We start from the raw sequence: 71,800 nt of genomic DNA, 5'->3' as shown, positions 1-71,800 counted from the left end.
GGATTCGCTTTGCTCGAATCTACAGCATGTTTAGCCCTGAGTTGTAGCTTCACCAGGTTGGCACCTCATTTTTAGGTACGCCTGGTGCTGCTTCTGGCATGCTCTTCCACACTCCTCATTGCACCCGGATTGATTCCCTGGCTTGTTGGCAGAGTGAGGAATATGCCGGGCGAAGAAGTTACAGATTGTGCTGGAATACAATTATGCTGCTGCAGGATGGCCACACAGCACCTCATGGAATGCCCAGTTTTGAGCTGCTGGATCTGTTCTGAATCTATCCCATTTAGCACGGTGGTAGTGCCACACAACACGTTGGATGGTATCCTCAGTGCGAAGACAGGACTTCGTCTCCACGAGGACTGTGCAGTGGTCACTCCTACCAATACTGTCATGGACAGATGCATTTGCGAAACGTCGATTGGTGAGGACGAGGTCAAGTTGGTTTTTCCCTCGTGTTGATTCATTCACCATCTACAGTCGGCCCAATCTTGCAGCAATGCCCTTCAGGCCTCGGCGAGTAGTGGTGCTACCGAGCCACCTTTGGTGATGAGCATTGAAGTCTTCCAGCTACCCTCAGTGCTTCCTCCAAGTGGTGTTCAACATGGAGGAGGACTGATATCAGCTGCTGAGGGCTTGTCAGTAGGTGGTTTCACTTGCCCATGTTTGACCTGATGCCATGAGGTCCACAGTCAATGTTGAGCACTCCCATCCTGACTGCATATCACTGTACCGCCAGTGTCTGGTCCGTCTGTCCTGCCAGTGGGACAGGACATACCCAGAGATGGTGATGGAAGAGTCTGCGGATTTTGGCTGAAAGGTATGATTCTGTGAGTATGGCTATGTCAGGCTGTTGCTTGACAAGTCTGTGGGACAGCTCTCCCAATTTTGGCACAAGTCCCCAGATGTTCGTGAGGAGGACTTTGCAGACTCGACTGGGCTTGGTTTGAGCCTTTGTCGTGTGCGGTGCCTGGTGGCCCGTCCGGTTTTCTTAAGACTTTTTTGTTAATCGAGATTTTACAACTGAGTGGTTTGCCGGGCCATTTTAGAGGGCAATTAGGAATGAACCACATTGGTCGCTGTGGGTCTGGAGTCACAAAGAGGCCAGACTGGGTAAGGAAGGCAGGTTTCCTTCCCTGAAGGGCATGAGTAAACCAGATGGGTTTTTACAACAATCCGGTTGTTTCATGGCCACCATTACTGATACTGGTATTTTCATTCCAACTTTTATTTTTCATGAATTGAATTGCTCCAGCTGTCATGGCGGGATTATGAACTCGTGACCCTGGATTCTGAGTCCAGGTCTCTGGCTTATTAGCCACTGAACATAACCACTATGCTCCTGTATCTCTTCGCGCTCCACTAAGTCACTCTCTTTTCATTCCTCTTATTTCGTGCTTTTTCTTTCTGCCTCCAGCACCTTTGTCTATATCCTGTTTTTGTTCTCTCATGTGTCTCTGCTGGATGATCCAAAATTCAGACCTGTCGCTTATGTGTTAATTTCTAAAACGTGTCCTCAAAATAACTGTAACCCCGTAATTTTATTCTTAAGCAATGAGAATACAGATATTAAGACCGAATCATAGATTGGGTTCATTCCCATTACCCGAAGGTGACGGGACCCGAGGAGATGAAATCCCATCTGGGCTTATATTTTCTGAAAACGGAGACGGAAAAATAGCAAAGATCATCCTGTCGAAATACAATAAATGGACTGAAGATTCTACAGTCTGGAAACCTGGGCGTTCCAGAAACCCGTCTGGCCGTTCAAAGAAGCTGGATAAGTCCATCAGGGGGAATGGCAGAGAGGGAAGAAACGCAGACAGAGATATCGAGATGCATGCAAAGAAAAATAGTATAAATCTCCAAATTCTGTGATTGAGCAGATTTTAAGGTGCAGCTTGAAGGCAATTCTTGAAATTTTTGAGGTGGACAAACCGGAACTCTGCCAGTCTGCATGTTCCAGACATGTATCCAACGTTACACGTGCAGTCTGCAGCCGTGGTGTGCATTGGTGGCTCAGTGTGAAACCCTTGCCTGCCGGCGGTAAACCATGAGTTTGTTTCCAGGACAATGCAGCATCCTTTACCTTTTGTATTCTGCACCCATGAGATCGCCTGAATTGGGATAAATTCATGTGACGGCTTCAATCTGTCCAACTTCTTGAAAGATTATCTTCATTTCGTCTCCGTGTGTTGCGTGGACAAACCCTTTGCATTCTGTCCTCTGGTGCTCAAACATGTTCTGCTGGAGATAAGTCAAACCTGCCTTCTGCACCGCTGAAAAGATGTGAGAAGCCAATTGGTGATTTTTGACTAAAAATGGGGACACAACGGGGCTTATCCTGGATTTGAACCAATGAAACTCCCTGAGCGAGAATCAGACCCAAAGACCAACTGGCAACAGAGCCGTGCAACCACTGTAAAATTTCGCTGCCACGCAGCCGATCCGCCATCCTTTCAGAAGGCTCTGTCGATAGAATCCCGCTTTCTTGTACAATGTCAAGTTCTGCACTAATTATATCACATCAAAAATATCAAATTTGTTTTGAATGTACGACTTGTATTATCAAGTAACACTTTACAGAATGAATTACTCTGAAACGACATTGTCGTCTGTCTCGGCATCGTCATAGTTTACACTCCACCATAAGTACACTTTACTCAAATTGCTGCTTTCATTCACTATGAGAGCGAAGATCCATGAATGTGGATACATTAGCTACCAATTTATCAGCTGGGTTGCACCTTTCCTTTTCCTACTGTCTCAGTCTTTTTTTTCCTTTCACATTCTCTGCTATTGTTGCTGGTGAGATCAGCTGTCGCCGTTCAAGGAAGCCTGAGAAGTCCATCGGGACAAAGCAGAGAGACAAGAGACAGAGACAGGGAGAGATAGAGAGATGCAGACAAAGAAAATAAAGAGTAAAAATGTCAGGTTTTGCAAACTAGCAGAATTTAAGTTACAGATTGGGAGAGATTCTTTCTCGGGTCTTGAAATCTTGCAAGAGAAGATCTGACACTAATTAAAAGCACCGGCCACGCTGTAAAATCTCTCATTCTGGGAGAGAGATAAATGCGGTCAATTAACTCCAAGTTAATCTATTTCAGCACTGAAGTGATCTTGAAACAGAAGCTCTGCGAGCAGAATTCAAACCTGCGCAGGAAAACCTCAACTGAATTTTGAGTCCAACGCTTTAAACACTCGGCCACCGCAGCTGTAAACGGCATGTTCGTTCAGATCGGTTTCCAAATGGACACTTGCCGCTATTAAGAACGCGCGCATTGGTTGTGCAGGGGTCGAATTCTCACCTCTTCTGCGGGAGACTTTGGTTCGATTTCCGGCCAATGCAGAATCATTCTCACCAATGAGGAGCTGAGGAATATCAGTATGCCATTTCACCCCTCGAGCCTGTTCCGCAATTCAAACAGATCACGGCTGATATGTGACCGAACTCCATATAATCGCCTTAGCCCCGTATCGCTTAATAACTTCAGTTAACAAAAATCGATCAATCTCAGGTATAAAATTAACAATTCAGTTCGCATCAACTGCCGTTTGTGGAGGAGAGTTCCAAACTTCTCCCTCCCTTTGCTTGCAGAGGTGTTTCCCAACTTCACTCCTGAAAGTCCTGACCCTAATGTTTAGGCTATGTCCCCAAGTCTTAGACATCCCAGCCGGCGGAAATAGTTTTTCTCTATCTACTCCATCAGTTCCCCTTAATATTTTGAAAAGTTCGATCAAATCAGCCCTTAATCGACTAAATTCGAGGTAAACCCCAGTTTGTGTAAACTTTCCGCCTAATTTAACCCTTGGTGTCCAGGTAACATTCTAGTAAATCGACGCTGCACTCACTCCACAGCCAATATATCCTTCCGAAGGTGCGTTGCCCAGAACTGAATACAATACTTCAGGTGTGGTCTAACCAGAGCTTTGTATAACTATATCATAATGCCTATCCCCTTGTATTCTAGTCGTCTAGATATAAAGACCAACATTCCATTCACCTTTTTGATTATTTTTTTTCCTGTCCATGACATTTTAATGATTTATGTACATGGACCCCAAAGTCTGTTTGGACCTCCACTGTTTCGAGCTTTTCACCATTTCGAAAATACTCTGATTTATCCTTCTAGGTCCAAAGTGGATGACCTCACACTTGACTAAACAGATATCGATTTGACACAATTTTACCCAGTCATTCATTGTATTAATGCATCTCTGTAATTTTATGCTTTCATCTGCACTGCTAACAATGCTGCCCATCTTGGCGTCATCGGCAAACTTGGATATGTGGCTTTCTATCCCGCCATCTAATATCCGCCTGAATTGGGAAAAATGCAAATTCAGTTTCAATCTCCTCATCATCTTGAGACATTTTATTTGCTTTCTGTGTGTTGCGCCGATGAATCTTCGGCATTCAGTCCACTGGAGCTCAAACATGGTCTGGAAAGAATTCAGTTCCACCAACAGCAACACTGAAAAGATGTCAGAAGCCAATTGGTGACTTTTCACTAAAAGGAGCAACACAGGAGGGCTCGTCTGGGATTTGAACCCGGGACCTCTTGCATATTATTCAATGAAACGCCCGAAGCAAGAATCATACCCCGAGACCAACGAGCCGCTGTTCGCTCAATTGTGCAGCCAGTGTAAAAGTTAATTGCGTCCCACAGCCGATCGGCCATCCTTTCAGACCACTTCTGTCCATCCAATCTCGTTTTCTATTCCAGTGTCCAGCAATATCAAGTTGTACACTAACTATTTCCAGTCCCCAATATTAGTCTTCCTTTACCAAATTGGTTTCGAGTGTACGACTTGAGTTATCAAGTAAGACGTTTCAGGATTAATTGCTCTTAAACTACATTGCTTGCGAGGATACTGAGAGGTGTGTCGATTTACGGCACGCTCTGTTCCCTTTGAATCGCCTCCAACACATAAAGTTGAATCATCGAAAGGTTACAGCACGGAAAGAGGCCATTTGGCCCATCGAGTCCGTGCTGGCTCTCTGCAAGAGCGATCCAGCTAGAAACACTCCCTTGCCTTTCCCCGAAGCCCTGCATTTTTTTTCCTTTCAAGTACTTATCCAGCTCCCCTTTCAATGCCATGATTGAATCTGCCTCCATCACATCCTCGGGCAGTGCATTCCAAATCCGAACCTCTCACTGCGTGAAAAAGTTTTTCCTCATGTCACCTTTGGTTATTTTGCCAATCACCTTAAATCTATGTCCTCTGGTTCTTAACCCTTCCGCCAATGTGAACAGTTTCTCTCCTTCTTCCATGTCGAGATCCTTCATGATTTGAATACCTCTATCAAAACTCGAAAAACCGTCTCTGTTCCAAGGAGAGCAACCCCATATTCTCCAGTCGATCCATGTAACTAAAGTCCCTCATTCCTGGAATTATGCTAGTAATTTTTTTCTGCACCCCCTCTCAGGGCTTCACCTTTGTAAAACATTGGTTTGGCCTCAACTGGAGTATTGTGTCAAATTCTGGGCACCACGCTTTAGGAAGGATGTGAAGGCCTTAGAGAGGGTGCAGAAAATATTTACTGGAATGATTTCAGGGATGTGGGACTTCAGTTACGTGCATAGACTGGAGAAGCTGAGGTTGTTCTCCTCAGAGCAGAGAAGGTTGAGACGAAATTTGATGGAGGTCTTCAAAACCATGAGGTTTCTTGCAGAGCAGATAGAGAGAAACTGTTTTCCGCATTGAGTTGTTAGAATCTGGAATGCATTGCCCGAGGAGGTCGTGGAGGCAGATTCAATAATGGCCTTCAAAAGGGAACTGGATAAGTACTTGAAGGGAAAAAATTGCAGGGCTACGGGGATAGGATGGGGGAGTGTCACTGGGTTGCACTTGCAGGGAGCCGGCCCGCGCCCGATGGGCCGAATGGTCTCCTTCTGTGCTGTAACCTTTCAATGATTCGATATGTTAAGTCAATACATCCAATTGCTGGTTACGGAACAGAAATGGGTCTTTACGAATGGAAAACTTTGTAAATTACAGAATTTACATCCTAGCCATGAAATAAGAGGCTGTGAGTGCCCAAAGTGTGTAATTTCCGGGAAACAAAAGTGGAAAATTCTCCATAAACTACTTTTGGCCGTCAAATGCAGTCAGAAAGTGCAGGCGACAGAACTGTGACCGTCTTTCGCAATGATATTTATAAACCTTATTATGTTGTGATCGCTCGTGCCTAGATGTTCCCCAACGTTTACTTCTCTTATCTGTTCCATTTCACTTCCCATTACGAGATCCAGCAGTGATTCCTCTCTTGTCTGCCTGTCTCCCTTTTGTCATTTCATCGCTCCTGTCTTCTCTCCCTGCTTCCCTCTCGCAATCACTCATTCATCCACTCACTCACTTATTCACTCACTCACTCACCCATTCACTCACTCAATCACTCACTCACTCACTTACTCACGCACTCATTCGCTCACTCACTCAATCACTCACTCACTCATTCACTCACTCATTCACTCATTCGTCCACTCTCCTTTGTATCCTCTCCAGTACAATTACATTGTTTCCTGTAATATGGTGATCAGAACTGTATGCAGTACTTAAGCTGTGATATAACCAGTGTTTTATACCGCTCGAGCATAACGTCCCTGCTCTTATATTCTATGCCTCGGCGAAGAAAGCAAATGCACTCCAAGGTCCCTCACGTCCTCTACCTCTCAGTATCATTCCATTTATTTTGTATTCCCTTGCCTTGTTTGCCCTCCCCAAAAGCATCACCTCACACCTGTCCGGATTGAATTCAATTTGTCAATTTTCTGCCCACCTGATTAGTCCGTTGATATCTTCCTGCAGTCTACAGGTTTCCTCCTCACTATATATTCATGATTTTAACTTAAATTTAGGGGGCATGTTAAAGAAGTTTGCAGAGAATACAAAAGTTGACCGTCAATTTGTGTATCCTCAGCAAACTTCTTTATCATGCCCGTACATTTAAGTTAAAATCATTAACATATACCAGGAAAAGCAAGGGACCGAATAGTGAGCCATGCGGAACCTGACTGGAAATAGCCTTCCAGTCATAAAAACTCCCGTCGACCATTGCTAGAATCCTTGTGGACGACATCAAATGCACTGCCGTCATTGACAATCCTTGTTACCTCCTCAAAAAATTCAATCAAGTCAGTCAGTCACGACCTTCCCTTATAAATCCACCTTGACTGTCCTTCATTAACCCGTTCCTTTCTACGTGATGGTTTAACGTGTCACTCAGAATTGATTCCAAAAATTTGCCCACCACCGAGGTAAAACTGATTGGCCGATAATAACTCGGTCTATCCTTATCTCCCTTTTTAAATAACGGTAAGACACTAGCAGTCCTCCAATTCTCCAGCACCACGCCTTATCCAGGGAGGATTGGAAGATGATGTTCAGAGTCTCCGTTATTTCCTCCCTTGCTTCTTTTAACAGCCTGGGATACATTTCATCCGGCCCTGGGGATTTATCTACATTCAAAGATGCTAATCTCCTTAATACTTCTTCTCTCAACATGTTTATTCCATCCAATGTTTCACACTCCTCCTCCTTAACTGCAATTTCACTACAAAACATAAAAGATAATTGATAAACTAATCAAACTTAGAGAGGAAAGGACCCCCAGTCAGGATCGATTGCAGCCGCGCATGTTAATAGACATTAGGGAAGAGACAGCAGAGATATTCTTTCATATGTGTAAACATTCATTAGAAAAGGGAATATTGTTGGAGGTCTGATGGACAGCAATCCTATTCCTAAAATAAAACAAGGGAGATAGAACAAGCCCAGGGAGCAACAAAACAGTGAGTTTATAATCGGTGTTAGTGTAGATAATGGAATGATTACTCTATGATGCAACAGAAAAAATATCTAGAAAACTAAATTATAATAAATAATAGACAGCACGGATTTCAGAAAGGAAGGTCATGCTTGAGCAATCTTATTGAATTCTTTGAAGAAGTAACAGAAAGAATAGACATGGCTGATGTAGCAGTCGTAATAAATTTGGATTTTCAAAAAGCCTTCGATAAGGTTCAGCATTATAAACTCATATCTAAGGTCTGAGGATGTGGAGTCAGTGGACAAGTATCAGAATGGACAGCAAGCTGGCTACAAAACAGAAAACAGAGAGTAAGGGTAAGGGTAGTGACCCAGACTGACAAAAGATGAGAAGTGGTATTCCACAGGGATCCGGGCTGAGACCACTAAGGGATACAATTGAAAGCCAGATGATAAGCAGGAATAGAACCTTGGTTGGACCACACTTGAAGTAATGTGAAAAGTTCTGGTCTCCAGATTATAAGAAGATTAGAGAGGAATTGGCAAAGCAGCAAAAAAGATTCACAAGGATGATAATAGAACTCGGACTTATCAAGAAATACTTATCAGGAAAGGCTCAACAGGTTGGAGCTCTTTTCTCTCGAAAAGAGAAGACTGGGGGATGACCTGATAGAGATCTTTAAGATAATTAAAGGGTTTGGTAGGGTAGACGTCGTCAGAATGTTTCCATTTGTGAGGGAGACCAAAACGAGAGGTCATAAACATGAGCTAGTCACTAATAAATCCAATCGGAATTGAAGAGAAACATCTTTACCGAAAGTTTGGTAAGAATGTGAAACTCCCAGCAAAAGGAATAATTCAGGCGAATGGCATAGATGCTTTAAAGGGGAAGCAAGATAAGCAGATGAAGTAAAGGGCAGGGTGATCGGGTGAGATGAAGTCGGGAGGGAGGACACTCATGTGGAGCGTAAACATCAGGATGGAACAATCGAGATGAGTGGACTTCTCAACTGCTGTCGGCATAACGTAACAGAACATAAGCAACAATCCTGCTTCTGCAGGGAGGGTACACTTACCCTACGCATCACACGATAAGCAATTACAATGCAAAGGGGTACCTGGATTTGAACCAAATACCTCTTAATCTGAAGTCAAATGCTCTGCCACTGAACTACACCCCCACAACCAGCCCCGCTTCTTACACACACAAGGTGACGGAGCTCAGTACTTGGCAGTGATCAATGTTGAAAAACCAACATGAAAAGAAGCTTTATCAGTTATTCAGGGAGACAAATCACTCGGGCAATCAGTAATGTGTCATGAATCGAGTGAGTGACACAATTGTGTGCAGATGCGATGCACAACCCAATATGGAAAGCATTGTCACTAAGCTTCAGTGAACACATCCTTACCACAGAACACGGAACATGAAGCACCAGACAAATGACATCAGAATTTCAAGCAGAGGTCTTCAGCTGCTGTCAAATGCTCTGTCACTGTGCTCTGCCCCCCAGCTCTTAAGATACTTTCAGTCAACAAATGCAGTGCCAGGTTCAATGCGTGGTTTTCCAAGATCATGCTATCAGTGCCATATATGTAAGTGCACAGAATATAATAAAGATGCATCCAGCAGGCATTAGGCAAGTGTGGCAGGAGGAGCTAGTGTGTGAAGCAACTGTAGTTAGGAGGCAATGATGGATCTGGTTCCAGGGAATGAGATCGTTAATGTGGAGCAAGTGTCCTTGGGGGAGCATTTAGGGAATAGCGAATAGAGTATCATCAGGTTTAGAATAGCAATGGAAAAGGAGAAGGAGTAATCTAGAGTAAAAACACTTAATTGGAAGAGGGTCAATTACAGAGGGTTGAGAACTGATCCGGCCCTGGTAAACTGGAATCAAAACTGTAATCGAGCAATGGGCGGCTTTTGAAGAGGAGGTTGTTCGGGTACAGTCTGTGTACATTCCCACAAGAAGCAACTAAAGCCAGAGATCTCTGGATGACGAAAGAGATAGAGTATAAAATGAAGCAGAGGAAGTTGCCGTATGGCAGATGTCAGGTTGAGAATACAAGTCAGAACCAGGCTGAGAATGGAAAGTTCAGAGGTGAATTGAAAATGGAAACCACACTTGGAGTAACGTGAACAATTCTGGTCGACAGATTATAAGAGGAATAAAGAGGAATTGGCAAAGCTGAAAAAAAGATTCACAAGGATGATAATAGAACTCGGAGCATATACTTCTCAGGAGGACTAAACAGGTTGAAGCTCTTTTATCGAGAAAAGGGAAGACTGAGGGGTGACCTGATAGAGGTCTTTAAGATTTTGAAAGGATTCGATTGGGTGACGGAGAAAAAAACGTTTCCATTTGTGAGGGAATTCAGGAGAATCTTCTTTACCCAAAGGGCGGTAAGAATGTGGAACTCGCCACCAAAAGGAATCGTTGAGGCAAATGGCATAGATGCTTTAAAGGGGAAGCTCGATGAAGAGATGAAAGAGAAAGGAATGTATGGCTGATAGAACGAGATGAAATAGGGCAGGAGGAGACTCATGTGGTGCATAAATACCGGAAGTGACCAATCGAGATAGCAAACCTGTTTCTCTGCTGAAGCTTCAATGTAAACAACAATCCTGCTGCTACAGGGAATTCAGACTTACTGTATGAATCACAAAATCATTTAGAAAGAAGAGGGAGTATCGGGATTTAAACCAGTGATCGCTTGATTTATAATTAAACACTGCAATTAAGCAATTCACCCACTGACATCGTCCACAGACAAGGGAATGCAACAGAGTTCAGTACCTGGCAGTCATCACTGTTGAAAGAACCAATCTGAAAAGAAGCTTCATCAGTTATTCTGGGAGACAAATAATTACAGCAATCAGAAATGATTCATGAACGGATTGAGTCACACTATTGTGTACAGATGCGATGCACAACCCAACATGGAAAGCCTTGTCACTAAACTTCAGTGAACACATCCTAACCACAGAACGTGCAACTGGAAGCACCAGACAAACGACACCTGAATTTCAACCAGATGTTTCTCCAGCAGCGATCAAGTGCTCTCTCACTGTGCTCTGCCCCAATTCTGTAGATCGTTACAGTCAACACAAGAGACAATAGGTTCAATGTGCAGATTCACAAGATCATGCTCTCAGTGCCATATATGTAAGTGGACAGAATATCGAATCAATGTAATAAATAAACATCCAGCAGGCATTTGGCAAGAGCGGACAGCAGGAGATAGTGTGTGAAGTGACTGTAATATTTGTTAAGTCAACAGATTCATTTACAGGTTACAGAACAGAAGTGGGACTCAACGAAAGGGAAAGTGTGTAAATTGCATCCTGGCCATGAAATAAGAAGCTGTGAGTGTCGAAAGTGTGACGTCGCCAGGAAATAAAAGTGGAAAATGCTGAAAGCCTCTATTTGACCCTCGGATGCTCGCAGAGAGTGCTGGCAATAGGCGTGTGGCCGTCTTTCTCAATTATTATTTTAAACCTTATCACTAGTGCCTCGATATTCGCCTACACTTACTTCTCCTATCTCCTCCGTTTCATTCCCCATTACTAGATCCAGCAGTGATTCCTCTCTTGTCTGCCTGTCTCTCTTTTGTAATTTTATCACTCCTGCCTGCTCGCCACACCTCCCTCTCGCTCTCACTCATTCAGTCACTCGCACACTCACGAACACGCTAATTCTCTCACTCGATTCATCTCTCCTTCCCTCCTTCCCTCACTCCCTCCCTCACTCACTCACACATCACTCCCAACCTCAATCCCTCCACCGTAAAAGATTGAGAGAGACATCAGTAAGACAAAGACCAAATTAATAGATTGGAAACAAACTATTTTTGAAGGGGTGAGATTGGAACCTGGGAAGGTGAACTTGGAAAAAATCTTGACAAAGATATAGAACAGGTTTTGGGAAATATTTGAAACGGTGATGAATAGAGTTCAAGAGAAATACATTCCTCTAAAAAAACAACAAATAGTCAATAATGAAACATTGTGGATGAATAAAGAGATAAGGGTAAAATTGAAATTGAACAAATGCATATTCTAACTACATGGACAATAAAGGAAAGGATGATAAAGGGGAACATGAAGACGTTAGGAAGGATGTCAACAAGCAATCAGGAAAGCAGAAAGGAAATACAAAATTAAATTATCAAGAAATAGTCAATTATTGCACTGAAATGTCAATAACATCAGGATAGGGATAGGGCCAACAAGGGATACACAAGATATACTCAGAGGTAATAACAGTGAAATGGCTGGAATATTGAATAGTTACTTTGTCCCAGTATTTATCAGGGAGACTATACATGCTTAACATAACTTCTCCGCATTTCAATTCTATCCCCCTGGAAATGAACCCCAGTGCTTGGCTTGTTTTTTTTAATGTCGTCACCACTTTTAGTGATTTGTGTACCTGTTGTCTGAGATCCTTGGTTAAACCACACTTGGAGCACTGTGAACACTTCTGGTCTCCCTATTATCAAAAGGATATCGAGGAATTGACGAAGGTGAAAATAATGATGATGCCAGAACTGAAAGATAATACCTGTCAGGATAGATTTAACAGGCTGATGGCTGACATGATGGAGGTCTTTGGATAATGAAAGGGTTTGATTGGGTCGACGGAGAGAAAATGATTCCACTCGTCGGGGACTCTAAAACTATCGGTTATCAATATAAGATAGTCACTGATAAATCCAATGGAGAATTCATGGGAAACTTCTTTACCAAAGAGTTGCAAGAATGTGGAATTCGCTACCTTAAGGAGCAGTTGAGGCAAATAACATCGATACATGAAATGGCAAACTGGATAAACACACGGGGGCGAAACGAATGGAAGAGTGTGCGGATGGGGGCAAATGAAGTCGGGAGGGAGGTGTCTTGTGTGAAGCATAAAGGCTGGCACAGACCCGTTGGGTCAAAAGGCCTGGATCTGTGCGGCAAACTCAATATGAACAACGACAGCGACAGATTACTGATTTTCTGAGTCCCCAATAGAAGCACTTAGAATGTGCAAGGGGGCGCCTGGATTCGAACCAGAGACCTCTTGATCTGTAGTCAAATGCTCTACCACTGAACTACACCCCCACATCTGTTGACTATTCTTGCACGCACAATGTAATGGAGCTCAGTAGCTGGCAGTCACCAATGTTGATATTACCAACATGAAAAGAAGCTTCATCAGTTATTCTGGGAGACAAATAAATACAGCAATCAGAAATGAATCATGAACGGAGTGTGTCACACTATTGTGTACAGATGCGATGCACAACACGACATGGAAAGCCTTGTCACTAAACTTCAGTGAGCACATCCTTACCACAGAAAACGGAACTGGAAGCACAAGACAAACGACACCTGAATTTCAACCAGATGTTTCTCCAGCAGCTGTCAAGTGCTCTCTAACTGTGCTCTGCCCCAATTCTGTAGATCGTTACAGTCAACACAAGAAACAAAAGGTTCAATGTGCAGTTTCACAAGATCATGCTCTCAGTGCCATATATGTAAGTGTACAGAATATCGAATCAATGTAATAAATAAACATCCAGCAGGCATTTGGCAAGAGTGGACAGGAGGAGATAGTGTGTGAAGTGACTGTAATATTTGTTAAGTCAATAGATTCATTTACAGGTTACGGAACTGAAGTGGTACTTAACGAAAGGGAAAGTGTGTAAATTGCATCCTGGCCATGAAATAAGAAGCTGTGAGTGTCGAAATTGTGACGTCGCCAGGAAATAAAAGTGGAAAATGCTGAAAGCCTCTATTTGACCCGCGGATGCTCGCAGAGAGTGCTGGCAATAGGCTTGTGGCCGTCTTTCTCAATTATTATTTTAAACCTTATCACTAGTGCCTCGATATTCGCCTACACTTACTTCTATCTCCTCCGTTTCATTCCCCATTACCAGATCCAGCAGTGATTCCTCTCTTGTCTGCCTGTCTCTCATTTGTAATTTTATCGCTCCTGCCTGCTCTCCCTGCCTCCCTCTCGCTCTCACTCATTCAGTCACTCGCACACTCACGAACACGCTAATTCACTCACTCTATCCATCCCTCATTTCCTCCTTCCCTCACTCCCTCCCTCACTCACTCACACATCACTCCCTACCTCAATCCCTCCACCGTAAAGATTGAGAGAGACATCAGTAAGACAAAGACCAAATTAATAGATTGGAAACAAACTATTTTTGAGGGGATGAGATTGGAACCTGGGAAGGTGAACTTGGAAAAAATCTTGACAAAGATACAGAACAGGTTTTGGGAAATATTTGAAACGGTGATCAATAGAGTTCAAGAGAAACACTTTCCTCTAAGAAAAAAACAACAAATAGTCAATAATGAAACATTGTGGATGAATAAAGAGATAAGGGTAAAATTGAAATTGAACAAATGCATATTCTAACGAAATGGACAATAAATGAAATGATGATAAAGGGGAAAATGAAGACGTTAGGAAGGATGCCAACAAGCAATCAGGAAAGAAGAAAGGAAATACAAAATTAAATTATCAAGAAATAGTCAATTATTGCACTGAAATGTCAATAACATCAGGATAGGGATAGGTCCAACAATGGATACACAAGATATACTCAGAGGTAATAACAGTGAAATGGCTGGAATATTGAATAGTTACTTTGTCTTAGTATTTATCAGGGAGACGATACATGCTTAACATAACTTCTCCGCATTTCAATTCTATCCCCCTGGAAATGAACCCCAGTGCTTGGCTTGTTTTTTTTAATGTCGTCACCACTTTTAGTGATTTGTGTACCTGTTGTCTGAGATCCTTGGTTCAACCACACTTGGAGCACTCTGAACACTTCTGGTCTCTCTAATATCAAAAGGATATCGAGGAATTGTCGAAGGTGAAAATAATGATGATGCCAGAACTGAAAGATAATACCTGTCAGGATAGATTTAACAGGCTGATGGCTGACATGATGGAGGTCTTTGGATAATGAAAGGGTTTGATTGGGTCGACGGAGAGAAAATGATTCCACTCGTAGGGGACTCTAAAACTATCGGTTATCAATATAGGATAGTCACTGATAAATCCAATGGAGAATTCATGGGAAACTTCTTTACCAAAGAGTTGCAAGAATGTGGAATTCGCTACCTTAAGGAGCAGTTGAGGCAAATAACATCGATACATGAAATGGCCAACTAGATAAACACACGGGGGCGAAAGGAATGGAAGAGTGTGCGGATGGGGGCAAATGAAGTAGGGAGGGAGGTGTCTTGTGTGAAGCATAAAGGCTGGCACAGACCCGTTGGGTCAAAAGGCCTGGATCTGTGCGGCAAACTCAATATGAACAACGACAGCGACAGATTACTGATTTTCTGAGTCCCCAAAAGAAGCACTTGGAATGTGCAAGGGGGCGCCTGGATTCGAACCAGAGACCTCTTGATCTGCAGTCAAATGCTCTACCACTGAGCTACACCCCCACATCTGTTGACCATTCTTGCACGCACAATGTAATGGAGCTCAGTAGCTGGCAGTCACCAATGTTGATATGACCAACATGAAAAGAAGCTTCATCAGTTATTCTGGGAGACAAATAAATACAGCAATCAGAAATGAATCATGAACGGCATGAGTCACACTATTGTGTACAGATGCGATGCACAACCCGACATGGAAAGCCTTGTCACTAAACTTCAGTGAGCACATCCTTACCACAGAACACGGAACTGGAAGCACCAGACAAACGACACCTGAATTTCAACCAGATGTTTCTCCAGCAGCTGTCAAGTGCTCTCTAACTGTGCTCTGCCCCAATTCTGTAGATCGTTACAGTCAACACAAGAAACAACAGGTTCAATGTGCAGTTTCACAAGATCATGCTCTCAGTGCCATATATGTAAGTGTACAGAATATCGAATCAATGTAATAAATAAACATCCAGCAGGCATTTGGCAAGAGCGGACAGGCGGAGATAGTGTGTGAAGTGACTGTAATATTTGTTAAGTCAATAGATTCATTTACAGGTGACGGAACTGAAGTGGGACTTAACGAAAGGGAAAGTGTGTAAATTGCATCCTGGCCATGAAATAAGAAGCTGTGAGTGTCGAAATTGTGACGTCGCCAGGAAATAAAAGTGGAAAATGCTGAAAGCCTCTATTTGACCCGCGGATGCTCGCAGAGAGTGCTGGCAATAGGCGTGTGGCCGTCTTTCTCAATTATTATTTTAAACCTTATCACTAGTGCCTCGATATTCGCCTACACTTACTTCTCCTATCTCCTCCGTTTCATTGCCCATTACTAGATCCAGCAGTGATTCCTCTCTTGTCTGCCTGTCTCTCTTTTGTAATTTGATCACTCCTGCCTGATTTCCCTGCCTCCCTCTCGCTCTCACTCATTCAGTCACTCGCACACTCACGAACACGCTAATTCACTCACTCTATCCATCCCTCATTCCCTCCTTCCCTCACTCCCTCCATCCCTCCCTCACTCACTCACAAACTAACTCCCTACCTCAATCCATCCACCGTAAAAGATTGAGAGAGACATCAGTAAGACAAAGACCAAATTAATAGATTGGAAAAAACTATTTTTGAGGGGGTGAGATTGGAACCTGGGAAGGTGAACTTGGAAAAAATATTGACAAAGATATAGAACAGGTTTTGGGAAATATTTGAAACGGTGATCAATAGAGTTCAAGAGAAATACATTCCTCTAAAAAAAAAACAACAAATAGTCAATAATGAAACATTGTGGATGAATAAAGAGATAAGGGTAAAATTGAAATTGAACAAATGCATATTCTAACTACATGGACAATAAAGGAAAGGATGATAAAGGGGAAAATGAAGACGTTAGGAAGGATGTCAACAAGCAAACAGGAAAGCAGAAAGGAAATACAAATTAAATTATCAAGAAATAGTCAATTATTGCACTGAAATGTCAATAACATCAGGATTGGGATAGGGCCAACAAGGGATACACAAGATATACTCAGAGGTAATAACAGTGAAATGGCTGGAATATTGAATCGTTACTTTGTCTCAGTATTTATCAGGAGACTATACATGCTTAACATAACTTCTCCGCTTTTCAATTCTATCCCCCTGGAAATGAACCCCAGTGCTTGGCTTGTTTTTTTTAATGTCGTCACCACTTTTAGTGATTTGTGTACCTGTAGTCCGAGATCGTTGGTTAAACCACACTTGGAGCACTGTGAACACTTCTGGTCTCCCTGTTATCAAAAGGATATCGAGGAATTGGCGAAGGTGAAAATAATGATGATGCCAGAACTGAAAGATAATACCTGTCAGGATAGATTTAACAGGCTGATGGCTGACATGATGGAGGTCTTTGGATAATGAAAGGGTTTGATTGGGTCGACGTAGAGAAAATGTTTCCACTCGTTGGGGACTCTAAAACTATCGGTTATCAATATAAGATAGTCACTGATAAATCCAATAGAGAATTCATGGGAAACTTCTTTACCAAAGAGTTGCAAGAATGTGGAATTCGCTACCTTAAGGAGTAGTTGAGGCAAATAACATCGATACATGAAATGGCATACTCGATAAACACACGGGGGCGAATGGAATGGAAGAGTGTGCGGATGGGGGCAAATGAAGTCGGGAGGGAGGTGTCTTGTGTGAAGCAGAAAGGCTGGCACAGACCCGTTGGGTCAAAAGGCCTGGATCTGTGCGGCAAACTCAATGTCAACAACGACAGCGACAGATTACAGATTTTCTGAGTCCCCAAAAGAAGCACTTAGAATGTGCAAGGGGGCGCTTGGATTCGAACCAGAGACCTCTTGATCTGCAGTCAAATGCTCTACCACTGAGCTACACCCCCACATCTGTTGACCATTCTTGCACGCACAATGTAATGGAGCTCAGTAGCTGGCAGTCACCAATGTTGATATTACCAACATGAAAAGAAGCTTCATCAGTTATTCTGGGAGACAAATAAATACAGCAATCAGAAATGAATCATGAACGGAGTGAGTCACACTATTGTGTACAGATGCGATGCACAACCCAAATTGGAACGCCTTTTCTCTCGGCTTCATTGAATTCATCCTCACCACGGAACGCGGAATTCGAAGCACCAGCCAAACAACATCAGAATTTCAAGCAGAGGTCTTCAGCTGCTTTAAATCCTCTGTCACTGTGCTCTGCCCCCAGCTCTTTAGTTACTTGCAGTCAACAAATGCAGTGCCAGGTTCAATGCGTGGTTTTCCAAGTTCATGCTATCAGTGTCATATATGTAAGTGTACAGAATATAATAAAGATGCATCCAGCAGGCATTTGTCAAGTTTGGCAGGAGGAGCTAGTGTGTGAAGCAACTGTAACCTATTAGTTAGGAGGCAATGCTGGACCTGGTTCCAGGGATTGAGATAGTTAATGTGGAGCAAGTGTCCTTGGGGGAGCATTTAGGGAAAAGCGAACAGAGTATCATAAGGATGAGAATAACAATGGAAAAGGAGAAGGATTAATCTAGAGTAAAAATACTTAATTGGAAGAGGGTCAATTGCAGAGGATTGAGAACTGATCCGGCCCTGGTAAAATGGAATCAAAACTGTAATCGAGCAAAGAGCGGCTTTTGAAGAGGAGATTGTTCGGGTACAGTCTGTGTACATTCCCACAAGAGGAAAACGTAGGGCAACTAAAGCCAGAGCTCTCTGGATGACGAAGGAGATAGAGAATAAAATGAAGCAGAGGAAGAGGCCGTAAGGCAGATGTCAGGTTGATAATACAAGTGAGAACCAGGCTGAGAATGGAAAGTTCAGAGGTGAAGTGAAAAAGGAAACCACACTTGGAGTAACGTGAACAATTCTGGTCTCCAGATTTTAAGAAGAATAAAGAGGAATTGGCAAAGCTGAAACAAAGATTCACAAGGATGATCATAGAACTCGGAGCATATACTTCTCAGGAGGACTAAACAGGTTGGAGCTCTTTTCTCTGCAAAAGGGAAGACTGGGGGGTGACCTGATAGAGGTCTTTAAGAGTATGAAAGGGTTCGATGGGGTAGACGCAGAAAAAACGTTTGCATTTGTGAGGGAATTCAGGAGAATCTTCTTTACCCAAAGGGCGGTAAGAATGTGGAACTCGCCACCAAAAGGAATAATTGAGGCAAATGGCATAGATGCTTTAAAAGGGAAGCTCGATAAAGAGATGAAAGAGAAAGGAATGTATGGCTGATCGAACGAGATGGAATCGGGCAGGAGGTGACTCATGTGGTGCAGAAATACCGGAATTGACCAATCGAGATAGCTAACCTGTTTCTCTGCTGAAGCTTCAATGTAAACAACAATCCTGCTGCTACAGGGAATTCAGACTTACTGTATGAATCACAAAATCATTTAGAAAGAAGAGGGAGTATCTGGATTTAAACCAGCGATCGCTTGATTTACAATGAAACACTGCAATTAAGCAATGCACCCACTGATATCGTCCACGGATGAAGTAATGCAACGGAGTTCAGTACCTGGCAGTCATCACTGAAGTGAGAACCAATCTGAAAAGAAGCTTCATCAGTTATTCTGGGACACAAATAATTACAGCAATCAGAAATGATTCATGATCGGAGTGAGTCACAATATTGTGCACAGATGCGATGCACAACCCAACATGGAAAGCCTTGTCACTAAACTTCAGTGAACACATCCTTACCACAGAAGGCGGAACTGGAAGCACCAGACAAACGACACCTGAATTTCAACCAGATATTTCTCCAGCAGCTGTCAAGTGCTCTCTCACTGTGCTCTGCCCCTAGCTCTGCAGATCGTTACAGTCAACACAAGAAACAACAGGTTCAATGTGCAGTTTCACAAGATCATGCTCTCAGTGCCATAAATGTAAGTGTACAGAATATCGAATCAATGTAATAAATAAACATCCAGCAGGCATTTGGCAAGACCGGACAGGAGGAGATGGTGTGTGAAGTGACTGTAATATTTGTTAAGTCAATAGATTCATTTACAGGTTACGGAACAGAAGTGGGACTTAACGAAAGAGAAAGTGTGTAAATTGCATCCTGGCCATGAAATAAGAAGCTGTGAGTGTCGAAAGTGTGACGTCGCCAGGAAATAAAAGTGGAAAATGCTGAAAGCCTCCACTTGGCCCTCGGATGCTCGCAGAGAGTGCTGGCAATAGGCTTGTGGCCGTCTTTCTCAATTATTATTTTAAACCTTATCACTAGTGCCTCGATATTCGCCTACACTTACTTCTATCTCCTCCGTTTCATTTCCCATTACTAGATCCAGCAGTGATTCCTCTCTTGTCTGCCTGTCTCTCTTTTGTAGTTTTATCACTCCTGCCTGCTCTCCCTGCCTCCCTCTCGCTCTCACTCATTCAGTCACTCGCACACTCACGAACACGCTAATTCACTCACTCTATCCATCCCTCATTCCCTCCTTCCCTCACTCCCTCCCTCCCTCACTCACTCACACACTCACTCTCTACCTCAGACTTCAGTGAACACATCCTTACCACAGAACGTTTGTCTGGAAGCACCAGACAAAGGACACCTGAATTTCAACCAGATTTTTCTCCAGCAGCTGTCAAGTGCTCTCTCACTCTGCTCTGCCCCTAGCTCTGTAGATCGTTACAGTCAACACAAGAAACAACAGTTTCAATGTGCAGTTTCACAAGATCTTGCTCTCAGTGCCATATATGTAAGTGTACAGAATATGGCTAAGTAAAGAAATCAAGGATAGTATCCGACTAAAAACAAGGACATATAAGGTAGCCAAACTTCGTGGGAGGATAGAAGATTGGGAATTCTTCAAAAGACAGCAAAAAGTAACCAAAGGATTGATTAAGAAAGGGAAGTTAGATTATGAAAAGAAATTAGCAAAAAATATAAAAACAGATAGCAAGAGTTTCTATAGTTATATAAAAAGAAAAAGGGTGGCTAAGGCAAACATAGGTCCCTTAGAGGATGAGACCGGGAAATTAATGGTGGGAAACATGGAGATGGCAAAAATGCTGAACAAATATTTTGTTTCAGTCTTTACAGTAGAGGACACTAAGAATATCCCAACACTGGACAAACAGGGGACTCTCGGGGGGGAGGAGCTAAATACGATTAAAATCACTCAGGAGATGGTACTCAGTAAAATAATGGGACTCAAGGCGGATAAATCCCCTGGACCTGATGGCTTCCATCCTAGGGTCTTGAGGGAAGTGGCAGTAGGGATTGTGGATGCTTTGGTGATAGTTTTCCAAAATTCCCTGGACTCAGGAGAGGTCCCGGCAGATTGGAAAACTGCTAATGTAACACCGTTATTTAAAAAGGGTTGTAGGCAGAAGGCTGGAAATTATAGGCCAGTTAGCTTAACATCTGTGGTGGGTAAAATTTTGGAGTCTATTATTAAGGAGACAGTAACGGAACATTTAGATAAGCATAATTTAATAGGACAAAGTCAGCATGGCTTTATGAAGGGGAAGTCATGTCTGACAAATTTGCTTGAGTTCTTCGAGGATATAACGTATAGGGTGGATAAAGGGGAACCAGTGGACATAGTGTATTTAGACTTCCAGAAGGCATTCGACAAGGTGCCACATAAAAGATTATTACTTAAGATAAAAAATCACGGGATTGGGGGTAATATTCTGGCATGGGTGGAGGATTGGTTATCGAACAGGAAGCAGAGAGTTGGGATAAATGGTTCATTTTCGGACTGGCAACCAGTAACCAGTGGTGTTCCACAGGGGTCGGTGCTGGGTCCCCAACTCTTTACAATCTATATTAACGATTTGGAGGAGGGGACCGAGTGCAACATATCAAAATTTGCAGATGATACAAAGATGGGAGGGAAAGTAGAGAGTGAGGAGGACATAAAAAACCTGCAAGGGGATATAGACAGGCTGGGTGAGTGGGCGGAGATTTGGCAGATGCAATATAATATTGGAAAATGTGAGGTTATGCACTTTGGCAGGAAAAATCAGAGAGCAAGTTATTTTCTTAATGGCGAGAGACTGGAAAGTACTGCAGTACATAGGGATCTGGGGGTCCTAGTGCAAGAAAATCAAAAAGTTGGTATGCAGGTGCAGCAGGTGATCAAGAAAGCCAACGGAATGTTGGCTTTTATTGCTAGGGGGATAGAATATAAAAACAAGGAGGTATTGCTGCAGTTATATAAGGTATGGGTGAGACCGCACCTGGAATACTGCATACAGTTTTGGTCTCCATACTTAAGAAAATACATACTTGCTCTCGAGGCAGTGCAAAGAAGGTTCACTCGGTTAATCCCGGGGATGAGGGGGCGGACATATGAGGAGAGGTTGAGTAGATTGGGACTCTACTCATTGGAGTTCAGAAGAATGAGAGGCGATCTTATTGAAACATATAAGATTGTGAAGGGGCTTGATCGGGTGGATGCAGTAAGGATGTTCCCAAAGATGGGTGAAACTAGAACTAGGGGGCATAATCTTAGAATAAGGGGCTGCTCTTTCAAAACTGAGATGAGGAGAAACTTCTTCACTCAGAGGGTGGTAGGTCTGTGGAATTTGCTGCCCCAGGAAGCTGTGGAAGCTACATCATTAGATAAATTTAAAACAGAAATAGACAGTTTCCTAGAAGTAAAGGGAATTAGGGGTTATGGGGAGCGGGCAGGAAATTGGACATGAAGCTGAGTTCGGATCGGACAATGCCCTGTGGGTGGCGGAGAGGGCCCAGGGGCTATGTGGCCGGGTCCTGCTCCGACTTCTTGTGTTCTTTAGATTTGTGGTTGGGATCAGATCAGCCATGATCTTATTGAATGGCGGAGCAGGCTCGAGGGGCCGATTGGCCTACTCCTGCTCCAATTTCTTATGTTCTTATGTTCTTATGTTCTTATGGCATCAGTGTAATAAATAAGCTTCCAGCAGGTATTAGGCAAGTGTGGACAGGAGGAGATAGTGTGTGAAGCGACTGTAACATGTGTTAAGTCAAAATATTCATAGAATCACAGAATGATAGAATCATCGAAGTTACAACATGGAAACAGGCCCTTCGGCCCAACATGTCCATGTCGCCCAGTTTATACCACGAAGCTAGTCCCAATTGCCTGCACTTGGCCCATATCCCTCTATACCCATCTTACCCATGTAACTGTCCAAATGCTTTTTAAAAGACAAACTTGTACCCGCCTCTACTACTGCCTCTGGCAGCTCGTTCCAGACACTCACCACCCTTTGAGTGAAAAAAATTGCCCCTGTGGACCCTATTATATCTCTCCCTTCTCACCTTAAATCTATGCCCCCTCGTTATAGACTCCCCTACCTTTGGGAAAAGATTTTGACTGTCGACCTTATCTATGCCCCTCATTATTTTATAGACTTCTATAAGATCACCCCTTAACCTCCTGCTCTCCAGGGAAAAATGTCCCAGTCTGTCTAACCTCTCCCTGTAAGTCAAACCATCAAGTCCCGTTAGCATCCTAGTAAATCTTTTCTGCACTCTTTCTAGTTAAATAATATCCTTTCTATAATAGGGTGACCAGAACTGTACACAGTACTCCAAGTGTGGCCTCACCAATGCCCTGTACAACTTCAACAAGACATCCCAACTCCTGCATTCAATGTTCTGACCAATGAAACCAAGCATGCCGAATGCCTTCTTCACCACCCTATCCACCTGTGACTCCACTTTCAAGGAGCTATGAATCTGTACTCCTAGATCTCTTTGTTCTATAACTCTCCCCAACGCCCTACCATTAACGGAGTAGGTCCTGGCCCGATTCGATCTACCAAAATGATAGATTCAGTTACAGGTTCCGGAAGAGAAGTTGGTTTATCAAATGGAAAAGTGTCTAAATTGCAGAATTCACATCCTAACCATGAAATAAGAAACCGTGAATGTCCAAAGTGGACAATGCTCAAAAGCCTCTGTTTGACCCTCGGGATTCGAACAGAAATTGCTGGCCACAGGCTTGTGGCTGTGTTTCTCAATCATTATTTTAAATCTTGCCGCGAGTGCCTGGCTGTTCTCCGACACTTACTTCTCTTACCTGCACCGTTTCTTTTTCCATTATTGGATCAAGCAGTGATTCCTCTCTTGCCCACCTGTCTCCCTTTTATCATTACATCGTTCCTGCCTGCTCTATCCGTCACCCTCTCGCTTTCACTCATTCATTCACTCAAACGCTCACGAACTCACTCACTCCCTCCCTCCCTCGCTCACTTCCTCCCTCCCTCACTCACACACTCACTCCCTCCCTCAATCCCTCCTCAGTAAAATATTTAGAAATACTTAAGTAAGACAAATAACAAATTAATTGATTTGAAACAAACTAATTTTGAACGGATTAGAATAGAACTGAGGAAGTTGAAAAAAATTGACAACGAGATAGAACAGGAGTGGGAAATATTTAAGAAGGTGATTAATCTCTCTCTGGCACTCCCTCAAAGTGGAGAGGGGACGGGAATGGAAGGGTTCGATGAACGAGGGAGGAAGAGGGCCTGTGTGGAGAATGGACGCTGGCATCGAACAAGTGGGCAAAATGGCCGACTGTGGACTCAATGTCAATAACAATCCTGCAGCTGCAGGAACAGACTGACTGCATGACTTCCGACAGTGAACAATTAAAAGATAGAGGGGGCGCTTGGATTTGAACCAATGACCTCTTGATCTGCAGTCAAATGCTCTACCGCTGAGCTACACCCCCACATCTGCCTGAAGCGTTAGCACACACAAGTCAATGGAGTCTAGAACCTATCAGCAAGGAGACTCGGTTTCGATTTCCGGCTAATGCGGGATCCTTTTGCCTTCCAACCGAATCCACTAATAAACAGACAACGGAAAACTTTCTTGGCGCCTCATTGGGCAAATCAGGGTCAGTAAATCTTCGTTTTGGTATTAGCATGGCCGAGCGAGTCTCAAGCGATGCTTTTGGTCTCCACCTCTTCTGGAACCGTGGGCTCGATTCTGAATTCTGGCATTTAACCTTTCACAAATACGGAGCTATTCTTTGTTCCTTTGGCTGGAGGCGATTTTCTGATCCTTCCAGAAAATAAACCCGACATCCGTCCACAGCAGGTTTTTAAGTAAATCAGAAAGAAATATAAGAACGGATTGTCAGAGCTTCTACAAGTATGTAAAAAGGGAGACAGTAGTAAAGGTAAACGTGGGTTCTTTCGAGGCTGAGGCAGGTTAAATTATCATGCGAAATTCGGAAATGAGCAGAGATGTTAAACAAATATTTTTTTTATCTGCCTTGACAGTAGAAGACACAAAAAATACCAGAAATAACGGGGAATCAAGGGGCTAATGAGAGTGCAGAATTTAAAGTAATTAATATCAGCAGATAAAAAGTACTTGAGAAACTTAAGGGATTAAAAAGCCGGTAAATCCCCTGGACCTGTTGGCCCACATCCGAGGGTTGACATAAGAACGCAAGAAATAGGAGAAGGAGTAGGCCATACGGCCCCTCACGCCTGCTCCACTATTGAATAAGATCACGGCTGATCTTCGAGCTCAACTAAACTTCCCTGCCCGATCCCCACATCCCTTGATCCCGTAGAGTCCAAAAATCTGTCTATCTCCGCCTTGGATATATTCAACGACTCAGCATCCACATCCCTGTGGCGTCGAGAATTTTAAAGATTTACAACTTTCTGAGTGAAGAAATTCCTTCTCACCTCAGTCTTAAATGGCCGACCCCTTATCCTGCGACTATGACCCTCAGTTCTAGACTCTCCAGTCAGGGGAAACAATATCACAGCATCTATCATGTCAAGTCCCCTCAGAATCTTATCCGTTTCAATGAGATCACCATTCATCCTTCTAAACTCCAGAAAGAATAGGCCAATTCTACTCAACCTCTCCTCATAGCACAGCCCTCTCATCCCAGGAATTAATCCAGTGAACCTTCATTGCACTGCCTCTAAGGCATGTAAATTCTTCCTTAGATAAGGAGACCAAAACTGTACTCAGAACTCAAGGTATGGTCTCACAAAAGACCTGTGCAATTGTGGTAAGACTGCCGTGGTCTTGTACCCCAATCCCCTTGCAATAAATGCCATAATACCATTTGCTTCCCTAACTGCTTGTTGAACCTGCAACTTTTTGTGTTTCTTGTACGAGGTCACCAAAGTCTTTCTGTACACCAACATTTAATAGTATCTCACCATTTAAAAAATATTATGTTTTCTATCCTTGCTATCAAAGTGAATGACCTCGCATTATACCTCACCTGCCACATTCCTGCCCAATCACTTAACCTATCTGTATCCCTTTACAAACTCTTTGTGTCCTCCTCACAGCTTACTTTTCCATCTCGATCTTTATCATCATCAAATTTGGATACATTACACTGGTCACTTCATCGAATCATTAATATAGATTGTAAATAGCTGAGGCCCAAGCACCGACCCTTGCAGTACCCCACGAGTTACAGCCTTCAAATATGAAAATGACACGTTCATCCCTATTCTCTGTTTTCTGTCCGTTAACCAATCCTCCATCTATGCTAATATGTTAACCCCAATCCCATGAGCCCTTATCTTACATAACGACCTTTTATGTGGCACCTTATTGAATGCCTTTTAATCCAAATATACTGCATCCACTGGTTCCTCTTTATCTACTCTGGTAGTTACATCCTCAAAAAAACGCGAATAAATTCGTCAAACACGATTTCCCTTTCATAACACTAAATTGACTCTGCCTAACCATATTATGATGTTCTAAGTGCCCTGTTACTGCTTCCTTAATAATGGGTTCCAGCATTTTCACTACTATTGAATGTCAGACTAACTGGCCTGTAGTTCCCTGTTTTCATTCTCCCTCCTTTCGTGAATATCGGGATCACATTTACTACCTTGCAATCCGCTGGGACCAATCTCGAATCTAGGGAATTTTGGAAGATCATAACCAATGCATCCATTATCTCTTCAGCTACTTCTTTTAGAGCCGTCGGATGTAGGCCATCAAGTCCAGGGGGTGTATCGGCTTTCACTCCCATTGGTTTCTCAAGTAGTTTTTCTCGACTGATATTAATGACTTTAAGTTCTTCATTCTCGTTCGTCCCTTAGTTCCCCACTATTTCTGGTATGCTTTTGGTGTCTTCTACTGTGAAGACAGGTAGAAAATATCTGTCTAACGCATCCGTCATTTCCATATTCCCCATTATAATTTCTCCTGTCTCAGCCTCTATTGGACTCACATTTACTTTTGCTACTCTCTTCAATTTTAGAAACTCTTAGAAGCTCTCCCTGTCTCTTGACACTCTGTCTTTTCCTCCGATGGACTTCTCAGGCTTCCTTCAACAGCCAAAGCTGATCGAATCTGCAACACGGGCAGAGAAGGGTAAAGAAAGAAAGGCTGAGACGGTAGGAAAAGCAACGGTGCAGCCCAGCTGATGAATTTGTAACTAATGTCTACGCATTAATGACTCTTCGCCCTCGCAGGGAAAACATCAGCATCTGAGTACAGTATACTTGTGGTCGAGTGTATAATCTACGGATGCCGAGACAGAAAACAATGCAGCTTCAGAGCAACAATTTCTGCAAAGTCTTATTTGAAAATACAATTCGTATATTCAAATGAATATGGTAAAGGGAAGCTGATATTGTTGACTTGAAATAGTGAGTGTACAACATGACATTGCTGCACATTGGAATAGAAAGTGAGATTGGATGGACAGAAGCGGTCTGACAGGGTAGCTGGTCGGCTGTGGGTGGCAGCGACATTTTACACTGGCTGTACGGCATTGCTGCAATGCCTGGTCCAAGGGTCTGATTCTTGTTTTGGGCGTTTCACTGATTGCTGCGTGGGAGGTCCCGGGTTCAAATCCTCGAAGAGCCCTGTTGTTTTATCCATTTTAGTGAAAATGCACGAATTGCCTCCTCACATCTTTTCAGCGGTGGAGAAAGCAGGATTTACTTAATTCCGAAGCATGTTTGAGCACCAGAGGACAGAATGCAGAGGATTTGTTGATGCAATGCGCAGTGAGAAAAGAAAATGTCTCAAGATGGTGCGCAGATTGAAGCTGAATATCAATTAAACCCAATTCACGCGATTTCATCGGAACAGAATGGAAATGCTGCTTCATTGGCCCAGACCCAAAACCGGGCCGCTCAAGCGCCAGACGAGAATTCCACCACTGGACCAGCAATATCCGCACTGTATTTGGTTGTTTGGGTCCAGTTGCATACCAGTCTGAAAGATCATACAGTGTCAATATCTCCTGCGATAACCCTACGCATTCTGATCGACAGCCGTGCAGAAACATCCGCTTGCAGCTGCGATGGTCGAGTGGTTAAGGCGTTAGTTTTAAAATCTAACCGTGTTTTCCTACGCAGTTTTGAATCTTGCTCGCAGTGCTACTGTTTAAAGCTCAAATAAATATGAACTGGAGCTAACTGACCGCATTTCCACCTCGCAGAGAGATAGTCCAGCGCAGCAAGTGCTTTTAATCGGGTGCCCAATGGTCTGTTGCAAGATTTCAAGTCACGTGAAGGACTCTTTCTCAAGATCCACCTTAAGTTCTGCTCGTTCGCAGAACTTGTTATTTATTGTATTTTTCTATCCTTTCATCTCTCTATCTCTCCCTCCCTGTCTCTGCCTCTTGACTGTGATTTTCCCCTCACGAACTTCTCAGGAAGCCTTGAACGGCAAAGGCTGTTCGAACCTGCAACTCCAGCAGAAAAGTGTAAAGAAAAAATTGACTGAGACGGTTGGAAAAGTAAAGGTCCAATCCAGCTGATATTATATATTATTCATGTTTCACCAGAGGAATATCCGCAGTCAGAAGCTGAAAAGAAAGGAGAGATAAGAGGCCTGAGATTAAACACAGAGCTGAATGAATCACGAAAGAGTGAAAGAAAAAATAAATGTTATCAGTTCCACAGTGCCTGGTGCGGAATTTTGGGAGCTCCGCGGCAGAATCTTGGTTCGGATTCGGCGCTCTCACCGCCGCGTGATTCGATTCCCGGTCAAGAAATTGACTTAAACAAGAGTCATGACCTTGGTAAATTTATTACATGAAGATAATTAAACCCTGTTCGTAGTTGAATCACTTTTAATCACCATTAATTAAACGATAACTTTCTATTTCAGACTGAATGTGATGCTGACCTGATTGCCGAGACAGTCAAAAAGGTTTTTGTGCTTCGCAGGTGATGAAATTTCATCATTTTACAGACTGTATCTTAAGAGTAGGAATAAAAGTTCAGAGCTTCTGACACCAGGAATCTGGTGCAGCCGTTGTTAAATTTATCATTAACAGGCAATTGTCGCCATTTATCACAGGAAAGGCCATAACCGGTTATGCGATTAAGATGAAAGTGACGCAACGCGAAACATCTGACACAACACGAAAGGCATCGGGCGATGAATAAAATCCGCACCGTTTTGCTTTTCCAAAATAAAGGGTGTGACATTTGTTCTCTAAACATAGAAACAGTCTGGTCTCGCTAACTACAGAAATCTCCATGTCACAGCGAATTAGCCTTTCGGGACCTTGTCTGTCAAGATGAATTGTGATTTCCGTGAAGCCAATGTTCCATTTCTTAAAATGATTCATGTGCCTGCTCTCAGACCACAGGGTGAATGGTGGAATATCAGTCCTGCTCAGCTGGCAATGATCACGGTACATTTTCTTGCAGATAAAACACACAATGAAACCCTGGAATTTTGAGGCGATGAATCCTTAGGAAAAATAAAAATCAAAATCATAATCAAACAAGGGATCGAACTATCGCGCTATCCGATAGCACCGTTGAAACAGGTAAATACATTACCTGCTAAACCAGTAACTCACGGAGCTAAATCTTGTGCCTACAGTTATGTGCTGTCAGTTTACTTTTCCAAAATGAATGGTTGAATCTTGCAGGATTGAAAATCCAACGAACCGGCCTTCACTCTTAAACCAGCAACTATGAAGTTAAGAGAAATGTGCTAGAAAAATGCTCGATTTCAGGGTGGTGAAACTGGGCCAGAGTAAAGCCGAGTGGCTGGAGGGTGGATTTGGAACTCCTGAGCGACAGCACTGTGCATTTTCCAGATCTGCTTGGAGCACCAATCCCTTCAATTCATCACTTACAGGGACAATTCGATTCTCGGTTTCTTTTCCCTGAGGCTTGGTGAAATTTTAAAATTTGTAAGCGATCAATATCAAAGCGAACCTCGTCACCGACATGCTCACTGATACAAAGCGGCCAACCTCTGCTTCAGTGAGATGAAAGCCCAGAGCGGTTTCAAGGTCGAAGACAATTCCAAAGAAAGCTCGTTCAATGAAATTGTCCGTCATTGAGTTGCCTTTAAAGTCCTGATTGCTGGAATTGAACTTCTTCCGAAACCACTTAGATTCAGGTGGATTGACTTGGTGACTTCTGTTGGCTCTTTGCAAAAATTTGAACCGCGTCTCAAGATCAAAAGTCTAGGCCTAAGTTAGAGCTTCTCCGGGGTATAAACCTCGAATCGAGAATTGTACCCCGACCTCAACGAGCCCAGAAACAAGAAAGTTTCCTTACATTGACGTGTCACGGTTACATTCTATGAGAGGTCTGTCTGTATAATGAAAGGACATTTTTGAAGAGACATTCTGATCAGTTCCGTGTTGGCTCCTAAACAAAATACAAATACCGCACGACATATTTTTCTACTCAAATTCACCAAACATCATAAATTATACAAAAGCACCAATGCAAATTGAACCCAGGGTCGCTTATTTATTAATCAGGTGTTTTAACCAAGTAAGCCACGGAATGGCACTGGTGCCCACCTCCTCTCATTAATATCTATCAGCGACACATCACATTCTTTTGGGGGTTCAGACTGTTGTATTTTTCACAACCGATCGCAAATCAGTTTGCCCTGTGCTGTACATTACTTTTGAAATATTACAGATAAGCAGAACACTTGAGCTGTCACAACTGTGACTTTGACTTTTCTCCCTCTCCTCTCGATCTCCCCGGCAACTGCCACTAACCACAATCTTCTGTCACACTTCTCCATGAGAAAGTTCCGAACCTCGGTTTTCAAACGAAATAAGGCCCATCTCTTCAACAACGGTAGCCCAGAGAGAGTTTCTTAGTTTCAGCTCCCACTTTAGAAAAATCCTCAAAGTATCATGAAAATAATTGTCCTTCATTTAACAATAATAATATAATTAAAAGTTCTTACCTTCTGGGGTTTTGTTTCAGATTCCACGGCTTTTCAAGGTCACTGCTGATGTTTAACGAAGCTCCTCTTGGTTGGAGGCTTCTGTGTGGGGAAGATCACGAAGCTGTTTGATGGGAGCACTGGTGACACAGACCGTGCGCGGCTCCAGTGGTGCAATCGGCCAGCGCGCGTTATTTCCACTCGAGAAATGCCGAGGTTGTGAGTTTCAGCCTCACCTGAAGTAATTGAGTCTTTTGCTTCTGAACATTTTGACCAGAGTTCAAGGTACAACCGGTATCTTCCATAACGCATCGATTTCTTCGTGTCCCCATGTGGGCACTAAGGGTCCTCTGGCCTATCGTGTTGCAATAGCAAGTGCCAGTTTACTTGTATATGGGAGAGAGAGGGGGCGATTGGCCACAGCTGAAATGGTGAAGGGGCCGGCACGAGATCTTTAAATCTAAAGAACCAAAAACACAATTCTTCTTTCCGTGAATCAGGTATTCATCGGTTTGAAGTGTCGTGTAGAGAAAATTCGGGAGGCAAATCTGCTGCCTGGTGTCACGGTGTAACGGGTGAAATTATTCAGCTTTCAATTGTTGATCGGCTGAAATGTCGAGAGGCCTTTTCCAGCTCCCGTGTGGAACAAGTTTAGCTTTTGAGCCATTGGGTAAAATGTTTTTTTTAATTGCTGCTAAGGAATGCAAGATATTTGATACAAACAAGAAGAATTGTAATCTCACGAGTTCGCTGTCCATGTTTCTTACATCATGTTCAACAGAAACAAAGATTCTCCTCAACACGTTGCTGAGAATTTGAGAAAACGGACCCTCACCCTTGTTCAACAGCGACAAGGGATAATTCACAGTCCTACCATGAACCCGCATGATGGAAGCAAGTCCAACAACGAGCCTGGGGAGCTCAGTCGGTAGAGCATCAGACTTTTAAAACAGGTAGTGATCTGAGGGTCCAGGGTTCAAGTCCCTGTTCAGGCGAAATCTTTTAAAGCAGCTGGCAAGTTCTGCCTTTCCAGCGGACCAAAATCAGCAGGAGCAGGCGACAGCGTCCCTCGAACCTCCTCCGCCATTTTATAAGATCATGGATGATCTTCGAACTCACCTCCACTTTCCCGACCTACCCCCATATCCCTTGATTCCTTTAGTGTCCAAAAATCTATCAATCTCAGTTTTGAATATACTCAACGATTCAGCATCCACAGTCTTCTGGGGTAGAGAATTCCAATGATTCACAACCCTCTCAGTGAAGAATTTATTTGCCATCTCTGTGCTAAATAGCTGGCCCCTCATCTTGAGATTATGACCGTCACTTGTAGACTCTCCAGCTAGGGAAAGCAGCCTCCCAGCATCAAGCAGTCACACCCTCTAAGAATTTTATACATATCAATGAGATCATCTCATTATTCTAAACTCCAGTGAATATCGGGCCATTCTACTCAACCTCTCCTCAGAGGGCAAACATCTCATCCCAGGAATCAATCTAGTGAACCTTTGTTGCCCTCACTCTCAGGCAAGTATATCGTTCCACAGGTAAGGAGATCAAACCTGTACACAGTACTCCAGGTGTGGTCTCACCAAAACCCAATATAATTGCAGCAAGACTTTCTTATCCTTGGAATCCAAAGCCCTTGCAATAAAGGCCAACATATCATTTGCTTTCCTAATTGCTTGCTGCACCTGCATGTTAACTTTCTGTGGTCCGTGTACAAGGACAGCCAAATCACCCTGAATACCAACATTGCTCAGTCTCTCACCTTTTAAAAGTTATTCTGCTTTTATATTCCTCGCAAAGTAAATAACCTCAGATTTCCCCACTTTATACTTAATTTGCCACCTTCTCGCCCATACACCCAACCTTTCCATATCACTTTGCATTCTCTTTGCGTCCTCCTCACAGCTTACTTACCCACCAACATTGTATTTTCAGCAAACTTGGATATATTACGTTCGGTCGCCTCATCTAAGTCATTAATTTCGATTGTAAATAGCTCAGGCCCAAGCACTGATGCTCACGGCACCACATGAGTTACAGCCAGCCAATCCGAAAATGACCTATTTATTCCGACTTTCTGTTTTCTGTCCGTCGACCAATCCTCAATACATGTTAATGTATCACCCATGATCCCATGAGCATTAATCTTGTGTACCAACCTCTTATGTGGAACCGGATCGAATACCTTTTGAAAATCCAAATATACTACATCCACTGGTTCTTCTTTATCTACCCTGCTAGTTACAGCCTCAAAAGCTCTAATAGATTTGTTAAACACTAATTGCCTTTCATAAATCCGTATTGCATGTGACTAATCATATTATGATTTTCTAAGTGTCCTGTAACCACGCCCCTAGTAATACATCCTAGCATTTTACCTACTACTATTGTCAGGCTAAATGGCCTGCAGTTCCCTGTTTTCTCCCTTCCTCCTTTGGGGTTATATTTGCTACCTTCTAATCCACGGGGACAGTTCTAGAATCTTGGGAATTCTGGAACATCGAAACCAATGCATCCACTCTATCTACAGCCACCTCTTTTAAAACCCTAGGATGTAGGTCATCAGGTCCAGGGGATTTGTTGGCTTTTAGTCCCATTAATTTCACCAGTACTTTTTCTTTACTAACCTTAATTACTTTAAGTTCCTCATTCTCATCAGCCCCTTGATTCCCCACTATTTCTGGTATGTTTTTTGTGTATTCTACTGTGAAGAAAGATAAAAGTAGTTGTTTAACGTCTCTGCCATTTCCTTATTCCCGAATATAATTTCTCCTGTCTCTGCCTCCAAGGGACCAATGTTTACTTTCGCTAATCTCTACCTTTATATACACTTGTAGAATTCTTACAATCCATTTTTATATTTCTTTCTGGTTTACCCTCATCCTATTTTCTCCCTTTTTATCAGTTTCTTGGTCCTCATTTGCTCATTTCTAAAACTCTTCAAATCCTCAGTCTACTATTCTTTATGGCAACATTGTAAGCCTCTTCTTTTAACCTAATACTACCCTTAATTTCTCCAGTTAACCAAGGTTGTACCACTTTTCTGGTGAAGTTTTTAATCCTCAAGGGAATGTATTTTCGTTGAGAATTATGAATTATTTCTTTAAATGTTCGCCATTGCTTATCTCCAAACATATTTTTAATTTAATTTCCCAAACTACCTTAGCGAACTTGCCACTGATAACTACTTAATTGGCTTTGTTTAAATTTAAGAGCCTAGTTTCGGAACTAACGACAGCACTCTCAACTCAATATGAAATTCTATCATATTATGATCATTCTTCGTCAGAGGATCATTTACTCTAAGATTAATAATTATCATAGAATCATAGAATGGACCATCTGGACATCTGGACCATCCGACCCATCAATCCCGTACCTGCCTTTTGTAAGACCAATCCGGTTAGTCCCATTCCCCGTGGCCCTGCATTTTCCCCTTCAAGTATTTATCAAACTCCTTTTTGAAAGCTACGATTGAATCTGCTTCCAACATCCTTTCAGGCAGCGCATTCCAGATCATAACTATTCGCTGAATAAAAAAGTTTTTCCTCATGTCGCCTTTGGTTCTTTTGCCAAACACCTCAAATCTGTGTCCTCTGGTTCCCGACCCTTCCGCCAATTAGAACAGCTTCTCTTGATTGATTTCTTCTGAACCCTTCATGGCTTTGAAAACTTCTCTCAAATCTCCTCTGAACTTTCACTGCTCCAAGGAGAACAACCCCAGTACCGGGAAAATGCGGTCACTTCGTTCCACTTCATTCATTTTGGCATGAAACCGACCTTTGAACAGTGGCCAATTGACCCTGTTCCGGTGGTACTTTTTGGTGCAAAATGCCGATGCATTGGCCGGGAATCGAACCCGGGTCTCCAGCGTGGCAGGCGAGAATTCTACCCCTGAACCACCAATGCTTGTACCAATCATTCCTGCATGTGTCCATTTGGAATTCTATCTGAACGAACATGCCGTTTTCAGCTGCGATGACTGAGTGGTGAAAGAGTTGGGCTCAAAATTCCAAGGGGGTTTTCCTGCCTCGGTTTGAATTCTGCTGGTAGCGCGACCATTTACAGATCTCGTCAATGCTCAAACAGTTAATTAACCGTATTTACCTCTCTTTCAGCAGGAGAGATACAACAGCGTGGCCGGTGCTTTCAATTGGATGTTAAAACTTCTCTTGCAAGATTTCAAGACCCGAGAAGGAATCTGTAACTTAAATTCTGCTAGTTTGCTACACCTGACATTTATAAACTTTATTTTCTTTGCATTCATCACATAAGAACATAAGAAATAAGAGCAGGAGTAGGCTAATCGGCCCCTCGAGCCTGCTCCACAATTCAATCAGATCATGGCTGATCTGATCCGAACTTCAAATCTAAAGAACACAAGAAGTAGGAGCAGGACCCAGCCACTCAGCCCCTGGGCCCGCTCTATCTCTCCCTGTCTTTAAGCTTTTCTCTCTCTGTGCTGTCCCCAATGGACTTCTCAGGCTTCCTTGAACGGGGAAGGCTGATCTAACCTGCAACACTAGCAGAGAAGGGTAAAGAAATAAAATAATGAGACGGTAGGAAAAGTAAAGGGGCAATCCAGCTGATGCAACCAATGTCGACACATTAATGTCTCTTCGCACTCAGAGTGAAACAAAACACTAATTTGATTAAAGTATACCTATGGTAGAGTGTATGTTATCACGATGCGGAGAAATTTACTGGACACATGCATTCTGCTGCCGTGCGAGCATTGGTGCTTGAGGGGTGGAATTCTCGCTTGCAGTAATTCTATTCCTGTAAAACTAGCTCCTGAAGTGTAGGATGGAAAGTATCCTGGCTGAGCGGTCTAAGGCGCTGGTTTAAAGCTCCAGTTAAATCCCACGATTTGTAAATGGATGAAAATCATAGTTTTCGTCTCCAAAACCACAGCCTCCCTCCTGTAAACAAGTAATACTAAACATCTCATCTGCTATTGTAACAGCGTAGTCCGGAGGAACCACATGGCAATTCAAATAAGTAGATGCATTTTGGAACACACCAATTGTACCTTCAACTCCGGTCGAAATGTTCATAAGGAAAAGGATTGTTTGATCTAGATGAGACTCGAATTAAAAACCCCGGCATTTCCCTGGAATCTACGGCATAAAAAGACGGCGCACTGACCGATTGCACCACTAGAGCCCGGTCACTCTGATCACCTGTCCCACTCTGCTGGAAAGAATCTGAACATAAAATGTCCTTACCTGTGGAAACGTGTCCTGTCCCCGTGATGAAAATAATATCTGCACTTTCACTTTCAGCTTCTTTCACATCCTCTGCTCCTTCGCATTCCAATCGGGTTTTCTGTGAACAGGTCAAAATGAACATTGCCAAAAATTCTATCAGTGGTGAAATTTGAACCCAGAAACACCCCAGACATTGGATCCACGCACCTTTGACCACCAGCTCACGCTTCCATAAAACAGCACCACTGGTTAAAGGTCTGTTTAATGCTCAAATAAATGAATTAGAGCAAATTGACCGCATTTGCCGCGTGCTGGGATTGTTCCCTTGGAGCAGAGAAGGTTCAGAGGAGATTTGATAGAAGTTTTCAAAGTCATGAAGGGTTCAGATAAAGTAAATAAAGAGAAGCTGTTCCCATTGGCGGAAGAGTCGGAAACCAGAGGACACAGATTTAAGGTGATTGGCAAAAGAAGCAAAGGCGACATGAGGAAAAACATTTTTACGCAACGAATAATTATAATCTTGAATGCGCTGCCTGAAAGGGTGTTGGAAGCAGATTCAATCGTGGCTTTTAAAAAGGAATTTGATAAATACTTGAAGGGGAAAAAATGCAGGGCTACCGGGAAAGGGCCTGACTGGATTGCTCTTACATAATGCCGGCATGGGTTCGATAGGTCGAATGGCCTCCTTCTGTACTGTGTCCATTCAATGATTCCACAATAATTATTATTTTACAAACAGTGAACAGCCCATCCCAAAAAGACGGTCCCGCTATAAAGCAGAGAGACACTTAATCCCTGTGAAAACGCAATGACCTCGACGTGATTTGAACACGCATCCTTCTAATCTAGAGTCAGACGCGCAACCGTTGCGCCACGCGGTCCACATCCAATAAATGGAGCCGTATCCATAAGAGGGAGATCAGTACCGACCGCCGCAGGGACTTCCAGACGCGGAAGCAGCAACAGCAACAGTTCCGCTTTCTCATCCAGTCGCTGCCCGGTCCCGGCCTGAGCCCTGTCTGGGAGCCGCCTGCCAGTCTCTCTTCACTGAACGAGATCATTAAAGGCTCCAGCAGCGCTGTCTCGGCGAATAACAACAGTTCAAAACCGCATTCCAGATGCGACAACAAACCCATCAGTTTTCCGCTGTTCTCCAGCTGCCGGAGTGAGAGAGGCTGCGACAACAGGATTTATGGAGGATCGAAGAGAGTGAAACTTTATTTGGGCTTTAGTGGGAAATCCAGTGAAAGTGAGTAAGAGCTCCAGGATTTGAACCAGTGAAACTGCCTTAGCGGGAATCAGATCCAAAGATCAACTGGCAACAGAGCCGTGCAGCCAATGTAAAATTTCGCTGTCACGCAGCCGATCAGCCATCCTTCCAGAACACAGTATCCGTCCATTCTCGCTTTCTTCTACAATATATGATGTGCAGCGATATCAGATTCAACACTTATTATTTCAAGTCAACAATATTAACCTCTCTTCACCAAATTCGTTTTGAATGTACGACTTGATTTATAGTGATCTTTTTGCAGAATGAAGTGCTCTGAAGCTCCATAAATGTGGAGACATTGGCTACGAACTCATCAGCTGGGTTTTAACTTTACTTTTCCTACCGTCTCAGCCAGCTGGTGTTGCTGGTTAGATCAGTTTTCACCATTCAAGGAAGCCTGAGAATTCTATCAATTGAATTATTTGGATAATAAATTAAACGATTGAATTATTTGTATAATAAATTGAACCCTTTAATTGATTATACAATTATTTTTTTAATTTATTCATAACAATTAAACACGTGAATTATTTATATAATAAATTATACACTTGAATTATTTATATAATAAATAAATCAATTGAATTATTTCGATAATAAATTAAACTAATTAATTATTTATTTAATAAATTAAACTATTGAATTATTTATATAACAAACTATTGAGTTATTTTTATAATAAATTAAACATTTTAATTATTTTGATAATTAAACATTTGAAGTGTTTGTATAAAAACTAAACACTTGAATAAATTATATAATAAATGAAACAATTACATTTTTTAGACTATAAATTAAACAATTGAATTATTTATATAATAAATTAAACACTTGTCTTTATATAATAAATTAAACAATTGAATTATTGATATGATAAAATAAACTATTGAATTATTTATATATAAAATTAAAGGATTGAACTATTCATATAATAAATTAATCAATTGAATTATTTAGATAACCAATTAAGCTATTGAATTATTTATGTAATAAATTAAACACAAATTATTATAAAAGAAATTAAACAATTGAATTTTATATTAACAAATGAAAGACTTGTGTTCTTTATATAATAAATTAAACATTTGATGATATAACAATTTTTTTAAATGAATTATTTATATGATAAATTAAACACGAAGTTTTTATGCAATCAATTAAACAATGTCATAAAATAATACATTAAACAATTCAATTATTGATATATTAAGTTAAACTATTGAATTATTTATATAAGTTAAACAATTGAATTGTTTAGATAATAAATTAAACACATGAATTATTATATAATAAATTATACACATGAATAATTTATGTAAAAAATTAAACACTTATCGACAAGAGACAGAATCAGTGACAGATACAGAAATGCAAGGAAATAAACAAAGAGTATAAATGCCAGGTTCTGCAATCTAGAAGAATTTAAATTGCTGATTGGGAGATATTCCTTCTCGTGTCTTGAAATCTTGAAAGAAAGCATTGGTCGCCCGCCACGGCGGAATGGCTCTCCAGCTTTGAAAAATGTAAACGCGGTCAATTAGCTCTAGTTTATTCATTTGGACATTGAACAGATCGTTAAACATTAACTCACCGAGTAGAATTCAAACCGGGGCAAGAAAACCCGAGTGGGGTGTGAGTCTAACGCTTCAAACACTGGGCTATTGCAGCTGCACAAAGCAGTTCTTGCACAGCTGTCGGTCAGACTGCGGGGGGTTATCACAGGGCCTCCGTCAGACTACATGTGCTTTCAAACAGGATTCCAAATGGACACATGCAGCAAATGGCCATACGAGGATTGGTGGTATTGGCGTTGAATTCTCGCCTGCTTATCATGCGACCCGGTTTTGATACCTGGCCAATGCAGGATCGTTTTACATTCTGCACCAATGAGGAACACGGGAACAGGAGTCGGCCATTTCGCCCATCGAGCCTGTTCTGCTATTAAGTCCACAAAAAGCAGGACAAATAGAATCCGACCAATTGCCGCACCATCAGTCTGCTCTCAATCATCAGCAAAGTGATGGAAGGTGTCGTCGACAGTGCTATCAAGCGGCACTTACTCACCAATAACCTGCTCACCGATGCTCAGTTTGGGTTCCACCAGGACAAATAGGCTCCAGATCTCATGACAGCCTTGGTCCTACCATGGACAAAAGAGCTGAATTCCAGAGGTGAGGTGAAAGTGACTGCCTTGACAGCAAGGCAGCATTTGACCAAGTGTGACATCAAGAAGCCCGAGTAAATTTGAAGTCAATGGGAATCAGGGAGAAAACTCTCCAGTGGCTGGAGTCATACCGAGCACAAAGGAAGATGGTAGAGTTTGTTGGAGGCCAATCATCTCAGCCCCAGAACATTGCTGCAGGAGTTCCTCAGGGCAGTGTCCGAAGCCCAACCATCTTCAGCTGCTTCATCAATGACCTTCCCTTCATCATAACGTCAGAAATGGGGATGTTCGCTGATGATTGCACAGTGTTCATTTCCATTCGCAACCCCTCAGATAATGAAGCCGTCCGAGCCCGCATGCAGCAAGACCTGGACAACATCCAGGCTTGGGCTCATAAGTGGCAAGTAACATTCGCGCCAGACAAGTGCCAGTCAAGAGACTTTCGAACCACCTCGCCTTGACTTTCAACGACATTACCATCGCAGAATCACTCAAATCAACATCCTGGGGGTGACAACTGATCAGAAACTTAACTGGACCAACCACATAAATACTCTGGCGACAAGAGCAGGTCAGCGGCTGGGTATTCTGTGGCGAGTGAATCACCTCCTCATTCTCCAAAGCCTTTCCACCATCGACAAGGCATAAGTCAGGAAGGTGATGGAATAATCTCCACTTGCCTGGATGGGTACAGCTCCAACAACACTCAAGAAGCTCGACACCATCCAGGACAAAGCAGCCCGCTTGATTGGCACCCCATCCACCACACTAAACATTCACTCCCTTCACCACCGGTGCACAGTGGCTGCAGTGTGTACCATAACACAAGGTGGACTGCAGCAACTCGCCAAGGCTTCTTCGACAGCACCTCCCAAACCCACGACCTCTACCACCTGGAAGGAAAAGAGCAGCAGGCACATGGGAACAAAACCGCCTGCACGTTCCTCTGCAATTCACACCCCGTCTCGACTTGGAAATATATCGCCGTTCCTTCGTCGTCACTGGGTAAAAATCCTGGAACTCCCAACCTAACAGCACTGTGGGAGAACCTTCACCACACGGACTTCAGCGGTTGAAGATGACGGCTCACGACCACCTTCCCAAGGGCAGTTATGGATGGACAATAAATGCTGGCCTTGCCAACGACGCCCACATTCCATGACTATTTAAAAAATGTCTGACCTGTGACCTGACTCGCTATAACCGCCTCAGCCCCATATCTCTTCGTAACTTCGGTTAACAAAACCTATCAATCTAAGATTTAAAATTAAAAATTGAGGTAGCTTCAACTGCCGTTTGCTGAACCGTGTTCCAAACTTCCACCAACCTTTGCGTGTAGAAGTGTTTCCTAACTTTATTCCTGAAAGTCCTGGCTCTAATTTTTACGCTATGTTCCCTAATCCTAGACTCCCCAACCAGCGGAAATAGTTTCTCTCTATCTACCCCTTCAGTTCCCCTTAATATCTTGAAACTTCGATCAAATCACCCCTTAATCTTCTGAATTCCAGGGAATGCAACATAGGGACAGGAATAGGCCATTCAGCCACTCGTTCCTGCTCTGCCATATGATAAGATCATGGCTGATCTGTGATCTAACTCCATATACCTGGCGATGGCCCATATCCCTTAATACCTTTGGTTGCCAAAAAAAAAACTGTCTATCTCAGATTTAAATTTAGCAATTGAGCTAGTATTAATTGCCGTTTGCGGAAGAGAGTTCCAAACCTCTACAACACTTTGTTAGTAGAAATGTTTTCTAATCTCACTCCTGAAAGGTCTGGTTCTAATTTTTAGACTGTGCCATCTACTCCTAGAATCCCCAATCAGTGGAAATAGTTTCTCTCTATCCACCCTATCTGTTCCCCTAATAAACTTCGATCAGATCACCCCTTAACCTTCGAAACTCTAGAGAATGCAACCCCAATTTGTGTAATCTCTCCTCGTAACTTAACCCTTGAAGTCCGGGTATCATTCTAGTAAACCTACGCTGCACTGCCTCCAAGGCCAATATGTCCTTCCGAAGGTGCGGTGCCCAAAACTGCACACAGTACTCCAGGTTTGGTCTAACCAGGGTTTTGTACGGCTCTGGCATAACTTCTGCCTCCTTGTACTCCAGTCCTCTAGTTATAAAGGCCAGCATTCCATTAGCCTTCTTGATTATTTTCTGCACCTGATCATGACACTTCAATGATCTATGTACCTGAACCCTTAAGTCCCTTTGGACATTCACTGTTTTTAACTTTTTACCATTTAGAAAGTACCCTGTTCGATCCTTTTTTGATCCAAAGTGGATGACCTCACATTTGTCTACATTGAATTCCATTTGCCACAGTTTTGCCCATTCATCTAATCTATCAATATCGCTTTGTAATTTTATGTTTTCATCTACATTGCTTACAATGTCACCAATCTTTATGTCATCGGCAAACTTAGATATGAGACTTTCGATGCCTTCATCTAAGTCTTTAATGCATATTGTAAATAATTGAGGCCCTAAGACAGATCCCTGCGGGACTCCACTGGTCACATCCTGCCAATGTGAGTACCTACCCATCCCTACTCTCTGTCGCCTTTCGCTCAGCCAACTTTCTAACAAAGTCCGTACTTTTCCTTCGATTCCATGGGCTTCTATCTTCGCTAACAATCTCTTATGTGGGACCTTATCAAATGCCTTCTGGAAGTCCATATAAATAACATCCATTGACAGTCCCTTGTCCACTACTTTAGTCACCTCTTAAAAAAATTCAATCAGGTTTGTCAGGCACGACCTACCTTTCACAAATCCATGCTAGCTCTCTCTGATTAACTGAAAATTCTCGAAGTGTTCAGTCACCCTATCCTTAATTATAGACTCCAGCATTTTCCCCACAACAACCTTAGTTTGTGTAATCTCTACTCATAATTTAGAGCTTGGAATCCAGATACCATTCTGGTAAATCTATGCTTCACTCCCTCCAAGGCCAATATATCGCTCCTAAGGTGCGGTGCTCAGAACTGATCACAGTACTCCAGGTTTGGTCCAACCAGAAAATTTGTATAGCTGAAGCATGACTTCTAACCCCTTGTATTCTAACCCTCCAGATATAAAGGCCAACATTCTATTTGACTTTTTGATTATTTCCTGTACCTGTCCATGACAGTTTAATGATGTATGTACATAGACCCCTAAGTCCCTTTGGACCTCAAGAGTTTCGAGCAATTCACCATTTATAAAGTATTCTGATGTAACATTTTTAGGTCCAAAGTGCACGGCCTCACACTTGCCTACATTGAAATCCATTTGCCACAGTTTTGCACATTCACTTAATCTAGTAATATCTCTCTGTAATCTCATTCTTCCACCAACACTGCTGACAATTCTGTCATCGGCAAACTTGGACATGTGATTCTCGATCCCGTCATCTACTATCAATCAGACCGGTCAAACTGGGGTAAATTCACATTCAGCTTCAATCTCCACATCGTTTTCAGACATTTTATTTACTCCGTGTGTGTTGCGCCTTGGAAACTTCTGCACTTTGTCCTCTGGAGCTCAAATATAATTCAATTCGAACAACTGCAAAGATGTCAAAATCCAATTGGTGACTTCTCACACAGTGATATAAAAGGGCTCGTCCGGGATTTGAACCCGGGACCTCTCGCATATTCTTGGAGTTGAAACACCCGAAGCGAGAATCATACCCCTAGACCAACGAGCCACTTGACGGCTAACCGTGCAGCCAGTCTAACATTTCACCACCGTCTTCAGCCGATTGGCCATCCTTTCAGCCCTCTTCTGTCCATCCAATCTCGTTTTCTATTCCGATGTGCAGCAATATCAAGTTGTACACTAACTATTTCCAGTCACCAATATTAGTCTCTCTTTACCAAATTCGTTTCCAATGAACGACTTGTTTTATCAAATAAGACTTTTCAGAATTATTTAATCTGAAGCAACATTGCCATCTGTCTCGGCATCGTCATAGAATATAAGTTACCATCAGTGCACTTCACTTAAAACGCGGTTTTCTTTCACTGTGAGGGCGAAGAGACATAAATGTGGAGACATTAGCTCCGAATTTATCAGTTGGGTTGCACCATTACTTTTCCTACCGTCTCGGTCTTTTTTTTCTTTACCTTTCCCTGCTGGTGTTGCAGGTTAGATCAGCCTTTACCGTTCCAGGAAGCCTGAGAAGTCCATCAGGGGACAACACATAGAGACAAGAGACAAGGAGAGATAGAGAGATTCATGTAAATAAAGTCGCTTATAAATGGGTGGTTCTGCAAAGTAGCAGAATTTTAGTTGCAGATTGGGCAAGATTCTTTCTTGTGTATTTGAATTTTGCAAGAGTACATTGGGCACCCAATTAAAAGCGCCGGCCACGCTCGAGTATCTCTCATGCTCTGAGAGAGATACATGAAGTGAGTTCGATCCAGTTCATTCATTTCTGCATTGAACGAATCTTTAAACAATAATTCAGCGGGCAGAAATCAAACCTGCGAAGGAAAACTCCATTTGATCTTGAATTTAACGCTTCAACCACTCGGTGATCGCAGCGGCACATGGCAGTACTTGCACTGCTGCAGATCAGACTGAGTTGGGTCGTCACAGGAGTTCTGTCCGACTGCATATTCTTTCAGGTAAGATTCCAAAAGGACATATGCATTTACTGATCATGTCAGTATTGGTGGTTCAGGGGTCGAATTCTCGCTCACCACCTGACAGGTTTGATTTCTGACCAATGGGGGATCCTTTTGCCTTCCAACAGCATCCACCGAAAATCGGACGACGTGAAACTTTCTTGGCGCCTCATTGGGCAAATCAGGGTCAGTAAATCACAGTTTCGGAGTTTGGATAGCCTCGCGGGTCGAAGGCGTTGCTTTTCGGTCTCCACCTCTCCTGGAGGCGTGGGTTGGATTCTGAATTCCGGCATTTAATCCTTTACAATTACCGAGATTTTTTTGTTCCTTTGGCTTTGGTTGATTTTTCTGAGCTGTTGATTTGATCCTTCCAGAAAATCAACCCGATATCCGTCCACGGCAGATTTCTTTTTAAGTAAACCAGCAGGAAATATCAGAACGGATTGTCCTTCACAGCAGCTGCTTCGCACTCGCCTCCAAGCACCTCCACGACCAGCAGAGAAATCTTGCCTTGGGTTGGCCCGCTCCCTGAATACATTAATTACTTTGCTTCAATCAGCTGTGTCGAGCATTAGCAAGTGAACAACAGCAGAACGGGAAACCACAGTAATCATGAATGATGCTGAGAAGAGCCCGAGCCTGTGGAAGACAGAACAGGTTACCGGAAAGAAACAGCCGCCCCGAGCTTTCGGAAGCAGGGAGAGTCTGTCTGACTGACTGGGAGAAGATTTTTTGCCTGAAAGTGAGTGCGGTTTGAAGTGTTGCAGCTCGAAGGCACTCCCTGCTGGTGAGGAGAGGCAAATGCTCCAGCGAAACAGCCGTGTTCGAGCAGACACAGAAAGCCTGAAGGTTTGAGAAAGGATAAGAGGCGTCCTGTGCCACAGCGCCAAAATTTTAAGCTGTAAACTTACGAGAGGAGCCTTGAGCTAATTGCTGCTTGATTGCTCCTTTGAGATGGAATTGAGCAAACGATCGTAAAGATCTACTCCTTTGAAGTTTTCTGTTCGACCAGCAAAGCTATCGCAGGCAGGAAAAAACAACGTACTTCTCTTTGGTAATTGTTTAGTGAGCGCCTTTTGATGCTCTCAGACTCGTGGTGTCCCGTGCTCATGACCGAGGCTGACTCGGGACCTGTTCATATCGCAGCGCTGTGAGAGTGTGAGCTGCTGCTTACTTTCTGCAATCTGAGCCAGTGGTGCAATAAATAACGTATCTTCTTGAAAATGTAAAACGTTATAAGTTCGACTCCTCCTCGGTTTAAAGGCTTCTGAAACTTTTGTATTAGTTTATTACTTACAATGTGTAAAATGATAAAATTTCATCACATGCAAAGCGCAAAAGTCTTATTAAAGTTTTGACTGTCTCTTGATGACCATGTCAGTATCTCCTTCAGTCTGAAATAAAAAGTTATCTGTTGATTCAAACAATGATGCAACGACGAACTGCGATTAATTCGCTTCATGCAGTTAATTCAATCGGTTCTTAATTCTTGTATAACGTTCATTCCCTGACTGGGAATCGAACCACGTGGCGGTGAAAGCACCGAATTCGAACCACCAGCCCACCGGGGAGTTCTCAACAGTCCGCACCAAACACTGTGGAACTGACGACATTTATTTCTCTTTCACTCTTTCGTGGCTCATTCAGCTCTGTGTTTATTCTCAGGCCTCTGTTCTCTCCATTCCTTTCAGCATTTGACTCCGGATATGCTTGTAGTTAAATATGATTTTTTTTTTAATTCGTTCACGGGATGTTGGCGTCGCTGGCAAGGCCGGCATTTATTGCACATCCCTAATTGCCATCGAGAAGGTGGTGCTGAGCCGCCTTCTTGAACCACTGCAGTCCGTGTGGTGACGGTTCTCCCACAGTGCTGTTCGGAAGGGAGTTCCAGGATTTTGACCCAGCGACAATGAAGGAACGGCGATATATTTCCAAGTCGGGATCGTGTGTGACTTGGAGGGGAACGTGCAGGTGGTGTTGTTCCCATGCGCCTGCTGCCCTTGTCCTTCTAGGTGGTAGAGGTCGCGGTTTTGGGAGGTGCTGTCGAAGAAGCCTTGGCGAGTTGCTGCAGGGCATCCTGTGGATGGTGCACACTGCAGCCACAGTGCGCCGGTGGTGAAGGGAGTGAATGTTTAGGGTGGTGGATGGGGTGCCAATCAAGCGGGCTGCTTTATCTTGGATGGTGTCGAGCTTCTTGAGTGTTGTTGGAGCTGCACTCATCCAGGCAAGTGGAGAGTATTCCATCACACTCCTGACTTGTGCCTTGGAGATGGTGGAAAGGCTTTGGGAGTCAGGAGGTGAGTCACTCGCCGCAGAATACCCAGCCTCTGACCTGATCTCGTAGCCACAGTATTTATATGGCTGGACCAGTTAAGTTTCTGGTCAATGGTGACCCCCAGGATGTTGATGGTGGGGGATTCGGCGATGGTAATGCCGTTGAATGTCAAGGGGAGGTATTTAGACTCTCTCTTGTTGGAGATGGTCATTGCCTGGCACTTATCTGGCGCGAATGTTACTTGCCACTTATCAGCCCAAGCCTGGATGTTGTCCAGGTCTTGCTGCATGCAGGCTCGGACTGCTTCATTATCTGAGGGGTTGCGAATGGAACTGAACACTGTGCAGTCATCAGCGAACATCCCCATTTCTGAACTTATGATGGAGGGAAGATCATTGATGAAGCAGCTCAAGATGGTTGGGCCGAGGACACAATATCTCACAGCCCCGGTATATTTGCTGTTTCTCTCTGCAGTTCTGTACAAAATCAAACTGCACGCAGATACCGACAGTGTCTCTCTCTCTCTCTCACTCCCCACAGAAGCAGCAGGAGATGCCACTTTAAACTGCCAGTTGCTTCAAACGATGCCCGATAGACCTGCGTTGTCTTGCAGCTTTCCCAGGAGCTACATTTGATTCGGTGCGTCAATTTTAGGAAATTGAATGATTTTCACCGGCAGCTTGTGGTGGTATATTACCTCACTTTCTATTTCGTGCATATGGTTACTTGCACTTGGTGCTGTCATTGCCTGAACATCACCTTTTGCCCCGATCGTAGTTCGAATAGAAAATGCTGTTTTGTGCGAGCAGCTTGCCTGGCCAGAAAACGACAAGTGGGAAAGGCCGCGTTGGTCAGCTTGTTCGCAGCAAAGAATGTTCAGCGTTACCTTGTGATCTAGTGTTTAGCATTGGGCGCTTTCATCGCCACGACAACAGTTCGATTGGTGTCTGTCTCAACATCTGCCGATTATACACTCTACCAAAAGTATACTGTACTCAAATTGCTGATTTTTTCACTGTGAGGCCGAAGAGACATTAGTGGACATTAGTTATGAATTCATCAGCTGGGTTGCAACTTTGCTTTTCCTACCGTCTCAGTCTTCCTATCTTTACACTTCTCTGCAGCTTCAATCATCCTTGGCCGTTTAATAAAGCCTGAGAAGTCCATGAGGTGAAAACACAGAGAGTCAAGAGACTGATTAAAGTATAGAAACAAATATCAAGTTCTGCGAACGAGCAAGAATTTAACATGGAGCTCGGGAGAGATTCGTTCAAATGTCTTGTAAGAGACTTTTGGACACTCGTCTGCTGAAATATCTGTTTGAAGGAGAGAAATGCGGTTGGTTAAATCTGGTTCATATTTATTTGAGCTTTAAACAACATTGAGAAACTGGACCTCGCTCAGAATCAATCGTCAAATATTCCAAAGCGAGAATCATACCCCTAAACCAACAAACCACCGGTAACAAACCACCGGTAATAAACCACTGCAGCCACTGCAGAATTAAGTACCAGCCGCAGCCGATCGGCCATCCTTTCAGATCTCTTCGATCCATCCAATCACGTTTTCCATTCCAATGGAGAGAAATGTCGAGTTGCACACTAACTATTTCCTCCGTTCTCTTTCGCAAACATTTCACTGAACAAAACTTCACATGTCACCCAGGAAAAATAATTCAGTTCAACATCATTAGCTTCCGAAGGACCTGCGAGGACAGACTGACCAAACCTGCGTTCAGTCGTGAAGCTTGTGGGTGTGTTGTCACCCGAAGGGAGAGAGACAGGCCTGTGACAAAGGGCGAAGGCAGGAAATCAGAAATGTGGCCATTCAGGGCCATAAATGGGCAGACAGTCAGTCACAGTCATTGATTCTGCCCGGTAGTTGTTCAGTCAGTCGGGGAGCGAGGCCTGCAGCCAGCAAACAAAAAGCCTGGCCTGAGAATAAGGCAGAGACCCAATCAGACGGATGAACAGACAGACAGATAGACAGACAGACATCTGACTCAACGTCAAAACGCAGCGTGATCGAATCACGTTGCGGTGATATCATTTTCACAGTAGCTCAGGGTCCTGCCCACAGGTTTTATAGCGGGGCAGTGTTTTATGGATGGGCTGTTCATTGTTAGTAAAATAATATTGATCGGATTTTAATTTGTTACATTAAAGTGCTCTTTGTTTGTTAATTTTGATCTACATCCTCGACAGTATATACAGAAAAAAGTAACAATGTTTAAGGGATGTGGTTTATTCAATATTCGTTGCAAAACCCTGTCAGCTGGTGTAAAAATAAACACAAACTACCCAACACGTGGGTAAGCCCATGAAGCTAAGATGCATACATAACCGGTGAGCTGAGTTGTTTAGAGCGTGATGCTAATAACGCCAAGGACGCGGGTTCGATCCCCGTAAGGTTCCATTTGCAATATTTTGGCAACTTTTAAAAGTTTGGCAGACTTTACGAACAAGCGAATGCACACGAAATGTCATGAGGTCAATTTTTTGGAGTAACATCCATTAATATGTTTTCTGATCTATCTTTTTGAGGTCCAAAGTGGACGGCCTCAAACTTGCTTACGTTGAAATCCATTTGCCGCAGTTTTGCCCATTCACTTAATCTAGTAATATCTCTCTGTAATCTCATTCTTCCATCCACACTGCTTATAATTCTGTCTATCTTTTTGTCATCGGCAAACTTGGATATGTGGTTCTCGATCCCCTCATCTAATATCAATGAGACCGCCTAAATTGGGGTAAATTCACATTCAGCTTCAATCTCCACATCATCTTGAGACATTTTATTTCCTCCGTGTGTGTTGCGCCTTGGAAACTTCTGCACTTTGTCCTCTGGAGCTCAAATAGAATTCAATTCGAACAACTGCAAAGATGTCAGAATCCAATTGGTGACTTTTCACTAAAAAGCAGTGAGATAACAGGGCTCGTCCGGGATTTGAACCCGGGACCTCTCGCATATTCCATTAGAAAAACGCCCAAAGCGAGAACCATACCCCGAGACCAACAAGCCGCTTGTTCGAAAGGTCTGCAGCCCGTCCAAAATTTCAGCATAGTCTTCAGCCGATTGGCTATCCTTTCCAACCGCTTCTCTCCACCCAATCTCGTTTTCTATTCCTATTTGCAGCAATATCAAGTTGTACACTACCTATTTCCAGTCACCAATATTAGCCTCTCTTTACTAAATTCGTTTACAATGTACGAATGTTTTTTCAAATAATACTTTTCAGAATTAGTTAATCTGAAGCTACATTGGCATCTGTCTCGGCATCGTCAGAGGATACAAGCTACCAGAGGTATACTTTACTCAAATTGCTGTTTTCTATCGCTGTGAGGGCGAAGAGACAAAAATGTGGAGACATTAGCTACGAATTTATCAGCTGGGTTGCACCTTTACTTTTCCGACCGTGTCAGTCTTTTTTTCCTTTACCTTTCCCTGCTGGTGTTGCAGGTTCGATCAGCCTCCACCGTTCCAGGAAGCGTGAGAAGTCCATCAGGGGACAAAATGGAGACAAGAGACAAGGAGAGATAGAGAGATTCATGTAAATAAAGTCGCTTATAAATGGGTGGTTCTGCAAAGTAGCAGAATTTTAGTTGCAGATTGGGCACGATTCTTTCTTGATTATTTGAATTTTGCAAGAGTACATTGGGTACCCAATTAAAAGCGCCGGCCACGCTCGAGTATCTCTCATGCTCTGAGAGAGATAAATGAAGTGAATTCGATCCAGTTCATTCATTTCAGCATTGAACGGATCTTTAAACAATAATTCAGCGAGCAGAAATCAAACCTGCGAAGGAAAACTCCATTTGATCTTGAATTTAACGCTTCAACCACTCGGCGATCGCAGCGGCACATGGCAGTACTTGCATGCCTGTCGATGCCACTTTAAACTGCCAGTTGCTTCAAACGATGCCCGATAGACCGGCGTTGTCTTGTAGCTTTCCCAGCAGCTTCATTTGATTCGGTGGGTCAAGTTTGGGAAATTGAATGATTTTCACCGGCAGCTTGTGGTAGTATATTACCTCATTTTCATTACCGGTAATGAACCACTGCAGCCACTGCAGAATTCGGTGCCACTCACAGCCGATCGGCCATCCTTTGAGACCTCTTCTATCCATACAATCACGTTTTCTATTCCGATGTAGAGAAATGTCGAGTTGCACACTAACTATTTCCTCCGTTCTCTTTCGCAAACATATCACTGAACCAAACTTCACAAGTCACTCAGGAAAAATAATTCAGTTCAAAATCATTAGCTTCCGACGGACCTGCGACCACAGACTGACCAAACCTGCGTTCAGTCGTGAAGCTTGTGGTAGTGTTGTGATCCGAAGGGACAGAGACAGGCCTGCGACACAGAGCGAAGGCAGGAACTAAGAAATGTGGCCATAAATGGGCAGACAGTCAGTCACAGTCATTGATTCTGACAACACGGCGCGGTAGTTGTTCAGTCAGTCGGCGAGCGAGGCCTGCAGCCAGCAAACAAAAAGCCTGGCCTGAGAATAAGGCAGAGACCCAATCAGAGGGCGAGACAGACAGACATCTGACTCAACGTCAAAACGCAGCGTGATCGAATCACGTTGCGGTGATATCATTTTCACAGCAGCTCAGGGTCCTGCCCACAGATTTTATATCGGGGCAGTGTTTTATGGATGGGCTGTTCATTGTTAGTAAAATAATATTGATCGGAATTTAATTTGTTACATTAAAGTGCTCTTTGTTTGTTAATTTTGATCTACATCCTCGACAGTATATAGAGAAACAAGTAACTATGTTTCAGGGATGTGGTTTATTCAAAATTCGTTGTAAAACCCTGTCAGCTGGTGTAAAAATAAACACAAACTAACCAACACGCGGGTAAGCCCATAAAGCTAAGAGGTATACATGGACGGTTAGCTCAGTTGGTTAAAGCATGGTGCTAATAACGCCACGGTCGCGGGTTCGATCCTATTGCAATATTGGGATAACTTTTAAAAGTTTGGCAGACTTGAGAAACAAGCGAATCCACACAAAATGTCATGAGGTCAATTTTTTGGAGTAACATCCATTAATATGTTTTCTGATCTATCTTTTTGAGGTCCAAAGTGGACGGCCTCAAACTTGCTAACGTTGAAATCCATTTGCCGCAGTTTTGCCCATTCACTTAATCTAGTGATATCTCTCTGTAATCTCATTCTTCCATCCACACTGCTGATAATTCTGTCTATCTTTGTGTAATCGCCAAACTTGGATATGTGGTTCTCGATCCCGTCATCTAATATCAATGAGACCGCCTAAATTGGGGTAAATTCACATTCAGCTTCAATCTCCACATCATCTTGAGACATTTTATTTACTCCGTGTGTGTTGCGCCTTGGAAACTTCTGCACTTTGTCCTCTGGAGCTCAAATATAATTCAATTCAAACAACTGCAAAGATGTCAGAATCCAATTGGTGACTTTTCACTAAAAAGCAGTGAGATAACAGGGCTCGTCCGGGATTTGAACCCGGGACCTCTCGCATATTCCATTAGAAAAACGCCCAATGCGAGAATCATACCCCTATACCAACGAGCCGCTTGCTAGAAAGCCTGCAGCCGGTCTAAAATTTCACCATAGTCTTCAGCCGATCGGCTATCCTTTCCAACCGCTTCTCTCCGCCCAATCTCGTTTTCTATTCCAAAATACAGCAATATCAAGTTGTACACGACCTATTTCCAGTCACCAATATTAGCCTCTCTTTACTAAATTCGTTTACAATGTACGACTTGTTTTTTCAAATAATACTTTTCAGAATTAGTTAATCTGAAGCTACATTGGCATCTGTCTCGGCATCGTCAGAGTATACAAGCTACCATAAGTATATTTTACTCACATTGCTGTTTTCTTTCACTGTGAGGGCGAAGAGACAAAAATGTGGAGACATTAGCTACGAATTTATCAGCTGGGTTGCAACTTTACTTTTCCGACCGTCTCAGTCTTTTTTTCCTTTCCCTTTCCCTGCTGGTGTTGCAGGTTCGATCAGCCTTTCCCGTTCCAGGAAGCCTGAGAAGTCCATCAGGGGACAACAGAGAGACAAGAGACAACAAGAGATAGAGAGATTCATGTAAATAAAGTCGCTTAGTTCTGCAAAGCAGCAGAATTTTAGTTGCAGATTGGGCAAGATTCTTTCTTGTGTATTTGAATTTTGCAAGAGTACATTGGGCACCCAATTAAAAGCGCCGGCCACGCTCGAGTATCTCTCATGCTCTGAGAGAGATAAATGAAGTGAGTTAGATCCAGTTCATTTATTTGAGCATTGAACGGATCTTTAAACAATAATTCAGCGAGCAGAAATCAAACCTGCGAAGGAAAACTCCATTTGATCTTGAATTTAACGCTTCAACCACTCGGCGATCGCAGCGGTACGTGGCAGTACTTGCATGGCTGTAGATGCCACTTTAAACTGCCAGTTGCTTCAAACGATGCCCGATAGACCGGCGTTGTCTTGTAGCTTTCCCAGGAGCTTTATTTGATTCGGTGGGTCAAGTTTGGGAAATTGAATGGTTTTCACCGGCAGCTTGTGGTAGTATATTACCTCATTTTCATTACCGGTAATGAACCACTGCAGCCACTGCAGAATTCGGTGCCACCCACAGCCGATCGGCCATCCTTTCAGACCTCTTCTATCCATCCAATCACGTTTTCTATTCCGATGTAGAGAAATGTCGAGTTGCACACTAACTATTTCCTCCGTTCTCTTTCGCAAACATATCACTGAACCAAACTTCACAAGTCACTCAGGAAAAATAATTCAGTTCAAAATCATTAGCTTCCGAAGGACCTGCGAGGACAGACTGACCAAACCTGCGTTCAGTCGTGAAGCTTGTGGGTGTGTTGTGATCCGAAGGGACAGAGACAGGCCTGCGACACAGAGCGAAGGCAGGAACTCAGAAATGTGGCCATAAATGGGCAGACAGTCAGTCACAGTCATTGATTCTGACACACGGCCCGGTAGTTGTTCAGTCAGTCGGGGAGCGAGGCCTGCAGCCAGCAAACAAAAAGCCTGGCCTGAGAATAAGGCCGAGACCCAATCAGACGGTTAAACAGACAGACAGATAGACAGACAGACATCTGACTCAACGTCAAAACGCAGCGTGATCGAATCACGTTGCTAACGTTGAAATCCATTTGCCGCAGTTTTGCCCATTCACTAAATCTAGTAATATCTCTCTGTAATCTCATTCTTCCATCCACACTGCTTATAATTCTGTCTATCTTTGTGTCATCGGCAAACTTGGATATGTGGTTCTCGATCCCGTCAACTAATATCAATGAGACCGCCTAAATTGGGGTAAATTCACATTCAGCTTCAATCTCCACATCATCTTGAGACATTTTATTTACTCCGTGTGTGTTGCGCCTTGGAAACTTCTGCACTTTGTCCTCTGGAGCTCAAATATAATTCAATTCGAACAACTGCAAAGATGTCAGAATCCAATTGGTGACTTTTCACTAAAAAGCAGTGAGACAACAGGGCTCGTCCGGGATTTGAACTCGGGACCTCTCGCATATTCCATTAGAAAAACGCCCAAAGCAGACAGACAGACAGACAGCTCAGGGTCCTGCCCACAGGTTTTATTGCGGGGCAGTGTTTTATGGATGGGCTGTTGATTGTTAGTAACATAATATTGATCGGAATTTAATTTGTTACATTAAAGTGCTCTTTGTTTGTTAATTTTGATCTACATCCTCGACAGTATATACAGAAACAAGTAACAATGTTTAAGGGATGTGGTTTATTCAATATTCGTTGTAAAACCCTGTCAGCTGGTGTAAAAATAAACACTGACCACCCAACACGCGGGTTAGCCCATAAAGCTAAGATGTATACATGGCCGGTTAGCTCAGTTGGTTAGAGCGTGGTGCTAATAACGCCAAGGTCGCGGGTTCGATCCCCGTACGGGCCGTAAGGTTCCTATTGCAATATTTTGGTAACTTTTAAAAGTTTGGCAGACTTGAGAAACAAGCGAATCCACACAAAATGTCATGAGGTCAATTTTTTGGAGTAACATCCATTAATATGTTTTCTGATCTATCTTTTTGAGGTCCAAAGTGGACGGCCTCAAACTTGCTTACGTTGAAATCCATTTGCCGCAGTTTTGCCCATTCACTTAATCTCGTAATATCTCTCTGTAATCTCATTCTTCCATCCACACTGCTTATAATTCTGTCTATCTTTGTGTCATCGGCAAACTTGGATATGTGGTTCTCGATCCCGTCATCTAATATCAATGAGACCGCCTAAATTGAGGTAAATTCACATTCAGCTTCAATCTCCACATCATCTTGAGACATTTTATTTACTCCGTGTGTGTTGCGCCTTGGAAACTTCTGCACTTTGTCCTCTGGAGCTCAAATATAATTCAATTCGAACAACTGCAAAGATGTCAGAATCCAATTGGTGACTTTTCACTAAAAAGCAGTGAGATAACAGGGCTCATCCGGGATTTGAACCCGGGACCTCTCGCATATTCCATTAGAAAAACGCCCAAAGCGAGAATCATACCCCTAGACCAACGAGCCGCTTGCTAGAAAGCCCTGCAGCCGGTCTAAAATTTCACCATAGTCTTCAGCCGATCGGCTATCCTTTCCAACCGCTTCTGTCCACCCAATCTCGTTTTCTATTCCAAAATACAGCAATATCAAGTTGTACACGACCTATTTCCAGTCACCAATATTAGCCTCTCTTTACTAAATTCGTTTACAATGTACGACTTGTTTTTTCAAATAATACTTTTCAGAATTAGTTAATCTGAAGCTACATTGGCATCTGTCTCGGCATCGTCACAGTATACAAGCTGCCATAAGTATATTTTACTCAGATTGCTGTTTTCTTTCACTGTGAGGGCGAAGAGACAAAAATGTGGAGACATTAGCTACGAATTTATCAGCTGGGTTGCACCTTTACTTTTCAGACCGTCTCATTCTTTTTTTCCTTTACCTTTCCCTGCTGGTGTTGCAGGTTAGATCAGCCTTTACCGTTCCAGGAATCCTGAGAAGTCCATCAGGGGACAACATAGAGACAAGAGACAAGGAGAGATAGAGAGATTCATGTAAATAAAGTCGCTTATAAATGGGTTGTTCTGAAAGTAGCAGAATTTTAGTTGCAGATTGGGCAAGATTCTTTCTTGTGTATTTGAATTTTGCAAGAGTACATTGGGCACCCAATTAAAAGCGCCGGCCACGCTCGAGTATCTCTCATGCTCTGAGAGAGATAAATGAAGTGAGTTAGATCCAGTTCATTTATTTGAGCATTGAACGGATCTTTAAACAATAATTCAGCGAGCAGAAATCAAACCTGCGAAGGAAAACTCCATTTGATCTTGAATTTAACGCTTCAACCACTCGGCGATCGCAGCGGCACATGGCAGTACTTACATGGCTGTAGATGCTACTTTACACTGCCAGTTGCTTCAAACGATGCCCGATAGACCGGCGTTGTCTTGTAGCTTTCCCAGGAGCTTCATTTGATTCGGTGGGTCAAGTTTGGGAAATTGAACGATTTGCACCGGCAGCTTGTGGTAGCATATTACCTAATTTTCATTACCGGTAATGAACCACTGCAGCCACTGCAGAATTCGGTGCCACCCACAGCCGATCGGCCATCCTTTCAGACCTCTTCTATCCATCCAATCACGTTTTCTATTCCGATGTCGAGAAATGTCGAGTTGCACACTAACTATTTCCTCCGTTCTCTTTCGCAAACATATCACTGAACCAAACTTCACAAGTCACTCAGGAAAAATAATTCAGTTCAAAATCATTAGCTTCCGAAGGACCTGCGAGGACAGACTGACCAAACCTGCGTTCAGTCGTGAAGCTTGTGGGTGTATTGTGATCCTAAGGGACAGAGACAGGCCTGCGACACAGAGCGAAGGCAGGAACTCAGAAATGTGGCCATAAATGGGCAGACAGTCAGTCACAGTCATTGATTCTGATACACGGCCCGGTAGTTGTTCAGTCAGTCGGGGAGCGAGGCCTGCAGCCAGCAAACAAAAAGCCTGGCATGAGAATACGACCGAGACCCAATCAGACGGATAAACAGGCAGACAGACAAACAGACAGGCAGCTCAGGGTCCTGCACACAGGTTTCATAGCGGGGCAGTGTTTTATGGATGGTCTGTTGATTGTTAGTAAAATAATATTGATCGGAATTTAATTAGTTACATTAAAGTGCTCTTTGTTTGTTAATTTTGATCTACATCCTCGACAGTATATACAGAAACAAGTAACAATGTTTAAGGGATGTGGTTTATACAATATTCGTTGTAAAACCCTGTCAGCTGGTGTAAAAATAAACACAAACTACCCAACACGCGGGTAAGCCCATACAGCTAAAATGTCTTCATGGCCGGTTAGCTCAGTTGGTTAGAGCGTGGTGCTAATAACGCCAAGGCCGCGGGTTCGATCCCCGTACGGGCCATAAGGTTCCTATTGCAATATTTTGGTAACTTTTATAAGTTTGGCAGACTTGAGAAACAAGCGAATCCACACAAAATGTCATGAGGTCAATTTTTTGGAGTAACATCCATTAATATGTTTTCTGATCTATCTTTTTGAGATCCAAAGTGGACGGCCTCAAACTTGCTAACGTTGAAATCCATTTGCCGCAGTTTTGCCCATTCACTTAATCTAGTAATATCTCTCTGTAATCTCATTCTTCCATCCACACTGCTTATAATTCTGTCTATCTTTGTGTCATCGGCAAACTTGGATATGTGGTTCTCGATCCCGTCATCTGATATCAATGAGACCGCCTAAATTGGGGTAAATTCACATTCAGCTTCAATCTCCACATCATCTTGAGACATTTTATTTACTCCGTGTGTGTTGCGCCTTGGAAACTTCTGCACTTTGTCCACTGGAGCGCAAATATAATTCAATTCGAACAACTGCAAAGATGTCAGAATCCAATTGGTGACTTTTCACTAAAAAGCAGTGAGATAACAGGGCTCGTCCGGGATTTGAACCCGGGACCTCTCGCATATTCCATTAGAAAAACGCCCAAAGCGAGAATCATACCCCTAGACCAACGAGCCGCTTGCTAAAAAAACGCCCTGCAGCCGGTCTAAAATTTCACCATAGTCTTCAGCCGATCGGCTATCCTTTCCAACCGCTTCTCTCCGCCCAATCTCGTTTTCTATTCCAAAATACAGCAATATCAAGTTGTACACGACCTATTTCCAGTCACCAATATTAGCCTCTCTTTACTAAATTCGTTTACAATGTACGACTTGTTTTTTCAAATAATACTTTTCAGAATTAGTTAATCTGAAGCTACATTGGCATCTGTCTCGGCATCGTCAGAGTATACAAGCTACCGTAAGTATATTTTACTCACATTGCTGTTTTCTTTCACTGTGAGGGCGAAGAGACAAAAATGTGGAGACATTAGCTACGAATTTATCAGCTGGGTTGCAACTTTACTTTTCCGACCGTCTCAGTCTTTTTTTCCTTTCCCTTTCCCTGCTGGTGTTGCAGGTTAGATCAGCCTTTCCCGTTCCAGGAAGCCTGAGAAGTCCATCAGGGGACAACAGAGAGACAAGAGACAACAAGAGATAGAGAGATTCATGTAAATAAAGTCGCTTAGTTCTGCAAAGCAGCAGAATTTTAGTTGCAGATTGGGCAAGATTCTTTCTTGTGTATTTGAATTTTGCAAGAGTACATTGGGCACCCAATTAAAAGCGCCGGCCACGCTCGAGTATCTCTCATGCTCTGAGAGAGATAAATGAAGTGAGTTAGATCCAGTTCATTTATTTGAGCATTGAACGGATCTTTAAACAATAATTCAGCGAGCAGAAATCAAACCTGCGAAGGAAAACTCCATTTGATCTTGAATTTAACGCTTCAACCACTCGGCGATCGCAGCGGCACATGGCAGTACTTACATGGCTGTAGATGCCACTTTACACTGACAGTTGCTTCAAACGATGCCCGATAGACCGGCGTTGTCTTGTAGCTTTCCCAGGAGCTTCATTTGATTCGGTGGGTCAAGTTTGGGAAATTGAACGATTTGCACCGGCAGCTTGTGGTAGCATATTACCTCATTTTCATTACCGGTAATGAACCACTGCAGCCACTGCAGAATTCGGTGCCACCCACAGCCGATCGGCCATTCTTTCAGACCTCTTCTATCCATCCAATCACGTTTTCTATTCCGATGTAGAGAAATGTCGAGTTGCACACTAACTATTTCCTCCGTTCTCTTTCGCAAACATATCACTGAACCAAACTTCACAAGTCACTCAGGAAAAATAATTCAGTTCAAAATCATTCGCTTCCGAAGGACCTGCGAGGACAGACTGACCAAACCTGCGTTCAGTCGTGAAGCTTGTGGGTGTGTTGTGATCCGAAGGGACAGAGACAGGCCTGCGACACGGAGCGAAGGCAGGAACTCAGAAATGTGGCCATAAATGGGCAGACAGTCAGTCACAGTCATTGATTCTGACACACGGCCCGGTAGTTGTTCAGTCAGTCGGGGAGCGAGGCCTGCAGCCAGCAAAGAAAAAGCCTGGCCTGAGAATAAGGCAGAGACCCAATCAGACGGATGGACAGACAGACATCTGACTCAACGTCGAAACGCAGCGTGATCAAATCACGTTGCGGTGATATCATTTTCACAGTAGCTCAGGGTCCTGCCCACAGGTTTTATAGCGGGGCAGTGTTTGATGGATGGTCTGTTCATTGTGAGTAAAATATTATTGATCGGAATTTAATTTGTTACATTAAAGTGCTCTTTGTTTGTTAATTTTGATCTACATCCTCGACAGTATATACAGAAACAAGTAACAATGTTTAAGGGATGTGGTTTATTCAATATTCGTTGCAAAACCCTGTCAGCTGGTGTAAAAATAAACACAAACTACCCAACACGCGGGTTAGCCCATAAAGCTAAGATGTATACATGGCCGGTTAGCTCAGTTGGTTAGAGCGTGGTGCTAATAACGCCAAGGTCGCGGGTTCGATCCCCGTACGGGCCATAAAGTTCCTATTGCAATATTTTGGTAACTTTTAAAAGTTTGGCAGACTTGAGAAACAAGCGAATCCACACAAAATTTCATGAGGTCAATTTTTTGGAGTAACATCCATTAATATGTTTTCTGATCTATCTTTTTGAGGTCCAAAGTGGACGGCCTCAAACTTGCTTACGTTGAAATCCATTTGCCGCAGTTTTGCCCATTCACTTAATCTAGTAATATCTCTCTGTAATCTCATTCTTCCATCCACACTGCTTATAATTCTGTCTATCTTTGTGTCATCGGCAAACTTGGATATGTGGTTCTCGATCCCGTCATCTAATATCAATGAGACCGCCTAAATTGAGGTAAATTCACATTCAGCTTCAATCTCCAAATCATCTTGAGACATTTTATTTACTCCGTGTGTGTTGCGCCTTGGAAATTTCTGCACTTTGTCCTCTGGAGCTCAAATATCATTCAATTCGAACAACTGCAAAGCTGTCAGAATCCAATTGGTGACTTTTCACTAAAAAGCAGTGAGATAACAGGGTTCGTCCGGGATTTGAACCCGGGACCTCTCGCATATTCCATTAGAAAAACGCCCAAAGCGAGAATCATACCCCTAGACCAACGAGCCGCTTGCTAGAAAGCCCTGCAGCCGGTCTAAAATTTCACCATAGTCTTCAGCCGATCGGCTATCCTTTCCAACCGCTTCTGTCCACCCAATCTCGTTTTCTATTCCAAAATACAGCAATATCAAGTTGTACACGACCTATTTCCAGTCACCAATATTAGCCTCTCTTTACTAAATTCGTTTACAATGTACGACTTGTTTTTTCAAATAATACTTTTCAGAATTAGTTAATCTGAAGCTACATTGGCATCTGTCTCGGCATCGTCAGAGTATACAAGCTGCCATAAGTATATTTTACTCAGATTGCTGTTTTCTTTCACTGTGAGGGCGAAGAGACAAAAATGTGGAGACATTAGCTACGAATTTATCAGCTGGGTTGCACCTTTACTTTTCAGACCGTCTCATTCTTTTTTTCCTTTACCTTTCCCTGCTGGTGTTGCAGGTTAGATCAGCCTTTACCGTTCCAGGAATCCTGAGAAGTCCATCAGGGGACAACATAGAGACAAGAGACAAGGAGAGATAGAGAGATTCATGTAAATAAAGTCGCTTATAAATGGGTTGTTCTGAAAGTAGCAGAATTTTAGTTGCAGATTGGGCAAGATTCTTTCTTGTGTATTTGAATTTTGCAAGAGTACATTGGGCACCCAATTAAAAGCGCCGGCCACGCTCGAGTATCTCTCATGCTCTGAGAGAGATAAATGAAGTGAGTTAGATCCAGTTCATTTATTTGAGCATTGAACGGATCTTTAAACAATAATTCAGCGAGCAGAAATCAAACCTGCGAAGGAAAACTCCATTTGATCTTGAATTTAACGCTTCAACCACTCGGCGATCGCAGCGGCACATGGCAGTACTTACATGGCTGGAGATGCTACTTTACACTGCCAGTTGCTTCAAACGATGCCCGATAGACCGGCGTTGTCTTGTCGCTTTCCCAGGAGCTTCATTTGATTCGGTGGGTCAAGTTTGGGAAATTGAACGATTTGCACCGGCAGCTTGTGGTAGCATATTACCTCATTTTCATTACCGGAAATGAACCACTGCAGCCACTGCAGAATTCGGTGCCACCCACAGCCGATCGGCCATTCTTTCAGACCTCTTCTCTCCATCCAATCACGTTTTCTATTCCGATGTAGAGAAATGTCGAGTTGCACACTAACTATTTCCTCCGTTCTCTTTCGCAAACATATCACTGAACCAAACTTCACAAGTCACTCAGGAAAAATAATTCAGTTCAAAATCATTCGCTTCCGAAGGACCTGCGAGGACAGACTGACCAAACCTGCGTTCAGTCGTGAAGCTTGTGGGTGTGTTGTGATCCGAAGGGACAGAGACAGGCCTGCGACACGGAGCGAAGGCAGGAACTCAGAAATGTGGCCATAAATGGGCAGACAGTCAGTCACAGTCATTGATTCTGACACACGGCCCGGTAGTTGTTCAGTCAGTCGGGGAGCGAGGCCTGCAGCCAGCAAAGAAAAAGCCTGGCCTGAGAATAAGGCAGAGACCCAATCAGACGGATAGACAGACAGACATCTGACTCAACGTCGAAACGCAGCGTGATCGAATTACGTTGCGGTGATATCATTTTCACAGTAGCTCAGGGTCCTGCCCACAGGTTTTATAGCGGGGCAGTGTTTTATGGATGGTCTGTTCATTGTGAGTAAAATATTATTGATCGGAATTTAATTTGTTACATTAAAGTGCTCTTTGTTTGTTAATTTTGATCTACATCCTCGACAGTATATACAGAAACAAGTAACAATGTTTAAGGGATGTGGTTTATTCAATATTCGTTGCAAAACCCTGTCAGCTGGTGTAAAAATAAACTCAAACTACCCAACACGCGGGTAAGCCCATAAAGCTGCACTACATACATGGCCGGTTAGCTCAGTTGGTTAGAGCGTGGTGCTAATAACGCCAAGGCCGCGGGTTCGATCCCCGTACGGGCCATAAGGTTCCTATTGCAATGCGTTGGTAACTTTTAAAAGTTTGGCAGGCTTTGGAAACAAGCGAATCCACACAAAATGTCATGAGGTCAATTTTTTGGAGTAACATCCATTGATATGTTTTCTGATCTATCTTTTTGAGGTCCAAAGTGGACGGCCTCAAACTTGCTTACGTTGAAATCCATTTGCCGCAGTTTTGCCAATTCACTTAATCGAGTAATATCTCTCTGTAATCTCATTCTTCCATCCACACTGCTCATAATTCTGTCTATCTTTGTGTCATCGGCAAACTTGGATGTGTGTTTCTCGATCCCGTCATCTAATATCAATGAGACCGCCTAAATTGGGGTCAATTCACATTCAGCTTCAATCTCCACATCATCTTGAGACATTTTATTTACTCCGTGTGTGTTGCGCCTTGGAAACTTCTGCACTTTGTCCTCTGGAGCTCAAATATAATTCAATTCGAACAACTGCAAAGATGTCAGAATCCAATTGGTGACTTTTCACTAAAAAGCAGTGAGATAACAGGGCTCATCCGGGATTTGAACCCGGGACCTCTTGCATATTCCATTAGAAAAACGCCCAAAGCGAGAATCACACCCCTAGACCAACGAGCCGCTTGCGAGAAAGTCCTGCAGCCGGTCTAAAATTTCACCATCGTCTTCAGCCGATCGGCTATCCTTTGCAACCGCTTCTGTCCACCCAATCTCGTTTTCTATTCCAATATACAGCAATATCAAGTTGTACACTACCTATTTCCAGTCACCAATATTAGCCTCTCTTTACTAAATTCGTTTACAATGTACGACTTGTTTTTTCAACTAATACTTTTCAGAATTAGTTAATCTGAAGCTGCATTGGCATCTGTCTCGGCATCGTCAGAGTATACAAGCTACCATAAGTATATTTTACTCACATTGCTGTTTTCTTTCACTGTGAGGGCGAAGAGACAAAAATGTGGAGACATTAGCTACGAATTTATCAGCTGGGTTTCATCTTTACTTTTCCGACCGTCTCAGTCTTTTTTTCCTTTACCTTTCCCTGCTGGTGTTGCAGGTGAGATCAGCCTTTACCGTTCCAGGAAGCCTGAGAAGTCCATCAGGGGACAACGTGGAGACAAGAGACAAGGAGAGATGGAGAGATTCGTGCAAATAAAGTCGCTTATAAATGGGTGGTTCTGCAAAGTAGCAGAATTTTAGTTGCAGATTGGGCAAGATTCTTTCTTGTGTATTTGAATTTTGCAAGAGTACATTGGGCACCCAATTAAAAGCGCCGGCCACGCTCGAGTATCTCTCATGCTCTGAGAGAGACAAATGAAGTGAGTTAGATCATGTTCATTCATTTGAGCATTGAACGGATCTTTAAATAATAATTCAGCGAGCAGAAATCAAACCTGCGAAGGAAAACTCCATTTGATCTTGAATTTAACGCTTCAACCACTCGGCGATCGCAGCGGCACATGGCAGTACTTGCATGGCTGGAGATGCTACTTTACACTGCCAGTTGCTTCAAACGATGCCCGATAGACCGGCGTTGTCTTGTCGCTTTCCCAGGAGCTTCATTTGATTCGGTGGGTCAAGTTTGGGAAATTGAACGATTTGCACCGGCAGCTTGTGGTAGCATATTACCTCATTTTCATTACCGGTAATGAACCACTGCAGCCACTGCAGAATTCGGTGCCACCCACAGCCGATCGGCCATCCTTTCAGACCTCTTCTCTCCATCCAATCACGTTTTCTATTCCGATGTAGAGAAATGTCGAGTTGCACACTAACTATTTCCTCCGTTCTCTTTCGCAAACATATCACTGAACCAAACTTCACAAGTCACTCAGGAAAAATAATTCAGTTCAAAATCATTCGCTTCCGAAGGACCTGCGAGGACAGACTGACCAAACCTGCGTTCAGTCGTGAAGCTTGTGGATGTGTTGTGATCCGAAGGGACAGAGACAGGCCTGCGACACGGAGCGAAGGCAGGAACTCAGAAATGTGGCCATAAATGGGCAGACAGTCAGTCACAGTCATTGATTCTGACACACGGCCCGGTAGTTGTTCAGTCAGTCGGGGAGCGAGGCCTGCAGCCAGCAAAGAAAAAGCCTGGCCTGAGAATAAGGCAGAGATCCAATCAGACGGATAGACAGACAGACATCTGACTCAACGTCGAAACGCAGCGTGATCGAATCACGTTGCGGTGATATCATTTTCACAGTAGCTCAGGGTCCTGCCCACAGGTTTTATAGCGGGGCAGTGTTTTATGGATGGTCTGTTCATTGTGAGTAAAATATTATTGATCGGAATTTAATTTGTTACATTAAAGTGCTCTTTGTTTGTTAATTTTGATCTACATCCTCGACAGTATATACAGAAACAAGTAACAATGTTTAAGGGATGTGGTTTATTCAATATTCGTTGCAAAACCCTGTCAGCTGGTGTAAAAATAAACACAAACTACCCAACACGCGGGTAAGCCCATAAAGCTAATTACATACATGGCCGGTTAGCTCAGTTGGTTAGAGCGTGGTGCTAATAACGCCAAGGCCGCGGGTTCGATCCCCGTACGGGCCATAAGGTTCCTATTGCAATGCGTTGGTAACTTTTAAAAGTTTGGCAGACTTTGGAAACAAGCGAATCCACACAAAATGTCATGAGGTCAATTTTTTGGAGTAACATCCATTAATATGTTTTCTGATCTATCTTTTTGAGGTCCAAAGTGGACGGCCTCAAACTTGCTTACGTTGAAATCCATTTGCCGCAGTTTTGCCAATTCACTTAATCGAGTAATATCTCTCTGTAATCTCATTCTTCCATCTGCACTGCTTATAATTCTGTCTATCTTTGTGTCATCTCTCTCGATGTTGGCGGAATCCATAATGAGGGGTTTTAATCTTGAAATTGGAGACAGACCAATCAGGCAAGAAATCAGGAATTACTTTAGCAAACAAAATACGGCCGAAAGCTGGAACTCTCTCGGCCAAAAGGATGTGGATTGTGGCTCAATTCAAGTTTTCAAGACTGATATTGATAGATCATTTCTCGGTTTGGGTTCCAAGGGATATGTGTCCAAGGCGGGGAAGGAGAGTTGAGTTGCAGATCACGTCATGATCGAATTGAATGGCACAGCAGGAAGAGGGGCTGAATGGCCCTCTCCTGTTCCGATGTTCCTTTTCAGCTCAGCGTGGTGCTGAATGACGTTCAAAAGGCATCAGACTGACTCCAGAATGAAAATCAGGTGCACAGAAGGAGAAACCCTGAGATTGCAGAACGAACTGAACCCCTGCAGCAAAGCCAACAGCTGTCTCTCTACAATAATAGAATGGGAAGAATTTTAGCAACCAGCCCGGCTAGCTCAGTCGGTAGAGCATGAGACTCTTAATCTCAGGGTCGTGGGTTCGAGCCCCACGTTGGGCGATTTGTGTTCTATTTTTCACAATGGGTGATAAAATTTTCAAATTGCAACCTCTTTTCTCGAGTTCATGAAATCCAGTTAAAAAACAGACACAACACTGAGCTGTGTGAAATGAAACCTTGAGCGTTGCTAAATATCCAGTCCCTCCCGATTCTACATTCCCTCCAGATGGGACACGGCAGATTATCGGTTCAATCGGCTTCATTTATTGCTGTTATAAAAAATGTTGAATGATCGAAATTGTAATATTTGGAAGATGACATCTCTGGATCCATTCGCCTCTCTGATCCATCCTGAGCCCCCCTTACCCTCTTTGATTCTCGCTGAGCTCCTTAACTTCACTGATACACTCTGTCTCTGACCTCAGAGAGTCCATGATCATCTTTGAACCTTGTCAGCGTTCTTTACCTTCTCTCATACCCACTGAGTTCCCCTTACACAGATCTGCCCTGAGCCCCCTTACACTCTCTCAGACTCGGCAGTCCTTCCCCTCTCTCAGTTCTTAATGTACTTTCCGATGCCCTCTGACAGTCCCTTCCCTTCTCTGAGCCCCCTGACACTTTCTGATGACATCTGACTATCCCTTCCCCGCTCTGAGATCCCCTTGCACTCTCTGATACCCTCTGACAGTCCCTTCCCCTCTCTGAGATCCCCTTGCCCCAATGGATCGCCACTAAGAAGCCATTAGGCTCCCTGATACATTCTCAGAAACCATTACCCTCCCTGATATCCAAGTGCGATGTAATTTTACAGGTGGATCGACCGGTCTGTGTTAAGGATGAGATCCAGAATTTGTTCGGTCGCTGCTACTTCGGACTCTCGGAATCTGAGAGCTCTATCGGCGATCGGTACCGATCTGCTACTATAAACTGGGTGTGGGTGTATGAGCGCGCTGTTGCTTTATAAACCGAATGAGTTTATATATGAGAGCGATGTTTATATATGAACTGTGGGTGTATATATATATGAGTGCGATGTTTATATATGAACTGTGGGTGAGTATATATGAATGCGATGTTTATATGTGAACTGTGAGTGAGTATAAATGAGCCACAGCAATGTGGTTGATTCTTCATTGCCCTCTGAAAAGGCCTAGCAAGCCACTCAGTTGTAAAATCTCGCTAGTAAAAGTCATAATAAGAATAAAACCGGACGGACCACCCGGCATCGGACCACTAGGCACCGGACACGACAAAGGCAAACCAAGCCCAGTCGACCCTGCAAAGTCCTCCTCACTAACATCTGGGGACTTGTGCCAAAATTGGGAGAGCTGTCCCACTGACTAGTCAAGCAAAGCCTGACATAGCCATACTTACAGAATCATATCTTTCAGCCAACGTCCCAGATTCGTCCATCACCATGCCTGTGTATGTCCTGTCCCACCGGCAGGACAGACCCACCTGAGGTGGCGGTGCAGTGATATACAGTCAGGAGTGAGTGGCCCTGGGAGTCCTCAACATTGACTCTGGACCCCATGAAATCTCATGGCATCAGGTCAAACATGGGCAAGGAAACCACCTGCTGATTACCACCTACCGCCCTCCCTCAGCTGATGTATCAATCCCACTCCATGTTGAACACCACTTGGGGGAAGCACTGAGGGTAGCAAGAGCACAGAATGTACTCCAGATGGAGGACTTCAATGTCCATCACCAAGAGTGGCTCGGTCGTATCACTGCTGACTGAGCTGGCCGAGGCATGAAGGACATAGCTGCCAGACTGGAACTGCGGCAGATGGTGAGAGAACCAACACGAGGGAAAAAGTTGCTTGACCTCGTCGTCACCAATCTACCTGTCGCAAATGCATCTGTCCATGACTGTATTGGTCGGAGTGACCACCGCACCGTCCTCGTGGAGACGAAGTCCCGTCTTCGTACTGAGGATACCACCTAACGTGTTGTGTGGCACTATCAGCGTGCGAAATGGGATAGATTCAGAACAGGTCTAGCAGCTCAAAGCTGGGCATCCATGAGGTGCTGTGGGCCATCAGCAGCAGCAGAATTGTATTCCAGCATTATCTGTAATATCTTGGCCCGGCATATTCCTCACTCTACCATTAATAAACAAGCCAGGGGATCAACCCTGGTTCAATGTGGAGTGCATAAGAGCATGCCAGGAACAGCATCAGGCGTATCTAAAAATTAGGTGCCAACCTGGTGAAGCTACAAGTCAGGACTACATGAATGCTAAACAGCGGAAGCAACATGCCATAGACAGAGCTAAGCGAATCCACAACCAACGGATCAGATCAAAGCTCTGCAGTCCTGCCACATCCAGTCGTGAATGGTGGTGGACAATTAAACAACTAACGGGAGGAGGAGGCTGTGTAAACATCCCCATCCTCAATGATGGCAGAATCCAGCACGTGAGTGCAAAGGACAAGGCTGAAGCGTTTGCAACCATCTTCAGGAAGAAGTGCCAAGTGGATGATCCATCTCAGCCTCATCCCGATATCTCCACCATCACAGAAGCCAGTCTTCAGCCAATTAGAATCACTCCACTTGATATCAAGAAACGGCTGAGTGCACTGGATACAGCAAAGGCTATGGGCCCCGACAACATCCCGGCTGTAGTGTTGAAGACTTGTGCTCCAGAACGAGCTGTGCCTCTAGCCAAGCTGTTCCAGCACAGCTACAACACTGGCATCTACCTGACAATGCGGAAAATTGCCCAGGTATGTCCTGTCCACAAAAAGCAGGACAAATCCAATCCGGCCAATTAACGCCCCATCAGTCTACTCTCAATCATCAACAAAGTGATGGAACGTGTCGTCGACAGTGCTATCAAGCGGCACTTACTCACCAATAACCTGCTCACCGATGCTCTGTTTGGTTTCCGCCAGGGCTACTCGGCTCCAGACCTCATTACAGCCTTGGTCCAAACATGGAAAAAAGAGCTGAATTCCAGAGGTGAGGTGAGAGTGAATGCCCCTGAAAACAAGGCAGCATTTGAGCGAGTGTGGCACCAAGGAGCTCCAGTAAAATTGAAGTCAATGGGAATCAGGGGGAAAACTCTCCAGTGGCTGGTGTCATACTTAGCAAAAAGGAAGATGGTAGTGGTTGTTGGAGGCCAAACATCTCAGCCCCAGGACATTGCTGCAGGAGTTCCTCAGGGCAGTGTCCTTGGCCCAACCATCTTCAGCTGCTTCATCAATGACCTTCCCTCCATCATAAGGTCAGAAATGGGGATGTTCGCTGATGATTGCAAAGTGTTCAGTTCCATTCGCAACCCCTCAAATAACGAAGCAGTCTGAGCCGGCATGTAGCAAGACCTGGACAACATCCAGGCTTGGGCTCATAAGTGGCAAGTAACATTGGCGCCAGACAAGGGCCAGGCAATGACCATCTCCTACAAGAGACAGTCTAACCACCTCCCCTTGACATTCAAAGGCATTACCATCGCCGAATCCCCCACCATCAACATCCTGGGTCTCACCATTGACCAGAAACTTAACTGGACCAGCCATATAAATAATGTGGCTGCAAGAGCAGGTCAGATATTCTGCAGCGAGTTACTCACATCCTGACCCCCCAAAGCCTTTCTACCATCCACAAGTCACAAGTCAGGAGTGTGATGGAATACTCTCCACTCGCCTGCATGAGTGCAGCTCCAACAACACATAAGAAGCTCGACACCATCCTGGACAAAGCAGCCCGCTTGATTGGCACCCCATCCACCACCGTAAACATTCACTCCCTTCACCACCGGCGCACAGTGGCTGCAGTGTTTACCATCCACAGGATGCAGTGCAGCAACTCGCCAAGGCTTCTTCGACAGCACCTCCCAAACCCGCGACCTCTACCACCTAGAAGGACAAGGGCAGCAGGCACATGGGAACAACACCACCTGCACGTTCCCCGCCAAGTCACACACCATCCCGACTTGGAAATATATCGCCGTTCCTTCATCGTCGCTGGGTCAAAATCCTGGAACTCCCTTCCTAACCGCACTGTGGGAGAAGCTTCACCGCACGGACTGCAGCAGTTCTGGAAGGCCAATTAGGGATGGGCAATAAATGCTGGCCTCGCCAGCGACGCCCACATCGCATGCACGAATAAAAAAAATGCGATTTTTATATATAAGCTGTGGGTGACTATCAATGAATGCGATATTTATATATGAGCTGTGGGTGAGTGTATATGAATGCAATGTTTACATATGAACTGTGGGTGTTTATATATGCGTGCGATGTTTATATATGAAATGTGGGTATGTATATATGAGTGCGATGTTGATATATGGACTGTGGATTTGTATATGTGGGTGCGATGTTTATATATGAACTGTCGGTGTATATATAGGTGTGCGATGTTTAAATATGAACTGTGTGTGAGTGTATATGAGTGAGATGTTTATATACGAACAGTGGATGTGTATATATGAGTGCAGTATTGACATATGAACTGTGGGTGTGCATATATGAGTGCGATGTTTATATATGATCTGTGGCTGTGTATATATGAGTGTGATGTTTATCTATGAACTGTGGGTGTGTATATATAAGTTCGATGTTTATCTATGAACTGTGGGTGTGTATATATGAGTGCGATGTTTATATATGAACTGTGGGTGTGTATATATGAGTGCGATGTTTATATATGAACTGTGGGTGTGTATATATAAGTTCGATGTTTATCTATGAACTGTGGGTGTGTATATATGAGTGTGATGTTTATATATGAACTGTGGGTGTGTATATATGAGTGCGATGTTTATATATGAACTGTGGGTGTGTATATATGAGTGTGATGTTTATCTATGAACTGTGGGTGTGTATATATAAGTTCGATGTTTATCTATGAACTGTGGGTGTGTATATATGAGTGTGATGTTTATATATGAACTGTGGGTGTGTATATATGAGTGCGATTTTTATATATGAACTGTGGGTGTGTATATATAAGTTCGATGTTTATCTATGAACTGTGGGTGTGTATATATGAGTGTGATGTTTATATATGAACTGTGGGTGTGTATATATGAGTGCGATGTTTATATATGAACTGTGGGTGTGTATATATAAGTTCGATGTTTATCTATGAACTCTGGGTGTGTATATATGAGTGTGATGTTTATATATGAACTGTGGGTGTGTTTTTATGAGTGTGATGTTTATATATGAACTGTGAGTGTGTATAGATAAGTTCGATGTTTATATATGAACTGTTGTTGTGTGTATGTGAGTGCGGTGTTTATATCTTGAACAGTGGATGTGTATATATGAGTGTGGTGTTTATCTATGGACTGTGGTTGGGTATATATGAGTGTGATGTTTATATATGAAGTGTGGATGTGTATATATAAGTTCGATGTTTATATATGAACTGTGAGTGTGTATATATGAGTGTGATGTTTATGTATGAACTGTGTGTGTGTATGTGAGTGCGGTGTTTATATCTTGAACAGTGGATGTGTATATATGAGTGCGGTGTTTATATCTTGAACAGTGGGTGTGTATATATGAGTGCGATGTTTATCTATGGACTGTGGTTGGGTATATATGAGTGTGATGTTTATATATGAAGTGCAGTAATGAACAGTAAGGCGTCGCTGTGGTGATATTTTCTTGCAAGACAATGGCGAAAAGTTGCATTTGCTTTGGTGTCCCAATAGCTCAGTCGCGGTTGCATTCGACTGAAAACTTAAAGGTCTTTGGTGTAATCCAGTGTTTGGCTGTTTTTGGTTATTTCGTTTCTTCTTCTTTGGGTCGATTCTCGCATTTATTTGCAGTGAAATTTTATCCCCGCCACTGAAGGATTGGGGATGGAACAGAGAGACATCAACGATGGGAAATATTTATATCGTCTGCATTTGGATTTTATTTCTCTGTTACCTTCTGCCTTTTCCTCTTGGTTTTTCCTCTCTCGGTGCCGGGTGACCATTTGATTTGATGCATTTGTTCTAAACTGATCCTTTTTCCACATCTCGGGGCGGTCAGACCCGCTCTGTCTTTCTGTTGTTGCTGATGATCATTAATGGGAACAGGCCGCGAGTTAAACGTTTCTCTGCAAACCGGAGAAAGAAAAAGAAAAAGAAAGACTTGTTTCTCCGGCCCAGGGGTAAAGTTACAATGGATGTTATTCAATAAAATTGTCCCGTGAATTTGTCTGTGGATCTGATTGTAAAGCTTGGATTTTAAAATTACGAATACCCAAAACAAAGCCCCTTATCAACCCATACAGGAATCAAACCCGCGATCACGACATTGTGGCATGTTTTACTCCAGCAAGCTGTACAACCAGTCTCCTAAAATGCAGTCTGAAAAGCGTTTCACATGCAAAACAAATCATTATTAAACTTGTGACTGTCACTCGGTAACCACGTTGGCGTCTCTTTCAGTCTGCAACAGAATATTATAGGTTGGTTAATGGTGTTTACAGAAATATTGCTCTTTTCGTCGAGTTTATTTGGTTTCATGCAATTAATTATAGAGGTGT

General features: G+C 43.3%; 16 non-coding genes across 16 annotated transcripts; 7 read left to right on the top strand and 9 right to left on the bottom strand.

Annotated features, from left to right (window-relative positions):
- Positions 1–12,805: 12,805 nt before the first annotated feature.
- On the bottom strand, positions 12,806–12,877 carry trnac-aca (transfer RNA cysteine (anticodon ACA)). Its single transcript has one exon. It is a non-coding gene; the product is annotated as a tRNA-Cys (tRNA).
- A 2,283-nt stretch (positions 12,878–15,160) lies between these two features.
- Positions 15,161–15,232, bottom strand: trnac-gca (transfer RNA cysteine (anticodon GCA)). The gene has a single exon. It is a non-coding gene; the product is annotated as a tRNA-Cys (tRNA).
- Positions 15,233–17,525: 2,293 nt separating this feature from the next.
- On the bottom strand, positions 17,526–17,597 carry trnac-gca (transfer RNA cysteine (anticodon GCA)). The gene has a single exon. It is a non-coding gene; the product is annotated as a tRNA-Cys (tRNA).
- A 6,727-nt stretch (positions 17,598–24,324) lies between these two features.
- trnac-gca (transfer RNA cysteine (anticodon GCA)) lies at positions 24,325–24,396 on the bottom strand. The gene has a single exon. It is a non-coding gene; the product is annotated as a tRNA-Cys (tRNA).
- Positions 24,397–31,746: 7,350 nt separating this feature from the next.
- Positions 31,747–31,831, top strand: trnak-uuu (transfer RNA lysine (anticodon UUU)). Its single transcript is given in 2 exon segments — positions 31,747–31,783; positions 31,796–31,831. It is a non-coding gene; the product is annotated as a tRNA-Lys (tRNA).
- Positions 31,832–34,683: 2,852 nt separating this feature from the next.
- On the bottom strand, positions 34,684–34,754 carry trnag-gcc (transfer RNA glycine (anticodon GCC)). Its single transcript has one exon. It is a non-coding gene; the product is annotated as a tRNA-Gly (tRNA).
- Positions 34,755–43,099: 8,345 nt separating this feature from the next.
- On the bottom strand, positions 43,100–43,190 carry trnap-cgg (transfer RNA proline (anticodon CGG)). The gene is given in 2 exon segments: positions 43,100–43,135; positions 43,155–43,190. It is a non-coding gene; the product is annotated as a tRNA-Pro (tRNA).
- Positions 43,191–54,249: 11,059 nt separating this feature from the next.
- Positions 54,250–54,323, top strand: trnai-aau (transfer RNA isoleucine (anticodon AAU)). Its single transcript has one exon. It is a non-coding gene; the product is annotated as a tRNA-Ile (tRNA).
- A 526-nt stretch (positions 54,324–54,849) lies between these two features.
- On the bottom strand, positions 54,850–54,939 carry trnap-ugg (transfer RNA proline (anticodon UGG)). The gene is given in 2 exon segments: positions 54,850–54,885; positions 54,904–54,939. It is a non-coding gene; the product is annotated as a tRNA-Pro (tRNA).
- Positions 54,940–56,765: 1,826 nt separating this feature from the next.
- Positions 56,766–56,839, top strand: trnai-aau (transfer RNA isoleucine (anticodon AAU)). The gene has a single exon. It is a non-coding gene; the product is annotated as a tRNA-Ile (tRNA).
- A 526-nt stretch (positions 56,840–57,365) lies between these two features.
- On the bottom strand, positions 57,366–57,455 carry trnap-ugg (transfer RNA proline (anticodon UGG)). The gene is given in 2 exon segments: positions 57,366–57,401; positions 57,420–57,455. It is a non-coding gene; the product is annotated as a tRNA-Pro (tRNA).
- A 1,867-nt stretch (positions 57,456–59,322) lies between these two features.
- Positions 59,323–59,396, top strand: trnai-aau (transfer RNA isoleucine (anticodon AAU)). Its single transcript has one exon. It is a non-coding gene; the product is annotated as a tRNA-Ile (tRNA).
- A 526-nt stretch (positions 59,397–59,922) lies between these two features.
- On the bottom strand, positions 59,923–60,012 carry trnap-ugg (transfer RNA proline (anticodon UGG)). The gene is given in 2 exon segments: positions 59,923–59,958; positions 59,977–60,012. It is a non-coding gene; the product is annotated as a tRNA-Pro (tRNA).
- A 1,873-nt stretch (positions 60,013–61,885) lies between these two features.
- On the top strand, positions 61,886–61,959 carry trnai-aau (transfer RNA isoleucine (anticodon AAU)). Its single transcript has one exon. It is a non-coding gene; the product is annotated as a tRNA-Ile (tRNA).
- A 2,489-nt stretch (positions 61,960–64,448) lies between these two features.
- On the top strand, positions 64,449–64,522 carry trnai-aau (transfer RNA isoleucine (anticodon AAU)). Its single transcript has one exon. It is a non-coding gene; the product is annotated as a tRNA-Ile (tRNA).
- Positions 64,523–65,292: 770 nt separating this feature from the next.
- Positions 65,293–65,365, top strand: trnak-cuu (transfer RNA lysine (anticodon CUU)). Its single transcript has one exon. It is a non-coding gene; the product is annotated as a tRNA-Lys (tRNA).
- Positions 65,366–71,800: the final 6,435 nt, after the last annotated feature.

The sequence above is a fragment of the Heptranchias perlo genome, chromosome 20, assembly GCF_035084215.1.
Source record: "Heptranchias perlo isolate sHepPer1 chromosome 20, sHepPer1.hap1, whole genome shotgun sequence".
Taxonomy (NCBI): domain Eukaryota; kingdom Metazoa; phylum Chordata; class Chondrichthyes; order Hexanchiformes; family Hexanchidae; genus Heptranchias; species Heptranchias perlo.
This window is presented reverse-complemented; position numbering and strand designations above follow the sequence as displayed.